Source organism: Synchiropus splendidus, chromosome 12 (assembly GCF_027744825.2).
Source record: "Synchiropus splendidus isolate RoL2022-P1 chromosome 12, RoL_Sspl_1.0, whole genome shotgun sequence".
NCBI lineage: Eukaryota > Metazoa > Chordata > Actinopteri > Syngnathiformes > Callionymidae > Synchiropus > Synchiropus splendidus.
In genome coordinates, this window is record NC_071345.1 from 14,696,897 (window position 1) to 14,768,985 (window position 72,089).

The window sequence follows — 72,089 nt, forward strand, 5'->3', positions numbered from 1 at the left end:
GATAAACTGCTGAGGCCCACGTATCCAAGCATTTTTTTGGGCGGCCTGAGGGAGCTTTAGGCTTCTTAGTGCTAATTAGCCTGAGCTCTGAGGTGGACAGCCAGTGAACTCCTGAACTCCCCTAAAACAAGGAAATGACACTTACCATTAAGTCCTCCTTCATCACAAACTTCAGACCAAAGTGTGAGAACCTTCCTTTGTCCTTTGTATCGGTATCAGAGCGCGGCGATGGTTTCAGAGCAGCCTCATTTGCATAATCAATGTTTTTCTTTTTTGGGGGGATCGAGGCCAGGAAAGGAGGCTCTGAGGATTACTTGTGTGTACACAATATACGTATTACTCAAATTAAAGTACCAGATGCCAACAGGCATATCGGTGGATGAAAATCTAATCTGTGCAGACGATGATGATATCATCACAAATGAGGACTATCTGCTATGCGGCAGAGCGTAACCTGCAGTGGTTACACAATACGACGCTCCTGGGAACTCTAAATTTGCTTTACCAGTAAAGTAGAATATGCTACAGCCTGGAAACGCTTTAGCCTAGGGGTGGCCAACCAGTCAGAGGCTAGGAGTCACATTGTTTTACTGTGTTGCAAAAAAGAGCCGCATCCTACAAATATGTCAGGCTGTAAGGCTCACCTCACACAGCTGGTCACGTGACTAAGCGGCAGTACAGTGGTTAAAGCACATCCCTGTGTGTCACAAGGTTGCTGCTTCGCATATGTCTCTTGTGCATGTATTTTTAAAATTTATACATTTTAAAATCGGAATATCAAGTGGCGTCGATAGAAATGTGTGCGCCATTTATTTTATTTATATTTTTTTTTTTACGTGCCTCCTGTCACCAATAACATCACCCCAGTCTGTGTTATGTGAGCGACGCTGCAGACTGGAGTGTCTCATCTTCACTCCACTGAATGAAACAGACTCCACGATGATCCACAATGAATAATAGGTGAAACACATGCCATACGTTTAGTTTAGGGAATGACAAAGTGAAACGTGGAACTAGGTCATGTTAAATCGTGTTGATCGTGGATCCGATGACGGTCTTAGGGCCGTGGATCACATCGGCATTGAACATGCTCTGAGCCAGGGGGCGGCGGCTTGGAGCACGTGCAGCCAGGTTTATTGTTTATGTTCCAAAGTTAAACTCATGTCACAGTCTTTGAACAATATTTTGATATTTTGTTGGAATAGCTCTTACTTTTTCGTCTCATTTCCTGTATAAACAATCATCTGAATCGCAACATGACCAAAATCGCAGCCAGTTTGTGGCTCATTCTGTAAAGAGCCGCATGAAAGTGGGCAAAGAGCCGCATGCGGCTCCGAAGCCTCAGGTTGGCCAGGCCTGCTTTAGCCTAACTAGAGTTCAAAAGTTAGATTTAACTACGAGAATATTTTTCTTCTGTATCATATGTAGTGGCAGACCTGAGTGGTGTCCCATGCTGGCTGTGTGCGAGCGATATAGCATGAGAACTGGTAGAAACCTTGGACTTCCAAAGACTGAGCCAATAGAGGAATACTCGGTTTGGTCTCATTCCACCTCAGCTTCATTATGGAGTTGCACAATATATGCCTGCAACTTCTGTTCATTTCAATGAAAACATTGTGTACAAATGCTTTTTCTTCCTTGTCACGGGTTTTGGTTGACAATCGCTGAGTGAACATTTCCCTACTTTTCTTTTAGGGTATTTCAGAGGCATCCCGAGGTCGACTACAGCAGCAATTCCTCCAGCAGTTCCTGGCTCTGCCCCTGGGTCTCCTGGACACGGCGAGAACACCTCACCAGGGAGGCGTCCAGGACCCAGTGCCGCCTCCTCTCTTCTCTTAATTCGGAGCTTCTCCCATGGGGCCTAAAACCCACTGTTACTCTGTCATTTGTGACCTCCAATATTAGAGTATGCCACTCTACTTTTGCAGTATATACTGATTTTACTTTTAAAATCGCTTCAATTTGTAAGTGAAATGAATGTTTCGCAAACATGTGTGTTGCCTGTATCACTCTTTTCTATCAGTCTGTGCATGTCGGTGTTGAAGTTGTTGGACGGGGCCCTTCTTATCTTACAGGAACATACAAAAAAAATATGCGGTCTCGATGAAGCCTGTTGCATCTAAAATGTGTTCATTATGAAAACACTGACTGATGGTATGTTACCAGTGATGACGTTTAATAAAAAATAGTGGTCATACATATGAACCCGGTGACTTTTCCAGGGATGGCACAAACAAGCATCCAAAATGTTGCAGTATGATAGACCATATGTTCTCAAACAACTGACAGACTTTTTTTTCCTTCACTTTTACCTTCCACGATGTTTGAAGATCAACTTACTGGCCATATACAGTTATGTGTCATAGTTATAGTAAGCCTTTCGTCAGAAAATCTTCTTTTTTAAGTAAACCTTACATTACTAAGTCCTCAGCAGATGCGGCACAACATCTTCTTCCTCTGCAGTGCCTTTCATTACTTGAAGAGTGAACCACAATCTGATGAGGTATTACTGCATTACGGTAATGATAAGAATCATTTTCCTAGAGGTTATTGTGTCAACAATGTCACCACATCCATCATTGAAAACATGTTCCGGAGTGGGATTCACCCACCGTGGAGTTCACAGGAGCAGACTCTTGAGTACTGAGTCGCTGCTGTTTGGTTGATGGACAAATGAAACTACTTTGTGAGTGACTAGAACAAGGGAACAAAGTCAGGAGGGTAGAATTAAAGTAGCATTTTTTTTCTCTTCAGAAACTCATGAAATCTCATTAAAAATAGTTCCAAAGTGAAATAAGAACTCACTACTCTGACCTCACCTAGTGATTGTTGTTGATCTGCTGTGTAAACACTGCCCTTCAGTATCTTCACACATGAACATATTATAAATAAAAGGTACTGACTACAGTCGGAACGAGGCGGATAATGAGCTAAAAATATTTTCACTTTTGTTGTCATGGGTAAACCAAACAGGTGCTGGTGATCGTTCTCCAGTCGAGTTGTCTCCTCTGCCTCACCGTGAACGAGCGCCTGGAGCTTGGCAAGAGATCTTCTCACGTGAGTTGGGGAATCTCACGAGAATCCAGGTGCATGGCGAGGTAACAACTTTTAATTAGTGCCTGTGGAAGCACGGTATAGTGCAACAACCTTGTTAACTCCAGGAAATGCAATGCCTGTGGGACGAAGAGACTATTTAGACAGCTGCATCGTAAAATAGCAAGTACAGTGTATTTGTGCATCCATGGGAAGAGAAGAGGCAGTAATGGAGGATAAAGTTGGAGAGCGAGGGGCGAGGATGCAATGGAAGGAGAGAGAGAGAGACAGACAAGCTGGGTGTGAGGATGAGTATCTGGTCCCTAAGGCTCTTTTTGTATGTGTGTGTCTGTGTGTGTGTGTTTCCGGCAGCATACTCTCACAGCTCAATAATGATAAATAAGTCAACCTGCTCTCGCCTCTCCCTCACCTCTCTTCCTGCTCCTGTCACACACCCCTCATCCCCTCCACACTACACTCCCAGTGGTAATGAAGTAACCGTAGGTACAAGCTGACAACTGTGCAGACCACAGTTTCATCTATATTCATCCTGCCGTGGTGGGCCACCGCAGCAAGACCCCTGCTACCTTGGAGAGACAAAACAACAGCCATCCAGCTCCCTCTTGTTTAGTCGTACAGCCACCGCATGTTTCCTCGCAGCATGTAATATAAAGCATCACATTATTAGTCCAAAACTGCTCAACTGTTCAAGTTACTGACATTGAAATTAAAACCTAAATGATCTTAATTGTTCTCTATTTCTGGTGTATCGTCCTACTATTCCTACTATTCTAACTCAGAAGCAGGTTTGTGATTTTGCGCTGGCTTGCTCATCTATAACCACTGCACCACCGGTCTGCCTTGTGACATCAGAACCCTCCAGCTCACCCCGAACACAGCTGCACCTGTCCCTAGTTTGCCATGCAGCACCACTCCTCCGCTCAGCACTTCTCCAATACTACTTACACACCTCACTACACATGGATCAGACCCAGTGGACATCCAGAACATGACTGAACTTTGAGATCCAGCCTAACACCTACTTCACTCAGCATCAGCCAATCAGAACATTTCATGAGAAAGTAATGAAGTTTCAGGAATTGAAGCTTTTGGACTGACTCATTTTTATTGGAAGGATTGTTCAAGGTCAGTCTACAAAACTATTTGGCTTTTCGATTTTTTCTTTTCAAAGTTATTTATTAGATTGCCTTTATTCTTCCCTCAGTGGGGAAATGTTGCTGGTCGGCAGCAACATTAAAGAGATTAAAGACAGTCACTTTAAGACACATACTCTATGACCTGCAAAAAGGATGTCCACCTCTGATGTGAATCCCTATAACATTTTCATTTTTATTGTGTTACAGGGTCTTTTTCCCACTCTTTAACAGATGCATTGCTTACCATAATGCGTACAATTAAAAGTATCTTCACAGCAAATGTGACTTAGTAACTTGTGCTACTAACACCTGTGTACTTACCGATTTCCAGCCACTAAAGCAACTTCACCCCACCTATCAAGTTGCGATAAAATATGTAGAATAATCTATTGAGGGCAGATCTAAAATTGTAGAAATTCAGCATGGCGGATCGCACAGGTAGAATTGTAGCCCTTTGGACATGACCGTCACTAGGTCCATCAGATACTAGGAGGTACTATCATCTTGGTGAGTTGTGAATTCCCTTACATGTCACTGGATGAGAAAAGATTACAGTAAATGTCCTTTATTTGTCCCACAGAGGGGAAATTCATCGTATCAGGTCAGCAACTAGCAAAGACACTAATACATCAAAGACAACACAAAATAATGGTTACTGAATGTAACTTCAGTTCTATGAATACGTGCCAAGTAACGGGCTTCGCTATTGGTTTAGCCACTCCAAGGCTCTGCCTCGCGCCTGAGAATTGATTGGCTTAACTCTCCGCCAGGCAGGCTCCACCTCTCCCAATAAATCCCCCTGTTCATCACCATTCGTCTCCTTTTGTCACACAGCCTGTTGAATTGCACTTCGTTTTTGTGGATTATCACTATCGTGTGCTTCATGCGACACTTTGTTGGAGGAAGGAGATTGCTGTTGCCCAACATGTGGCCGTGAACGTGTGACCTTGTCGCCCCAAACATGGCGCATTCCCTGATTTCATGTTGTAGTCGACAGCTGGTCATATAATCGTTGCTCTACAAGTAAATACTCAACATGTAAATAAGTTGCTTTTGTCGCTTTCACTGACCCCATCAGTTTCCTGTGTTCCTGTGCTATGTGCTTTAGACTTCACTTCCTGCAAGTGTTTGAGTGACATCACCAAGTGTCTGTGACGTCACTTGGCATATCAGCATAAGGTGTTCTACTATGGATTCAGGTAATTGGATTTTTTTATCCACTACTTTGGTGTGTGTATGTATATATATATATATATATATATATATATATATATATATATATATATATATATATATATATATATATATATATATATATATATATAAAATCTAAACTTCATTGTATGTTTCAATACAGTGCAGCGGCCCTGCATGATGGAATGCAGGACACTTCTATTTGGCCCCTGCACTGTATTGAAACATACAATGAAGTTTGGACTGTGTTCTTCTCATCTCTACAATGAGACCAACAGTATCTGCGGTGTGACCCTTCATCAGGGAAACATGCGGCATTTGTTGTTACTTAAGGATCAAGCCATCATTAAGTTTGTTTTTGCTCCCCGTGAAAGGCGCAAATATGAACGGGGCATAATTAAATGGCAAAAGTGATGACAGAGAGAGCGCAGAGAGAACCAAAGTAGTCAGAAGACAGCAATTTGAAAATAGCTGGGCTTATTTCTGCCTGTGCTATAGTCGGTGCGTGTGTGTATGTGTGTGTCTGGAGGGTCCTAATTGCTGTTGAGGTCAGGCTGCTGAGCAGTAAAGGGTTGTGTTTGATGCAGGTAAGAGTGTGTGCGTGTGACGTGTGTGTGTGTGTGTGTGTGTGACTGCTCTGCATGCCCTTGACTTGCAGCTGGCAAACAACGCTTTAGGCCCCCACAGCTGCCTCATCATTACTGTTCACAGGGATCCCCTGCCACACACACGCGCTCTCTCTCACACACACACACACAAAGTGAGGGAGACTTAGTCACAGCTACACAGACACAAAAACAGACACACAGAGACATACACAGAGACACTCACCCCTTCCCGCAGGCTCCTCATTAAGCCAGTGTAGGCGGCAGCGGGAACGAACCACAGTCCCTCTGGGGAGCCTCTCTTCTCCTGCTGATAGAGAGGCATAGGAAGTGAGGGAGAAAGGGTGAGGGGAGAGAGAAGGGGAGCAGAGGGGGTGTAGGGGCAGCGGAGAAGGAGAGTGGGAGTGTGAGACGGGCAAAAAGATACCACACAGGAGACGTGAGTCAAGATAGGAAAAGGGCAATGAAGGGTCAAGTTCCGGTAAAAAGGGGGGTCATGACACCTTGATGACTTCACAAGACGCCCCAACTTCACATTCACTTTAATGTTTTATAGTGGAAACACCTCATTCATCATTTTTCAAAGGCTAGAAAAGTTTATTTCCTATTACCATTCCCTGTGATGGACCTGTCCAGGATGTCCCCTGTCTCTCACCCTATGTAGCTGGGAAAATACAACTCTTCAGGTGAGGGAGGTGAAGTTTTTCAGGACAAAGCTCCTGTTTTATTTTCTATTGACCAAGAAATTTAATTTGATTGTCGTAGTTGTTGTCGTAGGTGCTATCATGAATGAAAAACAGTTGGGTTTTTAAAGAGAAAAGCAACATATTCAATGATTTTCTACTCACAAGCCTACGTTTTAACAAGTGAAACATGTTTGGCAAACATCCCTCCCCAGATGTGTAAAGGTGGTGAGAAACCCTCAGGGTGAATGGAGCATGTGAGAGGAAAGCGAATCGTTGTCATTGACAGGCTTAAATGTGTGCGAGACAGGAGCATTTAAAGGGTCATTCCTCATGACTGCGCAGTTGTGAGTGACCGTTCAAGCTGGAGTTTCAGCGACTGCAAAGTTGAGTGAGGTTTTGTTAAACCGAATAAGGAGAAATAAAGGACATCAAATCTAATCTAAGACGCACATTAAGTCACTTTACTTGACCTGAGTCGGAACATGAGATGTACCTAGATGATAAGTCAAAAAGGACATCAAAAATCATCAACATGACAATAACTTAGAATGTGTTTTGCTCGGCTTCTATGTATCAACAGGTGTCCACAGCAGAGTGAGTTTTACTCGGGGTCTTACTCCTGCCTGTAGCGACTCTGGACATTGATGTTGCAGAATTGTGAACCTTTGTGAACCTTGCTCTTTTGGGGTTGCTTTATTGGGGTCTGTCTCAACATGCTTGCTGAAACTGAAATAAAATATTATATACATATTTTTCATTTGCAGCATTTCTTTCAGTCAGGACCAAATTATTACATGCAGTAAGTTCACCGTGCGCATCATGTATTTGGGTTGGTAAATCGTTCCCTGCATTTGGAAATTGTGTTTGTTTGTGTGGTTGTTAAAAGTTAATGACTTGAAAAGTGAACTGTAAAACACATTCCATATTTAATTAGGTCTTAAAAATTACATTTCAATCTCAGTGAGTGGCAGGACGCCTGGATGAACTGATGCAAAAACACCATCTCTTGCCGTATTTTAATGTTATTTTCTTTATAGACTTCACGGTTTCACATATGGTGAGATACTGTATGTAGTCAATTTCTCAATTCAATGTGGGGGGTTTATTCTGAAGAATAGGATCAGTGTAGCACTGATATAAGTGGAGACATATTCCTCTTCATTGTATGAAATTCTTGCCAATAAAGATAAACTCCAACTTCACTTATTATACTGCTGAACGATGTGGTGTGATTGTAATGATTCTGTCGTTCCTTCCTTACCCACTTCTGTCAGGTCTTCTCCACTCTAATTTAATCTTGCGTTCTTTCCAGGCTATAGAGCGCACTGGAATATTAGCCGCATATTAGCATATGAGCATCAAAGCGCTCAAAATGCGCTGTTGTCACCTGCGTGTCCGAAGTTCCGACACCACAGCCGGTCTCAGCTGCTGCTGCGTCTCGTCTCAGGTCCTCCAGGAGATGAGCTCTGTTGGCGAGGCTGCAGACACACGGGTGAAAACCGCACATGTTGAGGTAAATAAAACGGCTGACATTTCATCAGTTAGATGTGCCGAGGCTCAATATTTTGGCAGCATGACACTCTTTAGCCTGTAAAAATCCATATATTGGCTGTGTCTTTTAAGATGCAGGGTTCAGACCACAAGAAAAAAGTAGTGGCATATATACTGTATAATTACGGTAATCTTTGCCCTTTGCTTGTCATGATCATCCCGTCCTTTTCTGCCTGTGTACTTCAATGCGATCATGATATATTATTTTGCTTCGTTTTTAAATATTTGCTCGACTCATATTAGGCCAAAAACAACTGAACACTTTCTTTCAAAAAAGATTTTTGAATGAGGATAATGCTTATTATTATATAACATTATATATTTGTTTACTGTACTTATTTTTACTGTATTCATCCATTTGTTTGTTGGTTTGTCCAATTGTGCAATATGTGGCTGCTTTATGTACAGAATACTATTACGTTTATGTCAAGTGTTCGTCTTTGATGTATTTTATGTTTGCTGCTGTGTAAATTCACCCACAGTGGGAAGAATAAAGGCTTATCTGATCTTATCTAAAATAAAAAAAATGAAAAATACAGGTGTGTACTGGTACACGTCCAACCATTTGTACACAGAGTTGTGTAGAGAGATGCTCAGACTTGCTCTACATAAACACTTTTTGTCAGTCTTTCTGATTATGTTGTTTGTGTAGTGACTTCCCACGTCTTCTCCAGCTGCTCTTTTCTTCCTGATGTCTCGCAGTGAAATAAAAGGCATTGATGTCTTGAAATGAACACAGGTGGCACCCTGTTTCCATGCTTTCCCTCCCTAATGATTCAAAGTCTACTTAACTCAGGTGTGACTCGCTGATATTTAGACAACAACAAGTGTGTACCCATGACTCCTCTGCCTCCCTAAGTGGAGCCACCAATGAAATAAATGACTGAGTTGTGGTGAGCTGAGAATCTGGGAAGTCGTTTGGTCACACAGCTGCTCTCAGGCAGAAGATGCTGAAAGGAACCACTGTGCAACAAGCCAGCGCAGAAATGCAAAGAAAAACACACCGTTCTTCTCCGGGACACATCATCATTATCTTTCCATCAACATTCCTTCAGATTAGCAAATGGCTGCACACTCCAAAATGAGAGTTGCAAACACAAAAACACAATTTAGTTAGTGAGTGTGAGATTTCTTCCAGAGTTGTCCTGGATTTGCATCTGCTAGGATGAGCAGACGGAGAGCTGCTGCGGGGAATCATTTTATTTCAGCTTGAATTGGCGTATTGACTGCGGCTGTAGTGGATATGTGTGTCACCCAAGTGTGTGTTGGATAAACCTGTGACCATCACAGGTAGGATATTTAGACTCCAGACCGAATCTAGGTTTGCAGGACCCACAGCTTCCTCCAGCTGAAGCCAAAGTCAGGACTTTCTTTTCATGACCAGTAGCACTTTTTCAAGAAATTGACGTGCGCGCACACGGTCTATGTTTTTCATGTTTTGTGGGGACATTTCATTGACCTTCATGCTTTCAATCTGATCCACACAAAAAGGGCCACAGTGGATGCAGGTTTTTGTTCCAACCCTGCAAACACAGATGACTTAACCAATCAGCTGTCAGCTGAAATAAACAGCACCAGGTTGGTGACGTGGTGGCTTCTTGGAAGTTTTAATCCTTAAACTTGTGGGGACCTTTTGCCAGTCTCATGTGCAATGCACAATGTCCCCACAAGTAGGTATGTTTAGATGGCTTGGTCACCACAAGTATAGCTACACAAAGACACACGCACATGTTTATCTCTGTTGTTGTGGGGACCTCTTATTTCCCCAGCCTCTCACCCTAAACTTAACCATCCAAAACATATGGCTAACCTTAACCAGGCATCTGAACCAAACTGAAACCTCATTATTACGACCTAGTTATTAGGATTTTTTTCATCCTCAAGGGTCCCTGAGGGTTAACCTTGTTAGGACCAGCACAACAGTCCTTAGCCAAATGTCCTCAAAAGGAGGTGTTTTTCCCATAATTGGTGCTCTCAAGAATATATAAACCAATCATACACACACACACGCATGCTCAAACATTTGCGCTTGTTGATATTGGTGGACACCAAGGTCATTACCCGCCTCTCTTCACAACTGATAAAGCTAACAGGAAGAAACATCCAGTTCCACGAACTGAGAAGCTGCTGATGGTGGTGAGATAGAGTTCCTAAGGCGACAGTCAGAGTTGGCTCATACTCACAGATGAAGTCATGGCGTTCTCTGTTGAGGTCCTGCTGCTGGTGACTCTCATCTCCAACTGCATCCAAGATGAAGTCATCAAGAGAGCAGGGAAAGCCCACAGCTTCAGGCTCAACCACACAGCTGACTTCTACTCGCTCTCAAGATGGACTGGTGATGGGGAGAAGAAGCTTTTGTGGAACTCTTCTGACGCTTCTGACTCGTATTGGATAAGCAAGGTAAAGGTTTCTGACTCGGGCCTGTACCAGCAGCTGTACTGGACACAGGGGCTTGCGACACTCGAGAGGAACACCACACTCTTAGTCTGTGACGACCGGAATATGACAGCTCGAATCGTGTATCTGGTTGTTGGACAGACAGTGGAGCTGACTTGTGATGGCGCAGCACCAAACCAGAGTGTCCAGTGGGCCATGGAATACCATAACCCCAAAACAAAGAATCTAGTGCTCGCTTTACTGGATGATGAGACATCTGCAGTGTACGAACACCAGCTGGTCAACAACTCAGCGCTTCTGTTAACAGTCGACAGACCACTTCATATCATCTCCTACGTTTGTCTGGACAGGAAGCAGCAGAAATGCGACTTGCTGAGAGAATTCTTGGTGGATGTAGAATCAGACATTATTTACCGCTGGGTGGGAGAGAGTCTGGAGCTGAACTGTTCTGACAGCAGCGGAAACCAACCACACATCTGGATGTTGTTTAATTCACTGACGAATGGTGAGAAGAGTCACAACTACACACTGATGTTTCTGTCACTGACGCTGAACCACACTGGCCGATACATATGTGCATACACTGAGTTCTATCGTGAGTTTCACGACCTGTTTGTTTGTCCCGAGTCATTGCCGCCTGCTGTATCGTTTTTTACTGGTAGAGAAAACGTGACTCTAGAATGTGGCGACGGGACACGGACTGATGCAATTCACTGGTTCATGAGGTCAAACAGAACAAAAGGAAGATACTCACGTGTCCATGACCATCATCAACAAGACGGCATTTATCGCAGCGGCACAAGCCTGGTGATCACTAACGTCACTCTGGAGAACAGTGTGGAGTTTAGGTGTGTGGTTCTGGAGGACGGTCACTGTGTGTTCACATCTGAGACCCTTGTGATGTACGGGGAGCCAGAGGTTGATCACCATCTGGTGAGGTCGGTGCTGCTCAGTATTGTGATCGTGATCATGTTTCTTGTTGTCGTGGCGAGTGTCCAGAGGACCAGAAGTCGACAGCAGCTTCCAGCACCTGTGGAGGAAGTGGAGATGTCCAGATTGACTCCAGCTCCAGCCATTTGAAATACAAGTTTGAGCCGCGAACTTGATCCACATCAATAGTTGAGATTTCATTCTTGTTTGCGCTTTAATAAAGTGTGCCATGCTTCTGAAAAACAGAGTCACGTTTTCTGTGTGAACAGCAGACTACTCTTCAGTCTGGTTCTTAGAAGGTTGCTGAATAATAATGGACACACAGACACAAACAGTTAGTAAAGCAATGGTTTTTAACTGGTCCTGCCACATCGCACACATGCGGTGTGCTGATTGGTCCGTTTGTGTATCACTCTTCCCGACTTTTCACCTGTTGCCCATTGTGTTAGCGTAGCATTTTAGCATGAATGGATTCTGTTGAATGTGGGTTATTCGCGGTGGCTGTTAGATTTTTTTGCTATTTGAAACCACTTTGCTGCATTGTGGTTGTTTTGTGATCTGTGCTGTTTGTATAAATTATAATTATCTTCTGACAAAAATGACAGCATAATGGTTGGTTTATGCCTGAAAGGATTTTTTAAAACACTGGAGCCCTTTGTGTTTTCGTCATTATTTCTTGTCTCGTGCCAATATAGATATATCTTTTCAATATTAAAAAAAATCAGCAACAGGGTATTGTGATAGCAGCAACACAACCATTACAAATTGAAGTACAAAGTAGTGTTGGAAGTTTGGTCAACTTTTTGGTCAACAGCGCCCTCTGTGACCAACAGTGCAACATTTTATGGTGAAGAACTCTTTCTCTATTCTGTATGTTCAAAACACACAAAGACACAAAAATGCAGAACAAATTTATGGTTTCACTCTGTGCCTCACTTGGTCCATTTAGACATTGACCACGCCACCAAGCTTCGAATGATCTGCCTCTGGTGGAGATGTGAATAGAGCTGTGTGCATTAATAACATTAATATTATCCTACTTCATGGCCTATGAAGGTGAGAGCAATTCTGCACATTTAAATATAATGATTTTTTTAAAGAAAAAAAAAATGATTTGTTCGTCACTCTGTGCGCCACAACTGAAGTGGGCATGGGTTGCTGTAGTTGGGTGGGGCTTTTAGGTGTTTTCTACAGTCAAAAGTTTGTAAAAGTTTTGCAAAATATAGGCCAAAAACATGATGCTGATGGTGATTCACAGCTAACTTGTACATGCAGAATCTTAGCGTGATAAGCAATGTTGGGTCATTGTGAGAAAAAAACTTAACATAAATCAATTACGTGATATATTTCAAAATGCTTGATCCATATTTACAGCCGATCCTCAACTATCTGAAAACTACGACGCCACATCGTGTCTGCCTCGTCTCTCTCCTGAAAGGTGTCACTTAACAAATGCTGCTCATTCAACAGCTGTTCATCTTTTTGTAAATATTAACACAAAGTCATCAGATACTCTTTCATTATAATGAGCACCAAGTGATTGTTGCACTCAACACAAAGCGCAGTGCGGCAGAATGAGCAAATGAGAAACACATTATATATCATAAAAACCGCTCAACCTCGTCCACATTGATTCCATGTTGGGTTTGTTATGCTACTGAGCTACTGTGCGCAGGAGCCCTGCCGTCTTCTGTGTTCATACTTGGTAAATTTCACCTGAAGCAGCTCAATTTCTACAAAGCACCTTTTTTAAAACCGTGCAGGAAAGATGTTGTGGTGTCTGATTTGATTAAATGAAGCCTGAAGTCTGACCTTGTGGAGGTTATCGTCATTTAATCTTTACAGAAGACAAAAGTGATTATTTATGTTGTTAAAAACAGTTTAATAGCGTACTTTTGAGCTTTCCACTGCAAGATATGGCCATTTGAAAAAGGATAATAGCCCTTAATAATCCTTCAAAAGATTAAAATGTATATAACATTAAAGGTGATCTAAAAGTAATAGTCAGACATAGTAATGCTACTATTACATTTTAAATTTCAAAAGTGCAATTCCCAACACTGAATATGGTCTCAGAATTCAATTTTTGCGGCTCATTGTTGTAATAATTGAACATTTTTTAATTCTACTTTATTTACTTTTTAAAAGAGCATCAAGACTTCAAGAAGGAATTTGCACTAATTTAATACCGCCATTGTGTATTGGTGGAGTCGCTGGCCTCTTTGAGTTCCAGCAGTGTTTTGTGTTTTCCCAAAGATTGCCTGAAGCTTTCAGAATGACTTAACACTTCATATCCGCGTGAAGCAGCCTGTAGCAGCGAGGCTTTACCTGCTTAACGCCTCCGAGAGCCAAAAACATAACTTAAAAAGTGCTGATAAGTGGAGCGGAAGGTGATAACTAGTCGGTGGAGCGCCGCTTCGCTAAGTCGCTGGAAGAAAGTCGCAGCAAGTGAGTTTGGTGGACAAAAACAGATGGACTGGACCAAGAAAAGACAAAGTATTTGGATGATGGACAAGAATGTGTGAGACAGGCATGTGCGTGTGTGTGTGCATGTGTTGTTGGGAGGGGGTTTGATCGAACCATATAACAGTTACCATAGTAACTAAGCCCAACCCTGACACTCCAATCATCAGGACTCCAGCTGGAGACCCCCTGCTGGGACGACACACACACACACCAAATTAAAAAAAAAAAAAAAAGGAAAAAGAAAAGTGTGTGCTTCTTTAGTGGTCATCTAATTGCACAGCAATAAAAGAGCCACTGACAAGCCTGTATGTTCATATACGTGTGTGTGTGTGTGCATGTGTGCGAGGGTGCATTGGAACCCCTGCAGGGTAAAGATGGACACACAAATTCGCAGCAGACACAAAAAAGGCAAACACATGCACAAACGCTGGTCTTTGTGCTTTCACTGCAATTGGTCATCGTATGGAATCCAGCAAGAAAGTAAAGCGAGAAGCGGAAAACGTTCCGCCATTTCTACTAAACAACAGCGCAGCAAAGAAAGGAAGCCGCTGCTGTGCCACAGTCGGCCATTTTGTAATTCGCTGTGACGACTTAGCGGCAGAAAAAGTGTCAGAAGAAGTGGTGAGAGGAGCCGGACGCAGGACGGATGCGGAATCAGAGGCATTCACTGAGAATTTTGTGGATAATCGCCAAGATGTAAAGAGCGAGATTCGACCGTGAGACGGAAAACAGAACAAGAATGATGGGAGAAATGTCCGGGATGAGGGATCAAACAAGAGAATGGAGGTCCAACATCCGTGAAAAACTGCTTTTGCATCATATTAGTTCAGCATCCTGCAGATTTTCATGCGAATATGTTAGTGCAAAAAGGCTGAGGTTTTGTGTCGTACCACGCCATTACATAGTTCAAAACGCTTTGCTTTCCTTAATAACCATTTTGAAACATGTCATGTATTATGTTCTCAAACACAGAGTACGAACAAGCATTTCCTTGAAGTGACAACAAGAGAGATCACTTTCTGAAATAAGCTCTGAAGATTTCTAGCATAACACAAGCCTTTTTAAAATAAAAGAGATAAAAATAACATGTAACATATGAAGCTGTACACTTTGACAAGCGAAGTTAATGCTTGAACTCGAACTCAAACTTAAAAACTTAGTTGCCTGAGCAGAGTCAGTGCAAATATGTCTGCGAATTCTAGGTTTTTACTGCCTCCTGCTGGAACTAAAATCGAGTGGTTCATGCCTGCGTTTATTAATTGCTCGACCAGAACCTCAACCGTATGAAATTCTGATGATATAAAAGTGCTCTGAATGCCAGAAAAGAGTTTGCAAATAATTCATAGTTGCGCTTCTCAGATGAGCCAGTGATCAGCGTTAACCTTTCAGACCATAGGGCGACATTGAGACAGCAGCTCCTTTTCGCATCTCTACCGCTCCTCTGTTGTTATCGACGTTGATCAAAGGAAGGAAATGTGGTGTACTGGCACTGGCTCATGAACTTCCTTCTTCCTTTTGACACTAAGATATCACAAATGTTGAGATATATATATATATATATATATATATATATATATATATATATATATATATATATATATATATATATATATATATATATATATATATATATATACATATATATGTATTGAGCTTCATATATATAGAGCTTCATATATATATATATATATATATATATATATATATATATATATATATATACATACATACATATATATATATATATATATATATATATATATATATATATATATATATATATATATATATATATATATATATAAGGAATTAATGAAGTTCATCTCTTTACCTCAAGTACAGTTTTTATTTTATTTTATTTTAGTTTATGTTAGTTTATTTTATTTTAGTTTCGTTTTTTTTCGGGGGGGGTGTAACATTTGAATGTAACAATCGAAACTTAAAGAACATTTCAAGGTACTTTTAGTTTACTTAGAAAGACAGTGTTTGCAGCAGTTTCACAGCATCACAGTGAATCCCTTGTGTGTTTCTTAATTCTGCCTACTTTAGGAATCTAACTGGATTTGTCCAATAGAGCCACCTATTTCACTCCAGCTGCCACTCTTCTCATCTCCTTTGTTCCACATTGCCTGCACTCTCTTCCTCACCTCCACTGACCTTTATCACTGTTAAGAACAAAATGTTTTTAATATTTATATATCCACATATTTAGTTGGGTAAAATTCAAAGCCTAACATCAACCTGGGGTAACAATTTCTTTTGTGTCATTTTAAGGAGTTGAGATGATCCTTTTGTCATTGGTCAGGGGGGAACTTTGAAAGTCTTTTTAAAAACGTCTCAACTTCCCCACTCAATTTTGAGTGTTTTAAAAAAAATAGTTTTCTACAGCATTTCCTGACTAAGAGCAGTATGTCAAGAGCACACTTGAATCCATTACAATGTTTACAGTGACATTCAAATCGTGTCATGCCTTGTACACGACAGTCAATGAATCCCATGCTGCTGTGAATGCTGCTGTAATACATACTTTGACCAGCAGGTGGTAGGACAGGATCATTTCTGCAGTTTCTCGCTGCGCGTTAATTCTTATCCTGTCCAGATCCATACTTTTACTCCTCAAATTTATAAAGTCTACTGTCGGAATATCGGTGCACAAAAATAAGGTTAGGTCGAAGTGTAGTAAACAGAGGTACGTTTCATACATATACCTACTGCCACTTCCACTCTCTTTCCACCCTCGCTTTCTGGAGGAATCTACATGTGACCAGATGTCTTTTGTGTCCGTGCACGCGCGGTACTAAAGCAAACAGGAACAGGATTGGACTTGCTCAAGAGACTGAGAACCATTTCTTCATATTCGCGCTTGTTTCTGAGAATGATGTTAAAATTAGAGATGGGGCTGCATTTTTCTTTTTCTTTTTTTTCTTTTTAAAATTATTTGTCGCTTTTAAATTGAAAGTAGTACATCTCTTTTCAATACTGAAATTGAATATTCAATACCTGCAGTTGAATTCTCCATCCATCAGCACAATCGCATTTAGTCCCCGTCATCATGGATGTCTCAGTCATGACATCACATTGTGTAATGAGGTGCACCTGGAATTGAAGTATTGAAAAATGTTCCCTAACAGAGGAAGTTTATAAGATTAATCTTTGTTCTTCTTTGTTCGTGTTTGTTTGTTGTTTTTGTTTTGTTTGTCATGGAAATAAAGGTGTATAAGTCCCAGTTGTTGTTTAAATAGAAATACAAAATGCTTACAGCATTTTCTTTGGACTTGTTTCAAGTCAATGAGTCAATGTCTTATGGTGGATATTGATGATGGGGTCTGGCTGATAGTGCCATTAGACAAGATCAATAACATTCTAAAATCAATCAGAGAATGAAACCAGAGACTGATGCAGAGAAGGTAAGCTGTGTCTTAACTTTGTACAATGAGTGACCAAGTGAAAAAACAGCTTCATGTTTGGCTTTCACCCTGATCCTCCCCAACAGGGCCAACACCCCTCCAAGCTTCCATAGGTGGGACATGTTCTGTGCTTAGTTGCTGAAAAGTCTTTTATGAGTTATTGTACTCCTTGTTTACCAGGAAGTCCATTTCCTTTCAACACTGTGAGTCGGCTGAATGGACCACACTGCTGTTAGAAGCTTGATCAGCCTGTCCTCTTGACTGGGGCACTTCAGCAGTCTTTGTGAGCCTGAAGAGACATGAAAACATGATGGGATATCATGCTGAACCTTTGATGAAATGTCCGTCGTACATTAAGACAGTGTCGCTCTTGTTTGTTAACACACCTCTGGCTACTTTTTTCCATCTTCTCTTTGCAATCTGCCAAATTTTCCTCTGTCCTTTTACAAGTCCAGAAAGGATGATTGATGATCTCAGGCCAGGTTAGTCTGTGGAAGGGGACATTTAAACAAACGGAGTAGTTCATTTACATGTCAGGGACTGACCTCTTTTTAGGATTTTTTTGGAGTAAACCTCTCAGTAGTTTCAGAAATTCCTTACTGGGACGACTGTCAGGAAACACTGAAAGACAAACAGTAAATTAAAACCCCAAAACATCTGACCATATTTCAAAAATGTGTGGAAAGGCATTGGGTTAATAATACTTATTTTTAAATTAAATTTTATATATAATTTTAATAATGACCTTTAGATATGTTTACACAGGTGAAGTAGAAGTACTACCTGTCTGTTTGGGAGCCGGTGGCTCTTGCTGCAAAATCATTTTCCGTATCTCAGCATAGTGCTCAGAATAGAATGGTGGTTTACCTACAAAAGAAAAATGAAAAATTTGATCACTTTGATGTGACATAACATGCTTTGTCTGGGCGCAGTACCTGTGTACATGTAGTAGAGAACACAGCCAAGAGCCCACAGATCTGAAGCCACGCTGGTTTCTGCACCTTGGAAAACTTCTGGAGCCGTGTAAACTGGAGAGCCTGCATTCAAGCAAGGTTAAAAGAGCCCAACTCATAAATACTGCTGGTGTCTGACATCATTTTGTTGTGGATACAGCGGCTTTAACTGATGGTGTTGAGGCTCATCTCACCTTGGAATCTTTTCTTAAATGCGTCGAAAGTCTCCTTGCAGTCTCCGTTGGTGCCCCAGTCGCACTTGGAAAGTGACACGTAGAAATCCTCTGTGTCTCCGACGGCTTTGGCCCGAGAGAAATTGGAAAACTTCAACCTGCCACTTCCGTCCAGCAGGATCTGGAGTTAGTACATTTTGCGAGGAGAATTATTCATTCATTTCTGCTGCTTATTGACATTTGGGTATGGCAGGATGAGGGAATACAGGGTGAGAGGTCACCATATTGACACCTACAGACAATTAATCAATCAACCTCAGGGGAAGCAAACTGGAGTGCGAAACAGAAAAGACCAAGGCTTGTTCTAAATCTAAAACTGGAGAAGAACCCTGGACCTTTATGAGACTGCAATGCTAACCACTAGGCTACATGCCAAGCAAGTCATATTAATGATGAGTTCTGTTAAGATGATTGGTCATTTTTGACTAATATTTTTAAGAGGTGACAAAACAAGACGTAGAGAAGAAATATATCCTGATATACAGATGAAATAGCCTCATGATTCTGATGTCACAATGCACCATAATTCATGACAGATCAAGCAGAGTATATTTGGCAGAGTTCCTGCATGCGCCTTTAGCTGGCCCATGGTTTTTCCAAAGGTCCCCTCTTCAGGCGCAGCTCATTCCACTAAAGTTTCAGATGCATCTCTATAGGCCACTAGTTTGTTTAGATTAGCAGTAGCTTGACTGTTCTGTTACATGAATTTCTACTCACAAACCTTAGCAGGAGTCAAATCAGAGAATATGATGCCTGATTTGTGGATGTGTTCCAGTCCTCTGACCACGTCCAGCCCAAATTCCCGCACGGTGACCTCTGAGAGACCTTTATCATCAAGTATCAGTGACTCCAGCGAGCCACCTAGTGTTGTCAACAGAAAACATAACCATCAAACCTGAAACAGACGGACAGCAGCAAGAGAATGTGTCCGCCGGTGTTGCTCACCTGAGCACAGCTCCACGATCATCCACAGGTGCTTGGAGGTCATGTACCACTCGTAGAAACGCACAATATTTGGATGATCCAGGTTATGGCAGAGGCGGACCTAACAGATGGGGAGACGTCATTGTAGCGCTTGGAAAACGTCCCTCACTATTAAGATGAATTACGTGATTGGTTATCTCTGGTCTCTTGGATTTGTCCGCACAGATGATGGCTATGTAGTTGAGAGTTCCTCTTTCTCTCCCTTTATAGACGATGGAACTGCTGCCTCTTCCCAGCTCCTCATACTGGAAAAAGTTTTCCATCTATACAAGAAGAGAGAGAGAAGCACATGAACACACTTGTCTATTATAGATATGTCTATCATACTATGTCTATTATAGATAGAAACACATACAATAAATGTATAGCTAGATGTGTTAACTATAGATAGATTTTCTATCATGCTATCATGCAATATATATCAATAGATATTGAAATATACTCAACTTTGGACAGATGTTGTCAAAAGTCACATTGCATCAATAAAGTCAACAATCGCGTTGAATTCCAGTCAGAATGTTTGTCCGATTTCCTGCGTCAGGTTAGCATCGCCTGCAGATTAATGAAGTAAACTCAATTGACAAATGCTGCTGAACGAGAACAAGTGTCAGGAGAAAGCCTTGATCCACGCCGGAAGCCGGGTAAGTTTCGAACCATTGGTAATCAATAGGGGTAATTCAAAATGGAAAGTCGACTATCATTGATTTAATGGTATTTTGAGGGCCAAACGTTTAGAACACCCCTTTGGCTTTAGCCTTTACTGGCGTTAAATTGTGTTTTTGCCGGTAATTTTGGACATTCAAATATGCTTTACAAATGTATGTCACACTATAGACCCCTCTGCAGAATGGTCCATTCTTCGGTTGCCTAGTTACGAAGGAGCAAACATTAGCGCTGCGGTTACTCGCGATTAGTTGTTCAGGTTCCTTAATTGCAAGATGAAAATTCAGATGCTTTTTCGTTAATTCACATATATGTAATAACATGGCATTAATCCAGCGTTTATTTATGTATCTATTGGTTGTCATTTAAAGACGACATTCAGTTTATTATGAAAGACGTACAACCGGAAGTAGTGGTATACGCTTTCTTTTGACCGACCCATCTCCGGTGTATTGTTTCCACTAAGCGGTCTGGTCGCTGAAAGGGATAAAACGTACCTAGATTTTAAGTTTCTAGGTATTATTTTATAACTATTCGGCCTCCATGTTGTTTTTTTAATTGATACTTTTGTTGCATTCTCACACGAGGTACGTTTTGTAACTTAATTTAAAGTCGTTTTAAAACTTTCATCTAGTGGCAGATAACAAAGCGGAATACGAAACTCACCCTAAACTGGTAAGATATCTTTCTTTTATTGACTTTTATTTCGACTTTTTGCTTGAGGAGCAGGTGCGGAGCTGCACGCTGCTTGGCTGATGTGCACGATATTAGGACGGAAGCCTTCGGCGAGTTGAGGGTTTGTTTCATTCAGTTACAATGAGTTATTTCTGGTTAAAGTGTGGCATATGTAATGCGGTTTCTCAAAATGTGTGTTAGTCTTTGTTTCATTTCAGTCAAACTACATTCTCCACATGTGACCAAACCAACGTAAATGGTACTCGATTCATATCCGGTGATGCTTCGCCTGACGTTTTAAGATCTTTAAGTTTGAATTGCAGTCATTTATTCTTACTATTGTTGCTGCATCGGGGCGTGTCCTCTGTATTGAAAGGCCAATGTGGGTTCAACATTACACCACCATGGAATAAGCACGATTGTACACTACATTGCACCAGAAAGTGTCGTTGGAGCCAGTATTATTTACACTGTGAGCATAGTGAAATGGAAACAAGTATGAGAGAGGAGGTTGAAATGATATTTGTGTTGCAGAACCCAAAGACGTTTGTTTTCCCTAACAGTTGTGTTGTTTTGGATTACAAGTTTAACAGAAATGTCAAATTAATATTGCTTTTTTTAATGTCTATATTAGGTTTAAGTTGTGTTGCATAGCATTATAGTGAATTTGTGTTCAGCATTTTTGCACGTACAGGTCTACTTTCTGCAAGTTACAGCTTGTTGAACCAACATGATTCTGTTTGTTTACAGTTAACCAGATTTAAAAGGATGCGGGTAACAGGCCTGTTGTTTTGTTAGGTAGTGACTTCATCTTTCATTACAGCTGGAAACCGACTGTTGACGAAGGTGGACAAAATATTGACTTACATAGCGGTTGCTTTCTTTAGTAACATGTGAGGAAGACTAGGTTATCTTGACCTTGAATCTCAGACAACGATGCCAAAGACCTGTAGGGTTTGAAAAAATGGGCTTGAGCTCATTAATTTTACAAAACAGTAAGAACACTAGATGATTTTTGCGAGATGCGCCGTTGATTATGAAGTGATATGTGTGTTGCGCTACAAATAGCACACAGAGATCATAAGTTGGGTCAAACACTGCTAAAGGCAGGGTCCAATGTCACAGCGACTTTACAGAGTTGTCTTTATCAGACCCAGTTACTACCACCCTGTCACTCATTGAACTCTGCGCGTCCCAAAGGTGAGAAAACAACCTTCAGACTTACACTTTTCATGTCCGTTTCTGTGAACAATTTCCTGTCCTTGTGTTTATATGACCAATTATGTAAGCACTATTCAACCCTCTTAGTGGTTAGTAGCCCAATATTAACTTGGTCACGGTCATGTAAAGCCGTGGGATGAAATGAATGTATTTTCCGGTCTGGCCTTTTATGTGACCGATGGACTTTAATAGAAGAAAAGCCCCGAGTGCACAGGTGTGATTCAATTAAAATGCCCAAAATGAAAGTGACTAATTCTCTGTTACATAATAATTCAAATGAAACCTCACAACATATTAACAAAATGTTGAACTCTGTCGATGTATTGTGGCTGTATAGATGTGTGGTTTCTAAAGGAGCCTCCCCATCGGAACTCTTTTAAACTCCTCTTAGGATCACGTGACTTTTTCCAAGTGGTTATTTCATCACTGCACTTCTTCATTTTATTCTCTGTTCCTCAAAATGTCAAGACTACTCCCCTTCTAGCATCAGACCAAACATGTTTGTAAAAACAAAACAAAAAAGATTCTGTTGAAGTCATTTGAGGTTTCCTCCAACATGCTTTTGGACCCACTAGCTTGTCCGACTGTCCCTGCTCATCTTCCAGGTGAGAAAAGAAAGGTGACAATGAAAACACTGCAGTGTCAATAAATATTCACAAACAGTGCTCGTTTCGACAACCTTTGTTGCACTTTTACTTGTAAACATTAACATGTAAGATGCATCAAGTGCTGCATGATAAAGAGAAAAACCAAACAGCAAAGCCATCAATAAACAGTATAAATCACTTCAGTGGAACTACTTGGTAACAGTCTCTTGGAGGGGAGTTGGATTGGCTCTCTCTTATATGGCACACAGGATATTGGACTATTGATTTCATTCATTATTTCAGCAGGCAGGGTGTGCTGCCATCTGCTTCGAGGAAACAGGCTGCGATTCTTACAGCTTCAGCTCCCTTTCCATCGCTCTATTGCTTCAAAGTGGTGTATGGTATGGCAGACTGAGAAGGCAGAGATAAAGGAGGTTTAGTTTTACTGTACTTTTATCTGCTTATTGTACTTAGTAATCCTAGGATGGGACGAGGAAGAAGTCTGTGACTGCTACCTGATTTGCTGAGTGGGTTTCCACCACAGACACCCGAAATAATTCAACAAATAAAACCATTTCTTCCATCACTCCAATACAGACCATCAATGAGGTTGGTTTTGTAGTTTTGATTCTTGTACTTGGTTTGAATCTCCATGGGGTCAACTGACAGGTGTGTTGATTTTGACGTCCCTACATACATCAACAATTGCCTTTTGGAAAACCGCTTACAACAAGATTTAAACTGAACACACAAATAAACTGCAACGCATGTTCACACTTACGTGCAAGTGAACGCGTTATTTATGTATAAATCCTGCCGTAAATAGTTCAGTGACACGCCGTTAGCAAACATACAAAGGTTTTATTTGCTATTTTGCGTATGTATTATATACTACAGTAGCAACAGATGGGTTCAGTCATTTTTTTTTTTGGCTTTAAATTAAAAAAGGAAACTTGTCAGACGTTATCCGTCATGGGCAGAAAAGGCTGGTACCCTTGCTGCTAGAAAAGTTGGATAATTTACCTATACCAGTTCAAAATATAGCATTGTGCATTTGCTTGGTTCAGGTGTTGTCTTTATAGCTGATTATATACAATGAACTCATCTGTTAGGCGAACCGTCTAACAGATGATGGTGTTTTTAACTAGCTTCACTGTGGATCATGCAACGTGTTTGTAGATTTGGCCACCAATCTTACCTGTTCCAACACTGCATTACATCAGTTCCTGTGACTTGTAGGGTGGTGAGTAAAGTTTATTATGTTATTATTATATATATATTTTTTAATTGGCTTCATTGATAACAAGAGTCACTGTGATATTTTCTGCCTTTTTAGGTAGTTGTGTTGTGCTGTAAATAACTTGTATAGTTTTTAAGTACAGATACTTCAAAAACTGGTAAGATTATCCTTAAAAATATTTGACAAGGATCTGTAATGATATTAGGAGTAAAAAAGTAATGGGTTTTTTTTTATAATGTTTTTCTTACTTTCTTTTGACTCCTTAAGGAGCGCATGAGAATCCGACAGAATATAACTACATTTTTTCAGGCTACTTTAATTAAACTCATCTTAGTGATTTGTTTCAAAATAAATAAACTGTTCCCCTTCATTACCACCTCATAACAAACAAATGATTTGACCTCGTGTTTGACACTCATTCTAGCAGCTTGTAGTCCATTTTGTGTGGTCAGAGCCTACGCTGTTCCACTCTCACTTCACAAAACAGAGTACAACAGTGTTCCATCGAGACATCATTCCACAGTAAAATCCATTAGACGTTTTTGACTTTCAAGTAAAAGCCAGTGAAATTGTGCTCCGCTTTGTCATTGACTCAAAGTAGGGAAAACCCCTCAAGCAAGAGCAGTCCTCGCTGAACTGGCAAAAGGACAGCAAATGCATGTCCATGTGCTGAGTGTCCTGCTGGTTAAATACAGTATGCTCATTTAAAATAGCATAAATGATATTCAGGCTGCAGTGTAGAACAGGTGTTTCTCCCAGCAATTTGAATAAAACATTGGTGAATAGTTTTCTGGTGGAGACTTGCATTACCGAAGTTGTCATACATTAAGCTCTCTGTGTTATGTTGTCATTAGCAACAGCATTCAGACATCTGTTTCACTGTCCAACAATGGAAACTTTGTGACCTATATTCTGCTTCCCACAGTGATGTCACTGGGCTTTGACTGGCTGTCTCTAAAAAAGGTTGGGGGTGAAATGGAAAATGTCTGAGTCCGTTAGGAGTGGACACTCGAGGATGCCAAGCTAAGTAGTGGAAGTCAGGAAGCATGTTGTCTAGGTAACAGATGTGAATTCTAGCAGCTGATCGAAAACATTCAAAAGCCCAGTACTTACTCTGGTGTGAGTTCTGTGCCACACTCGCCTTCTGTTTAGTGAATTTAAATGAGTGTGAATGGGTTTGAGCTAACCTGAAAGCAAAAGGTCAAATTTAATTCAATACTTTTCAGTGGTGTTGTAACGGTATCGGACAGTTCAAAATAGACTTGAGTCAACCAAGACACCAAAGGACATTGCCATATGTCTGCCAGCAAGAAAAAGCAAGTCGCAAGAAAGACCAAAGTACTATCACGCTCTCAGATACCACAAAGACGCAGGTGACGGAACTAAAATCAATGAAAGACATCAAAGTTCCACGAGAGGAGCTGTGGCGGTGTGTCATGTGCATAAGAAGCACGTATTGACACAACAAACAGGTTGCAGGAAACACTTTTGCACAGAAGTGTTGTTGAAAGTGTGCGTTGCAAGGTCAAAAACTGAACCACTGTAATCAAGCAAAGAAAAGCAAGCACAGACACAAAGCAAACAAACGTAACTAACCAAAGCACCCAATATTTTTATGTCATTATTAGTTTTGATTATTTTAATGTGGACATCAGACAGGGATGTAAGCCTTGAATGTCATGGAAAGTTTATTCATTTCAGAGTGCATCTTTGTAACAGATTTTTGAGCTGAGTGTGATTTAGATTCTGGGACTAACCATACAATGTGTTTGTGCTACATTAAGGCATCTTATAAGCCCCAGCAAGTTTCGTTGTTGGTATCTTGTTTGCTCAGATTTTGTTCTTTGTTGTTTCATTGACTTTCTATCAGATGTAGAAGGACCTTGGATTTTTTTGGATGGTCAACTGGACATCTTGTAAGTTTTCAGTTGTTAATCTTGTGTTGTTGTTGGTGGTTTTTTTTCGATATTTGAATGTTTTGGTCACTAAATCAGTTCTTAAAGTTGGATGACATGGATGGAAGAGAACTAACCATCAACACTTGCCAATTAATAACACCTGCTTGTGAGTTGTCAAAACTTGGGCCAAACAATGGTCCCACCTAGTCTTGTCACGTGGCCCAAAGGAACTTCAAATGTGTTTCTACTTAATGTATCAAAATGTTGCGATTGAAAACACTGACTTTATTCTCTTAATATTTGATTAACAAAGCATCACTCTCTATATGACCTAATTTCTCTCGTAGATGTCCAGCGAAAGACCGTTGCTGTCTGCAAGCTCTCCTGAAGCTTTGGTCCACGACTGCGTAGCTATGACCAAGTTTGGTAGATGGCTGGTCCTGTGTTAAACCAGTAACTCCTCAGCGCCAAGCTGGACCCAAAGACTCCACCTCCCGACACCTGCTCCTCCGCCCTGTCCCCGAAACAGTGTGCTGAGAGATTTAGGCTCTGTAACCAAGAGCTGCTATTGGCCGGAGAGGAGGAGTATGTCTGTGACATCAGTCGACGGAGCTCACCTGACGACGACACGGCCTCCTTCAGGGATGCAGAGACCATTACAGGTAATCCCAGTTATTCTTGACTCTCATGGTGTTTCATGGTGATGATGACGTTCAAAATGCTGATGTTCAATTTCACCCAACTAGTGTTTGAGTGGTGAACTTGGCTGGGCTCACAGTGTAACGGAAGGAGCTCTTTGGCAGAGTGAGAAGAATGTGCTTTGAGAAACTGCCCCTCTGTGTGTGACCTGTTTCTAATGTCACATCCTGTTAGTGAAGCCGCTCCGGGGAGCTTCGGTCTGTGAAAGAGAGGCAGCCGAGTTCCCAGTAGACTGTCGTCGCCCAAACTCTTTTTCTGAGTTCAAGTGTATCTTGAGGACTTTTAAAGTGACATGAGCCCGGACTTGTTTGCATTTTGAAGATCTGCATTGGGTTAAGATGTTTACCTAGATAAGATTAGATGTCTTTTATTCAGAGGATATCTCATGTTTGATTTGGAAATTTAGGGAAAAAACATGGTTTGTTTTGATTTTAAGATGCAAGGCGGCCCCCTGTGTAGACTGCAGCGGAGAGAGCTGAATACAGCGGCCTCAGCGGTCCAACTGGGTTGCCAAGCACTCAAACTGTGAATTTATTTGGGATTTGAACTGAAGCCTTTTACACTCAGCCAAGCAACACTTGAATCTCCCTTGATTGTGACCATGAAACACCTTCAAAATAAACGCCACATCTTCTTTTTTTGTGAAATGAATTCCAGACTGCTGGGCTGCCAACCTCACTTCTTTATCTCTATTTTTATTAACTATTAACCTGCTGTGATCCTGTCATGAAAGGATTAAAATAAATAGTATCAGTGCCGCCATCGTGTGGTATGAATCTGACAATACAGTACATTCTCTGATGTCAATATACATTTTTATTTCCATCCTGTTGAAGTACTTTTTGTCTCTTGGTCTGCTTCTGCCAGATTATCTATGTGTTGTGAAATTTTGGGGATTAAATAAGTTGAAAAAAATGAAGGAGGAACGTCTCTTTGTTCACGAGCCAGCAGTGATGTAAGGAGCGGATGAATCACTTGATGAAGGGGTGCTTGTTGAGGTGAGAGAGAAGTGGGATAAACAAGTGGACCAAGACGACATAAAGTTATGTAAGTGGGCAAACAAGTGAGCTTGCATCATGACTGCAGACTGAACCATTGTGCTGTAACGTTTGGAGGAGAGCCCGAGGTCGAAGCTGTCCTACGTGTTTGTGTGTCGAGTCATGGATGCAAAACCTCTTTGGATGGTTTTACTGACCATTGACTTTTAAACTTAAGCATTGCGTTTCAAATAACGTCAAAGTAATTTCATTAAAGTTTGCTAATATGAGTGATTTTTTTGCGTTCTAATGAGTAGTTAGTTGTCTCAGGTGTAAAAATGTCAACAAGGTCAGGTTCATTTTCAAACCTCCCTTGTTTTTCTTGTTTGTGTGCAAACTTGAGTGACAACTGAAGTTTCAGTGTCGTCATACCTGTGAGCCGCACACATGTTCAGAATGAGACTTGTGACTTTTGGTCACCTTGTGCTCAGTAACACCCAGCAGCACAGTGACAGGTTTCTGTCCCTTTTAACTTGAGCCTTATCTAATTATAGTGTGACTGCGTGCTGGTCTTATGACAAAAGCATTTACATAGTTGCCTTTTTCAGTACAGTGTCTTACAGTCGTTTGAAATAATGTGAAGAATCCACTGCAAAGTTAAATGGAGACATGTTTTCCTTTGGGTTGTTGATAGCACTTTTTGAACAGTGGAAAGGTTCTATGTTGTTATTATTTTTTAATAATTATTATGATGAAGGTCTGTTGTCGCTCATTTCTGCTTCTCTTGTGAAGTCAAGTTTAAACATGACTGCTCCAGAGTTTTAGTAAAAACGTCAATATTAGTGTATTTATTCAAACTATGCGCTTTAATTGTCACTGTGAAAATCTGTCAACCTACAAGTCTCTAGGTGCATGTCAAGTTGACGTGCACCTAGAGTTTACCTGGATGTAACTCCAGTTCTAGGATTACATGTGAGACCTTTAAAATGAGTTGCATTTGTTGGTTTTCACAGCCTCAGAGTGAGGTGAAACAATAGTACTGAACTGAGAACATGATGTCACAGTCACATGACTAAGAATGTTGCTGATTCTACATTATTTAGCTTAAAAATTGTGACCTGTGAATTTTGGTTTGTGGATCGGATTTGCTTTAAACACAGATAATCGTCTCAATACAGTCTGTGCTGTGTAAGATTGCGTTAAAACTTTGAAGATAATGAAATAGTGATTAATTGAAAATGTGTATGTTATCACCGTAGAATTTACAATAGGGTGTAGTTGTAGTCTTGTGTCAGACCTGCTTTTGTGTAAAGTTGAGGGCATGTAGTTTTGTTTGACTTGATTGCTCCCAGGAGACTGACAGTCTCTGTTTGTTTGCCCACAATCATGTGACTCGTAGCACAGACGGGTGACAGACAGTAAGTAGATGCAGCAGACAGAGTCCAGCTGGTTCCGCTGCCTGAGTGGAGCGCAGCAGAGCGTTGGGCGGGCTATATATCGTCACTGGCATGTCAGGCATGACGAACCAGTTTGGCTGTGGTCTCTTCACTCCTCCTCCTCCTCCTCCTCCCTCTCGGAGTCGTTCTCTAACTTTGAGCACGCTCTCTCCTCTGCTTCCTGTCTCTCCCAACACTTTTAGTCTGTGCGGTTTCTCGTGGCCCTGCCCTCACCCAGTCCTCTGGAAAATGTGATAGGGCAAGGGCAGCAGAATTTCGGGCTTCAGGCACCATGAGTGAGTAGTCTATTTGCTTTAATACTTAGCTGAACTAAGCTTGTTTTGGGCATCCATGGTGTTAGTCGTTTGTCTGTTGTTTTGAGCTGTCAAACACTCGTTTGCAGATTAGCAACATGGTCATTGGTGTTTCGCGCCCTCATGTATCCGTGGCTGGATATTTACATATAAATTTTCATCTAAGATCGCTTCAAGTCTCTCATGTTTGATTTCCATATTGGGAGCTTCCCCCCCATCTGATCCAAATATCTTTCAGTCTAGCACCAGTCCCATCTGCTGTCCAACGCCTGCCCTGCTCTGTGACCTATATTAGGGTCTCCGTTCTGCGACACCACAGTTATTGTTAACTAAATATCACCAGACACCGCAGGAATCCTCGCGAAGAGTCCCATGTGACCCAAACAATTCCTGTCTTCGATCATTTTTGGCACATCAGAACATTGTTGTGCTGTCAGCAGCAGTATCACGTGTTTATTGCCGGTCTTCCAAATGTGACAGTGAACTATTCTTGAGTATGAACTTGAACTTTTCTTCCGCCCCTTGTAGGTGTTCAATTCAAGGTTGTTGCCACGCTGAGCTAACTTTGTTTGCCTAGCTTAATTGAACATAAACTTGAGCGTCATATTGTCTTTTATGGCTAAGTTTTATTGTGAAATCTCATATTAAAAGCAACTAGAAACTGCATTTTTACCTTTTAGAACAGCCATATATGTTTCTAACATACAACTTTAATGTGGGGAATTACCAGAAGTGTCTTAAGTTGAGAATTTTTTAAGTATGAATTTTTGTTATTTTAGAAGCATCCGTTATTTTCCTATTTTTAATTGATTCAGGGCTTGTTTAACCCCATTGGGAAATTAACTAATGAGAAATTACTTATGATGTATATTATATAAATAATGCAGTTATTTGCGGATAATACATTAAATAAAAGAGGAAGAAAAAGACATCACAAACTTGCTTTCACAAGAGTTAGTGTAAACAGAGCTGTTTGAGTGCATAGTATTAGCTCGTAGTGTAAAGCTAAGCTTTGTTTTCTGTGACCTTTTCACCTCAATACTGTCCGCAGTCTGTTCACAATAGGTCTAAAACTCTAGACAAGCCTTGTGTGGAGACCCGAATAAAGCTTGGTGAAGTCTCTGCAGAATGATGGAACAGTTGAAACAGTAGATTCCGTCAACTGAGCTGTTTTTCGTTTCCTATAATGATGTGGAGTGTTTTTTTTCCCCTCCAGTACAGTCGTAAATCTAATTGGAAAATGCATTGCACACTTTTGTTTGACAAAACTGTGAAATTTATTTGGAAATTCAGTCTGTTGCTTTCTTTATGTGTGTGAATGTTTGCACAGTTTAATCTCATTTACTTCAAACATTGGTGCTGACTACGGAGTTGCTTTGAGACGTAATGTTTCAGTTTTGTTTGTCAGTATGTATTGGAGCTGCTAATTGTTAGGTTATCTTAATTCTTGACATTGAGAGTGTTCTCTTATGGTCAGTTTGAGGGGACAGTCTTGAGGTGCAGGCCTGTCGTGAGTTCACTCCAAAATGCTCTTTTCTAAATGAACTTATTGTACCCTTCCTTCATCCAGTGTTAAGAAACAAACATGAGGGAGGATGAAAATGTGTGAAAATAATCTTAGTTGAGAGGTGAAAAGAAGATGCATCTTGTCACTAGAAACGTCTTGTTTAACTTTCGCAAATTTGCAGAGCTTGGTTGCAGCAGCACCAGAAACTCTAGTCTTAATTTTATGGGTTCATACTCCTTAAATGCAGAGGAACTGTTTGGTCTTGACATGAGACGGTTCTGCAACATTCTTAAAACCACTAACACTGGAGAATGAAGCCGGTGGCTCAGTTGCAGCAGTGTAAAGTCTAATGTCAATGGAAGCATTGTTGTAATGGGTTAATCCAGTGGAAAATCTCCACTAGTTTGATTTTAGAGAAGACAAAACACATGTGTCACCGTCTTTGGTGGCCTCTTTGTTCTGCAGACAGTGAGTGCTCCGGCTATTCTTATCCTCATTCACATTCTATCAGAGTTCAGATTGGCTTCAGCACCACCAATCTGTTTTAGCTATCAAGCGAGTGCAAAAATATACTTGTTTACCTGCCAATACAGGCATTTTCTTTGACGCCAGTTCACAAAACTATGATGAATATGTGCTCTCACTGCACACTTTTAAAACCTGTGATTTAAAGCAAGATTCCTCCCAGTGTTCCTGCAGAGCTTGTCATTTAGTGCTGTGTGAGCACAGTGAGACGCCATTGTTTCAGGCGGAGGCAGGACTGGTGCTATTTCTTTTTACAGAGGCTTTATTATTCTCTGTATTCACCCACAAGTTCTCTATTCAAACTCTTAAACGGTGGGTTGGTTAGGTGGTTGGTCAATGACTGCATAGTCGAAGGTTGTGGTCGTTTTTTTTTGCTGAGGCTGTTGAAGAAGTGAGGTCAGGTTGAGTCATCATTGTTGCTGTTGACTTTGCTGAACAGTTTGGCCTCTTGTGAAGTAAATTTGAAGAGCCCTTCTTTTAAAAAAGGGACTTGCTATACAACTTAATGGAAAGATTAGGTGAAATCATGCGTTTTCTATGTATTGCCACTAGAGGTCAGACTTTCACAGCTCATCGTCGGTATTATAGGTGAATCGTTTGACCTTAACAAAAAAAAAAAACGAACTAAATCACAGCTTGTCAGTAAACTAAATAAAGTGTCCCCCTCTCTCTTTCTGCAGATGTGTGTAACAATCCTGATCTGCCCGAGCTCGAGATTATCAGCCTTCTGGAGGAACAACTGCCCCTCTACAAGCTGAGGGCAGACACTGTTTTCGGCTACGAACAAGATGATTGGATACACACGCCGCTGGTGGAGCCTGAAGCCGCTGTTGAACTGACCACAGAGCAGATCGATGAAACTCTCAAATACTTCTGTAAGTCCAACACTTTTTTACATGAGCTTAATCATGCATCCCTGCTCTACTTGATTAATACATCTGAAACAAATCTGCCTTTGCCAAACATTAGATTAGTCTCAAAATGCTGCAATTAAAGTGGCATTGCTAGAGTTGTGGGGCGTGGAGGTTTCTGCATCACTCTGCTGCCCTGTGTTTACATATGGTCTGCACGTGACTCTTCATGTTGAATCAGGCTCGCAACTGCTTTCAGAAGGTCCATGTCAGCAGAACTGTGTCTCTCTCATGCACACTCTCCTGCACAGCACACATGTAGTACACACGCTTAAACAGAGAGGCTGTATGTGGACCATCATCTTCAATAATTCAGCTTTGGCCTCATGTCTGTGCGAACAATGACTCAGACTGAGAAAGGTGATTCTAAAAATGGCTCCAGCTTGTTATAAATAGGCTGACCAAGAACCTGACCACTGTGCCCCATGTCTCCTCGGTCACATGAGGGAAGTGCAAGGTCAGTGAACGCCACACCGGCGATTTAATCTCTGTTTAATTTGAGTAATTACTCCAACCTGTTTCATCGTAATGTGTTGTCTAGGTGTGGACTACTGACTACACACTACAAATTAAGTGAGGAGTCACTCCAGGGTTGGATCAGAATAGTTAAAATCAAGCATAAGCGTGACAAGTTGTCACAGTAATGCTTAATGTTTGTAATCGTAATCTTTTGTTGCAGCATTCACCAGTAATAATAATGGTAATAATAACAATAAGAATATTTGCGGTAAAGTTATATGTACCAGGGAACATTATAGATTAACTTATAAGCATTGTTGTGATTGAAAACCCCTCCATTTTAAGCAGTGTTCTGCGAGACCACTGCTTCCTTATCAGCAAATATCGTACATTCCTCTTTACAGCTGAGCTTTTATAGCTTTTTTACAGCTTGTATCATTGTGTTTCCAGTTGCATAGTAGGCCAAATAGTTTGCTTTGAAATGGAAGAAAATCAATTGTTGAAAGTGAAAGCACCATGAGCTGAAACTGATTTTCCAGTTTGTCCATTTCTACTATCAGACTGTACAACTGTAATGTACCGGTCTCCCTCTTCTTTATGAAAATTAATGTCCAATTAAATATCTTTTTTAAATATGGTCACCGGATATGAAGTAATTTGGGTGACTTTCTTTTGCACACTCTGATTTCCTCCCACAATCCCAAATTATTCAGGGGTTGAACTCTTGTCTGTAGATGTGTGTGTACTTGCACTTCTATCTTTGTGAGGTCCGAGATGATTTTTTTAACCGACAGAGAGACAACATTATTGCAAAGTGTGGGCATTTCAGCCGGTCTTCACTTCGTTGATCTTCATTTTGAGGGTTAAAACTTCAAAATAACTGGGTCGTTATATTGGGTTTTAGTTTGGCTCAGACTCCTGGATAAGGTTAGCCATTTGTTATGGATGGTTAGGTTTAGGGTGAGAGGCCAAGGAAAGCATTATGTCAATGACAGTCCTTGCTAAGATAAAAAGACCAACATGTTCTTAAGTATATCTATCCTGGTGGGGTCCAATTCTGGGGAATACACCCTCTTGTGGTGCCCTTGGGCATTTGTAGGGCTCTTTTGCTGGAACCCACAAGACTAAGCCCCAATTGGAAGATGAAAACATCAAAATAACTTCAGTTTGGGTTGAGAGTCATGGTTAAGTTTAGCCATTTCTTTTGGATGCTTAGGTTTAAGGTGAGTGGCTGGGGAGCGCATTATGTGTATGAGCGGTCCCCACAAAGATGTGACAAAACTGTATGCGTGTCCGTGTGTGTGCGTGCGTGCACGTCCGACCCTCCGTCCGTCCGTCCTGCCCCCGGCAACACAGTTATAGCATTAAGCAGAAAATAGCTTATAGCTATGCGGATAGTTTGTCATTCAAGCCTTTAAATAGGAGGAAGTTGTGATAATTATTTCTCAGGAGATTGAGTCTTGTGATCGACCCTCAGATATTTGCATTTTTGAGAGACAAGAAAAGAAAACTTATTTCTGAACTGCTCTCCAGTGTGTGTTAGTCATAATCATGAGTCAGGGTTATTATAGTTTGCGATGGACAGATTGTGCCAAAGCACATTTAGTCTGTCTTCCAGAAATATCGGTGCATCCTGACATCCAAACTTCAGTTAGTTGAAATAGAGCCGTGCTGTCTTGGTATCTGGCACTTGGGAAGCTTTTTTTTTTTTTTTTTTTCAAATTTTTTTGGGCACATTACTTCATTAACTGCCTGCAATCTCGATCATCTTTCAGCAGTGGTGCTCTCATCAATGATGATCCAATATGAACTCTCATGCAATGTCTCATCATGTCCTCGTACAGCTCTATTTTTATATTGGAAATCTTTGTCTCTCAAAAAAACCCTGCCTCCAGTGACCCTGATATGCTGAGTCACGTTTTTAGTTGCCTTGTTCGGCATTAAAAATGCAAATGACACGTGAAATTTACACAGGATTTCTGTATCATGTCTGATGCCCAATACAAGGTTCTGTTCTTAAAGTTAGCATTATTTGTTAGCGCTGCTTGCTTGATATCGCATCAGAAGTTCAAGTGTCGTCCCTGAAGCAGGAGACATGTACCTGTTAAATTAAACATGTGCACCTGAGTGACCTTTCTTTGCCGACAAATGATGTGAGCTGATGTGTTGACTTGAATAATGGATGTTGAACAGCATTCTTGGCACTTTTAAGAGCCTGCACGTGCGCTCATTTAAATAAAACCCCGGTAACTTCCTGTTGCTGCCCGCTAAACACCGGCAGCTTCATTCATGCTGGATTTGCCACGTCACCTCTGCCAACTTCACTGCTAGCTCTTTTACAATCCTCCGGCCTCGGAGTCTGGGCTTGCTGCCATGGCAACCACGCAGAAGGACAAGGCAAGGAGGGGAGAGTTGCTGATGTAGACAGAGTGGGTGGGAGCAAGCTGGTGCGTCGCCCGTCCCATTGGCTGTTCACTGTTGCTACTCCCGCCCACCTCAGCGTGTCATGAATGTCATCACTCTTGCTGCAAAACCCGTGACTGCTGCTGCTGCTGGTGCTCACACTAGCTTTGTCACTGTGAGATGCTGGAGTACCTGTGCTAGCTGTGGATGTTATGAAAGCAGACATCCTGTTTGACTTCAAGACTGATGGCTAATCCAGTCTTTGAGGGCTTCTGGAATAGGAAGTAGGAAGATGTCTCCTGGAGCACTGAAGAAGCAGGAAGACGGATTAAGAATGGGAAATGTTAAGTAACTGAGGACTCAAAATGCTGGCAAACTGCAGATCAAGTTTTTACTCCTGCTTACGGCTGATAATGCAACTGCTGTGGATTATGACACTGAGAGTGGAGAGCACAACAAACCTGGAGGACATGGCAGGCAAGGGTTTCTGCTGAAGATCCAACATCACATCCTCAGAAACCAGGAGAAGTGTGACTTGTGATGGAAAGTTGCAGACAAATAGAAGCAACTATGAACTTTCTTGGTTCCTGAAAGCGATGTTGCAGCAGAGAATGCTGGGAATTTACAAACACCACTGCTGTGCATTGGGTCTGTGAGGATGAAGAGGCGAGGTTACACTCGGGGACAGAGGTTTGTCAAGGCCGACTACTATGAGCTGGACTGGTGCTACGATGAGTGTGTCGATGGTAAGATGATTTTAACGCAGAACCGAGACAGTCATCTGTTATCAGTTTGTCAACAGTAACACAAGATGTGATCAACAGGAACTTTTTGTGTGCTTTTTCAAGTTGTCGACAGATTTCTGTTTTTGGATTTTTTTTTCCAGGAATAATCCTTTAATTATGATAACATACAAATTTTGAAGCCATACAGAACTTAATGGGTTTCTGGGAAGAGGGAAGCCTAGGCCTCTTTGGTCCTGCTGCTGCCCCCTTGACCCAACCTCAAATGTAACAAGGGGAAATTGTTTTTCTGCCACAAAATACGTTCATTTAGTAGTTTTGAATTTGTTTTTAAACCTTCTTTGCTCATTCCTATGTTGTGATTTTGTTTTATTTATTTGCATAAGTGAAAAGTGTAACACGTATTTACATCAGTGTTAGCCACTGTTTTTTTATTTTAACTTTTTTTGGCTATTGATCAAAACAGCTTACCAGACACTGTTAAAACTGCAACGAAGAGTCAGATTAATGGTCATAGAAAATTACATTAAAGGCGCTTTAAGTCAAAGTTCATTAGCATATTCTGTACATGAAATATTTAATAGCTTCTTACAAGCGTTTATATCATGCACAGATTAGATTAAACCCTTCAGCGATGGAGTCTGCCAGTCTTTGTATTGTAACATGACTTAAGTAGATTAAAGATTACCCGAGACTTACAGTACATCAGAGCATGTGGAAGTGGATATTTGAGTCACCTTTTTTCACTAGTATAGTTTTTTTTTCTGTTCCTGTTCCTAATACTTTTTTGTGAGTCGAAATGAAAGGGCGGAAAATATTTTACAGTATTTCTGATGGGATTTGAATACGTTGGCAGTTGAAATCGTCGATTTCCATGCCGTGTGGTTGCGCACTAAAGCATTTAATTGTTTTGCCCAGGAGGATGGTGCCGATTTGCTGGCGCCAGCCCCAGGTTTGTTTCAGAGCTGGTTATTGTTGCGTTAATAATCCTTACATCCTGTGTGGAGAGCCAAATGATCAACAATCACACTGAGACAGCTCATCTGTCATGTGACATGTGCGACCCGACAGCCGGATGGTTTGTTCGCAGCTCCTGCTGGTTATGATCCACATTACATAATTGACATTATACTAGCGACCTGCTGGTGACACTGGAGGATGCTGTCAGGTGAATTCAGATAGTGCCGTTGCATAGAATGATTGACAGGATGAGTGGATGATATTTCCGTATTCATGGGATTAAAGTCAGCGCGGTGCTGCCGGGCGGTGTGTCAGGGACACTGAGGAGGAGTTACATAACAGAGGCAGCTGTGCACCTTCTTAATGCAACACACTTGCTCCATTTCTGCTGCTGCTGCTGCTGTCGCTGATGTTCCCAAAACATCATTCCCACAGCCACTGCCATGACCAGAGAGCACCACCTTTGAAGAATCTCTTCTTCAAGGAACAGGAATAGCACACAGCTGGTTTTATTCCGAGCAGACAGTTGCAAGTGGGCTGGTTTATTTTTAGCTCAGTATTTTGTGGGCTGCGTGGTGCTCCAGCTGATGTATTAATAACAACGTGTGAATTATCCTGGCTGGTTCGGAATCCAACCAGGAAGTAGGTCTGTTCATGAGTGACTTCTGTTGAGCTATTTTTTTATTAAGCTACTTTTATTAATCTTATTGCTCAATACGTGTGTCTACGTTATTTTATGGACCCGGAAATCTTCATCTCAATTAATGTATAACCATGTCTTTTCTGATATCCATCTGAATTACTAATCTCAGCTGGTGGTGTCACAATGTAATGGCTCACAAGAATGACAGGATACATTTCCAGCTTCTCTTGGTTGAAGGATTTCTGATACAAAGACGGCTTCTGGTCAAAGTTCACATGTGACGCGGTCGATATGAAACGGACATGGTACGTGCAGAATAACATGCAGGAGTTGCCTCACGCTGGATTCAAACCCAGAACTGTCTTGTTTGGGTTTTACATCTGTATCAGCCTTTAGCAGTCATGAGCACAGATCACAGATCATGCTGCAAAGGTCACTCAATGGTTCTGAAGCTGTTCCTCATACTATTCCAGTATGAAGACAAATATAAAAATATATTTTAAACTTCAGTCTGCAGTTTAATCGGTGGTGTGATGAGCTCTACTGCATGGATTTGCAGTTGCTCTTTTTAGAAATGTTCATGATGGATGCTGTACCTCACTTCTTCATCAGTCGTATACGATCATCAGCCATAAAGTGTATCCACCTGACTGGAGCTTTCATTGTGACTGAATGTGGGCAAAGTTGATGTGAGCGATCAGGAGAGAGGACGAACCACACAGGCCCGACTGGATCCAGTCCCGCATCTCTTTGTTGTATTAATGGCCCCATTGAGTGGAACTGGTCAAGTGTGTGACACAGCGCTGAGCTTCGGTTCCAGTAATTAATGGTTGAGAAGCAAATAATGAGCCAATGATTATGGCAGGTTGAATGTGGATGTATTCAGTTAGAAGGAATGTGGCCTAACTAGTTCAGTTGATGCCCGGTGACCTGCAAGGACCAAAATAAGTGCCTGTTACTTATTTAGGGAAAACCTGTTTTGAGACTGTGTCCGTACTTTCATCTCGATTCATGCATGTGTGAGAGTGAGATGCTGGGACACTGTGCTGCTGTAACAATTGTAAGCGATGCCACGCTGCTACGTGCTGCGGTGCCAGACATTGAATTAAAAATAAATAACTAAGCATCTGCTGGCTGTGGTCGTAAGTACGGGTGGACCTAAGTTGAGCAGGTCGTAAGTGGGATGTTACTTGTATATGTTCACCTATCTGTGTTTTGTTCCAAACACTGCCCTCCTTTCTCAACTTTTATTTGATGATCTTAAAGGAATTCTTTGTTTATAGTCAACCCTGACACCACAAGGAGGATTTGATTCTATCATTTCCCATTGCTGTATGTGTAACTCCTCTAAAGGTTGTGCTACAGCATCTAGAAACCCCAGCTGAAAGCAGGGAAGTGTTGAAGTCACTTGCACAGAGCAGATTCCAGTTACTGTAACTCCTGAAATAAAAATAAAACAATTCAAATGGTTTCTGAGGGAGCTGTCTTGCAATGATGATGGTCTTGACAGTTGTTTATTAAATTCTAAAATCAGTCGGAGAAAGTTTTATTTCAGCGAGAAGTCGTTGTTGCACGTGGTCATGACCCTGAAGCAGTCAACGACCACTCTGGCTGCTATTTGACTTGAATCCCTCACTTATTTTATTCATGTAATTTAAGTGTTTCTCCTATGTTGTAAAATTGAGAGCTCCACGTGTGTAGTTTTGATTTTTCCCTTAAAACACTCTCCAAAACTGACAATAACAGTGAATAAATGCCAGCTGTTGAAAATGTAGCTTATCTGGCAGACATTTCTAAACAAAACCCTGGTGTGCTGTTTATGATGGTGGTATTTAAGAGCTCATCTAAGCAAACATTAAAACGATGATATGATTTAGACACAATAAAATATAGGCAGTATCCTTGACAGTATCTAGACTTTGTTCGGCTGCGCTGATCTAATTGCCCCCTGTTTGCGAACTCCTCTGTTTATGTGATACAAAGCCTCACTCACAGCTTGCGTAACAAAACAAGCACCTGTGATGATGGTGACACGCTCCTCCCTCAAACAGGTGACACCCAGCGTTGTTTGCCCTTCATGGCCCTGGTGATTTGGACTGTACCAAGTTCCCTTTGGGAGCGAGACAAGCCTGAACCTCTCAGCCGTGACCCCGGCTAGCTTTACATTTGCGGGTCATTTGTCTACATGTCTTCTCAGTGAAATGATATTTACAGCCTCGGGGACAGGTTTCCTGGTTTCAAAGTCGCCTCCCTTCATTGGCAGTGAGACGTCCCAGGCAGATCTCTGACCTGTCACCAAAGAGATGGGTGGAGTCACTGGGTCTCCGGTGTCTGATTGTTAGTGATTCACATTTGAGCTACTGTCTTCCATGGAACAGACACTTTCAGCTAAGAATAGACCATGGGGCTGTTTGGAGCAACCTGGTGTGAACAAACACACTTTTCATTCTGCATCACTTGCGGCTTCAGACAGATTAGCTATTAATTCATTGAGGGAAACACACCCAGGGCAGGTAGCAGTCATGGACCTGCAGGCTTTGTGGTGTAAAGGTTAGGGCCAGTATCAGGCGGCAGGATGGCGCATGCTGCTGGTGAGGACCGGCTGGACACCTCAAGTCAGCAGGACCACCAGACGGTCTATGTTTGTTTGTCTGGTGAGCACGAGGAGCAGGAGGAGGAGGAATATGTCTCTCTGCCAAGCCATGAACCTACAGATGATGAAGAGGAGCTTGATGAAGAGCAGCAGATTCTGGATGAAGGTAGTCCAGCAACTTGTTTAGAGTTGAGATGCCGCTAGTGTGTTGGCTACACCTGAGTTTCGTGGTAGGTTAGTCAGGTCATTTATGTGTACGCTAAATATTAAAACATTGGATCACTGTGTTGACGTTGTTCGAGTGGCCTTAGTTTGGTGTCCATATACCATTAAATACTGTTTAGGTTGAGGCTTAGTTGCGCGTCCCGTTAGGAATATATCTTTTGATAAATGAATTATTAAGGCTTGTTAAGTGAATTAAGGTGGGCAATGTGAGGGCTGCTAATTGAGTTTCACGCTGCGTTTGAGGTTTTAATTGTGTCAGTTGTCGTGGAGTTTGTTGTCACTGAAAGTAGGTTGCTCAGTGACTGTCAATATTTTGAAACGGTCCACACTTTCACAGTGTCATTGTTAACTTTCACTGTGTGGTCAAGTGTGATGGTTTTCCTCTGGAAGAAACATCTCACTTTACTTGAAGAAGAATAATTAACATTTAGTTATATTGCTGTATGAACCTAAAGGGAACTTGAAGATTATATTTTCATGCAACAAAAATTATACAAATTATTATAAAAATTAGCTAAACACACACTGTGGAAAGATACTTGCCATTTTCATTTATTTTTAACTGCATTCTTTCTCTACAGCATTATTTTTCATTTTAGGTTTTATTATTATTATGCATTTTGTTTATTTACAAAATAAATTTGTAATAAAGAATACATTTTTTCGTTTTTGTATAAGCACATGCTCTCAATGAGAGCATAAAAAAGTGACTGATGGCATTTGATGTTTTGGCATGCTTTTAAACATGTACACTGTAGCGTTCAGCCTCACAATATAACAAGTATAATTGCTCTTTTTTCACACTATCACTATCATACTAACTGCTAAGAAGGGTGGAATTAAAATTATATTTTCTTGTCCTTCATGTTTTCCTTCATGGTATGCTTTGACATAACGTGAACATTTTTTAAAATTATTTATTTAGCTTTCTACTGAACCCTTTTCTCTTATTTGTGATGTAAACAGACTTATTTGCATCTTATTTTAAGTGGATTATATTTTACCCTCTCTTTTTTCCACTCATCTCTTCTTCTGAAATCGTTTGAAGGATCTACAGTTTTATCTAGATCAATACAGTTCATAATGTGCCCCCCTTATAACTGGAACTCCACCTATGTTGTATTGAAAACACACTTAAAGGGCTGCTTATGATCATAGTAAAACTTCAGAAATGTCCTACTATGAAAATCTGTCTGATCTTAACCAGAAACTCTTGCTGATGTTACATTTTAATCAGCCTATTTTAAATCACTGCTGGTAAAGTCCCAGCTTGTGCCAAGTGGTTTTATCTCTGAGCAAATAAAAGTTTTATTCCCCCAGTTTATCAACTGAAGTGTGGGATGTATTGTCTTTCTTTGTTTATATGGGTTTAACTGTTACTGTTACCACAGAAACACTATTTTGACTGGGCATTTCATCTCGTGTGTGGTTTTCCAATAGGTCAATCTCAGTATTACATTTACCGGCACTGCAGTTAATAATGAAAACTGACGGAATATCAGCGCCTCCTGTCAGTTTTTGTAGCTGTAGCAGCTCCAGTGCTTTTAAATGTATGGAAATGTTACATTTGCATTGGCCTGCGAGTCCTCGTGCTCTTCAGCTTGGAAGGATTTAAACTGAAGTTTGACTGTTTATGCTCCCATTTACTTTTTCCTTCCTTAATTCCATCTTGGACATTGAATAATGTTCCCAAATTAACAGTGCGACCATACTTTTGAGTCACTAAGGATAAATGTGTTCCATAAGCTACTATGAAAACCCCGAACGGGTCAATAGTTTATGACTGTCGTTCATCCCTTGTGTTGGTCTTGGAGGGAAAAAAAGTTAGAATTTGAAGTTTATCAAGGGAGAAATTTTGTTTCCAAAATGGAACCATATGATGCACAGATCACATTATGGTCAGATTAAGACAGGGAATTAGTCAAGCCTGACAAAACTGTAAGAGCATTTGCATGTGCACTAATACTATACATATATATGACGGAAATGTGTGTGTGTTGACAGCGTTGTCATAGATCACAAAATTTAACACAGAGATTGGGATGAAAACTGTGCATCCTTCTGTGGTTAGCAGCCAGACAAGTAGTTTGGTGTGTCGACTCGTACTTGGTTTCTCACTGTCTGTGGACCCTGTATGAGCTGGCTGTAGTGGCTGAGAGGAGAAACCTTTTGTGTCCTCCCAGCAGATTACTGAATTTAGTAATGGAGCTAATATCTTGGAGAACAATCGTGTAATCCCAACTGCATGAATCAGATTAATATTGTAAAATTCCAGGCTCATAACCGACTGCGTGGTTTGTTCAACTCTGTATCGTGAAAGTTGTAAGACAATAAATAGTGACACTCAGTACTAATCTCTGTTATTTCACTTTAAGTATGTTTTATGTATCAAATGATTCTCCTCCAGTATTGATGGTTGCTTTGATTTGAGATTTTATTGAACCATGACAAGGACAGATTGGATTTGTGTTCATTTACAACGATAACACTTTTATGAGGAAGGACTGGGAGAATTATGTACCTGAGAAAAAGGGTGTGGTCCTTGTCTGACTTTGATAACTTGTCTTTGTTGGTATGTGTGCCACATCATGGATCACTAAAATCGATTAGGTATGTTTGAAAGTGCTTTCCGTCACGTCCAACAGAAGTCACCAAAGGCTTATCTTTTATGAAAGCACAATGATCCGGTGTCACTGTTGTACAGGGTTTATTGAATATCGAATACCTTTAAAGTATTTTTTCTTATCCCGTTCGGACTCAGCCTTCATCATCCTTTAAGTCACTTATATCTGATAATTCTCCATACTTCCAAAACTCTCCTGCATGACCAATGCTTTTAAGTGATCTACTTTTTGCCTTAACAATTTCCTAACTGATGATGATGACGATGATGATGATGATCTCCTCTGTGCCCACAGTGTTGTGTGCGGACAGAGTGGGCCAGATGACGAAGACTTACAGTGACATTGATGCTGTCACTCGACTGCTGGAGGAGGTGAGACAACACAGATTATGACTCATTACTTTTGATTTGAGTCTGAGGAAATTAAGTGGACATTTGTTTTACTAAGTAGAAGCAGTAAAATTGTGAACTGTTCTTCTTTCACCGTGTTATTCCTTGTTCATCTATAAAGAGAAAATAATACTCTAAATAATAATACTATTTACACTAATACTCCCACGGTCACCACCTTGACTAAACCCTGTTGCGCTTTTTTTTTTTAAATTTTTGAACAATTCAATTTTGTTTTTAGATTAGCAAAATAGAGGCATTAAAATCACAACACTCAGATTGCACAAATCAAAGGCACTCTGAGGGCGAGGAAAGCACCACCTCCCCCTACCATCCTGCGATTCGCAAATTTGTACACCGGTGTGATGTGCGGAGGGAGTTGCAGCAATATCAGCGAATAATGAGCGATTAATGTAAACGAAGGACTTCAAATCCTACTAGCTTAGTGCAACACTGCTCTGCATTTGTATTCGGTTCTATTAGTATTCTATTAGTAGTGTTCCAGAAGCGTGTCTGTGACTCAGATGAAGTGAAAAACGCTGTTCTTGTTTGCTATGACGAGATGTAACTGAGCAGTTTTTGTTTTCTTGGTACATGCACCCGTTTGTGTGTGTTTGCAGCTGTCTCTCATTGAGTGTAATTTACTTGTGTTCTTGTTTTGTCTATGTTAAGTAATGTGTGTTCACTGGTTACATGCGTATAACACAACTGACATGGTAAGAATTTTGTGGTGCAGCTGACGCTGTGACGGTTACAGTGATGCCACCTGCGGATGCGTTAAAGCTGAAGGAATGAAACATCCTACCTGTCTTGTGTATAACTCACTACTATCTCAGTTATGGGCCTGGCACGTCATACGAAGCTGCCAACTCCAATATCATATGAGTTACGTTACTACATCCCAAGGTCATTCATTTTAATTTCACTTAACTATGTTGTTTGTGCTGCTTGTTTTTATTTAAATTAAATTGTAGAGCACAATCTATAATGCAGTGAGTGGACTTGATGTGTTGACGCTAAACTGGCAGTGATTCAACTTGCTGCTCCAGAAGATAGAAATGAAACATAATTGTAATAAACACTGGGCTGTACATATGCAAAGCATTATCGATTCCACTTCAAATTAAGACCTAAACATGAATTTAAAAAACATTGGAATAAAAACATGGAGTGTTATGAAGTTATGCAGAACAATTATTGTTAGCTTATTTTTTTTAAAAGTTTTCTGTATGTATTCACAGTGCATCATATATGCAAAACACAGAAGTGTCTGCCTTGTTGTTTGTCAAGCCCTGCTTCAGTGTTTGATGGTGTTCTTTAAAAGAATTGAGATTTGGTGCGGTACATGACAGTCGTTTCTTTGGTGGCTACAGAAAGAGCGAGATTTGGAGTTCGCCGCTCACATAGGACAGTCTCTTCTGAAGAAGAATAAAGCCCTGAGCGAGAGGAACGAGCTGCTGGAGGAACAAGTGGAGCACATCCGAGAGGAGGTGAGCTATGCCACGGACATGGAGTGAACACACTGTTCCGTCAAAGGATTCTCACCTCACTCTCCTCTCCTCCCACTTCCAGGTTTCTCAGTTACGTCATGACTTGTCGATGAAAGATGAGCTCCTGCAGTTCTATACCAACGCAGCTGAAGAGAGTGAGGGGGACTCCTCCACTTCCACGCCGTGAGTCTCCTCCCATGTTGTTACATAAGTATGGACAAGCTAGGTTTCAGGATTTATTTGTTATCTCCTTTCAAAATATCATTCAAAAAGACAAACAAATTAAATAAACACAAATAAATTTAAAAGGAAAAAATATATGTCGCGTTGTTGTATAAGCAGAAGTGTTCAGTGTGAGAAAAACATAGTGGCTTATAGTCCAGAACTGTATTTTCATGGTTTTCTACTGAGTGTCTTTCTGAATCATGATAAAACCATGTTGCATGTGTGTTGACAGCGTGCGTCCCATTGAACACAGTACATCAACACCAAATTTCTTCCCCCTGGACTCCTTGCAGAAGAAACTCAAAGAGCTGGAAGAGGAGAATAAATCCCTGCGCTCTGAGGTTTGTATGGTCACTCACTCTTTTAGACCCTCATTTATTCATGGACTCTCAGGTTTCCCCTACATGTAAACAATCGTGGCGCACTGCCAGAGGTTACACGAGAGCTGCCACGCCTTCTCTTTAAAGATGAAATCACATGTGATCAAACTTATTTAAACAAAGTTGAATCATTGAAACAAGCAGATCATGGAGGTGGACAGGGACATGACGATTATCAGGGTGTTTTTTTCCCACGGAAGTATCCTATATATCCTATCCTATAGAATAATGAGTGAAGTTATTTTAAAGGTGGTTAAGAGAGTAGTGATTTGATTTTGCCTGTGTTCTGTAGGTTCGTCAATACAAATGTTAAACAGGAAGAAGCCTGACATTTTTACGTTGTAAAACACTTCATGCCATCCAGTCACAATAATGGATCAACTTTCATCTGACTGTGGAGAAGAAATATGGCTTTACATATCTTTTTTCATTATTTTTTTTAGCGTCTTCTTCATGGCGTGTGGGTCGTGTTATAGAAGCGCTGGACGCTACTGCCATCTGCTGTTCGTTTGAAGTCATTAAACATTTAATATCATGAGCACGAAATACATCAATGAAATCTGTTCTGTAAAAATATTGGGTAAAAACTAGGGACGATCCATTCAGGATTTTTGCTGCTGAAGCTTTGCTATGTCCGTGAAATATTTACATACTGGCCGCTTGTAGCGGGACTCTGAGACAGATAGCACTGTATACATGTAAGTTTCCACTCCAGACGTTTTTAAAAGTTTCAGATTCAGGTGGCTAATTCTCCTAATGATCCAGTCATTTCAATCTCTGTGTAAATGACACCTGTGAAAGGCTGGTCGTGAAGCTCTGTGAAATTAATTTTGCTTTGGCATTCACCGATCACGCTGAAATCGGTCGATCAGGACCAATCGATCGGCTCATCCCCAGTAAGAACAAATACAATGGGGAGGGAAATGAGTTACTTCCTTAACTGTGCCGTGCTGAATGTACAGGACATGTAAAAAGTGAAAAAGAAATCCGACCCACGTGAACATTTCTCCGTATGTTAGTGTTTCTCCGTTATGTGAATAGCGTAAAGTAGCGTCTTGGAGTGTCTCTAGTCAGCCCTCTGTTCCCTTCCAGGCCAGCCACTTGGAGACAGAAACCATCACGTATGAGGAGAAGGAGCAGCAGCTGGTTAACGACTGCGTCAAAGAACTCCGTGAGTGTTGCATCCGCTCCAGCCGCGTCGCTGCTGTGACAGGTCTGACACTTGGCTGTCGCCACAGGTCATGCCAACCTGCAGATTTCATCGCTGTCTGAAGATCTGGCCCGGAAGACTGAAGATGTTTCGAGACAGCAGGAGGAGATCACACACCTCCTGTCGCAGATCGTGGACCTGCAGAAGAAAGCAAAGCTGGTACGCTGTGTCCTCACTAACATTAGCTTTAGCAGATGCATGTTGTCAACACAGGTGGTTTGTTTTTTTTTCAGTACGCTGTGGAGAACGAGGAGCTGACTCAGCACCTGGGAGCTGCCAAAGATGCTCAGCGACAGCTCACAGCAGAGGTGAGATCTTCACGTCACATTGGGTTCTTTAAACTCAATCCCAGGGCCCACAAGATTTATATAATATAATATAAATGGTCCAAGACAGTGATTTCAATGAGTCCCGTGATGAACTGCTACAGTAGAAGACCTCAATTTTGCCAATGCAACCCCAAAACTGACCAATAGGGCGCGGTATCACCTCAGAAATGATAAAAGCCTCACTCTCACCAGTGTCTCTTTCTTTCCAGCTGTGTGAGCTGCAAGACAAGTACGCCGAGTGTATGGAGATGCTCCGTGAAGCTCAGGAGGAGCTGAAGAACCTGAGAAATAAAACGCTCCCGCTGAACTCGCAGAGACGGTTCCACTCTCTGGGAATGTTCCCGATGGTGAGGAATAGGCACGGTTTGTGAAATGTGCCAAATGTAACGTTGAATTTTGGGAACCTCCAGGACTCTTTGGCAGCCGAAATTGAAGGAACTATGAGGAAGGAGATCCAGAATGAAGATCCTGATGTAGAGGAGCAGAGGTGAACATACCATAATGAACAGCTCGCTCTTCAAACTGGTGTTCAATATTTCCTATTCTTCTGCAGACTTCAACCAAAGCGCGTCTTCCAGACTGTGAAGAACCTGAACCTGATGCGCCAGCAGCGTTCTTCATTGGGCCCCTCCCCCCTCAACATCCCGGGATCCAATCAGACCTCTTGTTTCACCTCAGGACGCTCCAGCCGGGTCAGCACCCCTCGCCCGGGCTCTGTGTACGCAAGCGAAACAGGAAGTGGGATGATTCTGGACAACAGGAGCAGCTGCTTCACGGGTTCTCCGGAGGACGGGTATGAGTTCAACAGAACGTCTCACAATGGCTGAAATCTGGGCGGTACCTAAATACGTTCTGTGTGTTTAGGTCAGAGGACTCGAACAAGCGACCCCCTGGCACACCTGGCACGCCCGGCAGCAGGGACTTGGAAGCAGCATTGCGCCGGCTCTCTCTCCGTCGAGACAACTACCTCTCAGAAAAACGCTTTTTGGAAGAGGAGAGAGAGAGGAAGCTGTCTTATCTGGCCAGGGAGGACGAGAAGGAGGGCGTGGACAACAGCGGAGGTCCCGGCACACCGACAGAAAGCCTGCTGTCCTTCTACTCCCATCCGTCCCTCGGCAGCATCTGGTCAGGATACTCCTTCACCTCGCGGTCCTACCTGCCGGAGAAGCTGCAGATAGTAAAACCACTTGAAGGTGATTATTCCTCTCAGAGCAAAACGCCCTCAAATCCCGGTGAAAACAACCTAAACAAAGATAGCAGCACCACTAAACCTGTCAAACTGAGCCCCATATATTTGACTCTTCTTTCATCCCAGAATCTCAATTCTCCATTCTCTAATCCTCAGAAACAATATGTGATTTTTCATAACCACAACCAATCACAAATCCTTCTAAGTCCCTCGCACGATTCTCAGCGGAGCTCCGACATGAGGACTTCAGAGTCCAAAGGTCGACTGGCCTCACTCGCTGGGCTGCTGGAGGTTTTGGAACAAGACGGAAGCTTGAACTTGCAACACTCGTTTTACTTCAGACACACTCAGCCCCACTGCTGGTTCCAAACTTAGAGCACAAGCCACTTTTACAGACGCTTCATTCTCGCCTAAAGCAGCGCGCAAAATTAAACTGTGCTTCCTGCGACACCTACTGGTGAGAGCGTGAACTACAAACATGCAAATGATTTTAAATTGTAGCAGTGCGTGGCATTTCAGTGAATATTGTTACAGTGTGTCAATTAATAGGACTTCAAAAAGTAATACAAAAGAAAGTGTTTTATTGGTCACGTTGCATCTAAACATAAAATGAATTTAACTGAAAGCAGTGCTAAGTTTCAGTGAAGAAGTTTGAGCTGAAGTGAATAGTTTAAAAATAGTATTACAGAATACAGATAATTGCAACTGAACAGAAAATGACTGCTCTTTGTGCCACGTTCATTCATTCCTCATGGTGCCATTGTTCTTCTGTGTCCCTGCTCATTCTGTGTTTGTGTTAATAAAATGACACATTTTCCCTCAGTTTTCTTTTCCTCTCATTCTTTCTTTATTTTGCTCTGATATGAGCTTGGTTCATACAGCATCACACCTCTTTTTGATCCGTTTTACTTGAAGTCGAGTAAAATGTTCTATTTTTCTGTCCCACCTCTGCTGCGGCACCACTTCCTTCTCGACACCATCCTTTCAAACGACTCTCAATTCCTCGAAATAACACACCAAAAACTAACTAAAGCATATTTTAATGCCATTAACTGTATGCACAACTGCTCTGCTGGTAAATATAAATAGCAGATGAATTGAAAAGCTCTGGATTTTTGGCTTTTGAGAGAGACTCTAAGCATGGTGTAATAGTTCCGTTTCATCTGCTGTGTTTTCCAGGCTCTGCTACTCTTCATGCATGGCAGCAGTTGGCTCAACCTCACATGGGGGCTCTGCTGGACCACCGGCCGGGGGTGGTCACCAAGGGCTTCTGCACTTTAGCCCACGAGCAGGATGACCTGCAAGAGAACTGGCAGCTGGACCAACCAGAAGAGGACGACCTGTCTTGTGACGCCTTTTCCGGATTTTCCGTGGACAGTGCATCCACTTTGGATCTGGCGTGTTCTACCTCAACTCTCTCTGCCCCCTGCAACGAGTACTGTCCGAGCTTCCCTCATGAAGACAAGTCAGGAGACGCAGCTGAAGGCATGGCCAAGTCCCTCCCAACATCTGCCAACTCGTCTTTGCTCCTGTCATCTGCTGAGATGAACGGGCACGTGGAGATGAAGGACCTGCTCCAGTCGGGTGCAGTGGACCACCTGCCTGGTGAGGGAGCTTCATAGCAGCTGTCCAGACTTTTGGAGCTTGGGGATGGTCAGGGGGGAGAGGGAGGGTCTGAAGGAAACAACCCCAGAATCTGTAGATGCTCATGGTCCACACCCCCTCTTCACCGGAAGTCCGTGTGCCGCCATTGGTCCATCAAAACACAGTACATATTTTTTATTTTTTTGTTTTGCCTTTTCACTTTCCCTTTGTGCACATCTCCTCTTTCACTTTCATGAATCATCAAATATTTGATTTAAATTCACAACTTCTTCCTCTTCCATTGTCTCTGCTGGCGGGGTGTCCAATCTGCTGATGATGATTCGCTCACTCGCTCACGCAGCAGTTAAAGTCCATGTGTCAGAAAGTGAACGCGTACTTGCGTATCAGGTGTTATCGGAGCAGCTGCGCAGCTCACATGATCACATGACACTTGTGGCGCAGTTAATATTGGAGTGTAGGTCACCTCTGAGCTCCTTGTCTTTGAACTCACCCTATTGATTCAGAGCATAACAATCCTGCTGGGTGTATCTTTAAAACTGACATCTTTTCACTCAAAACTCAAGCTGTGATTCAAATTGAGGTCATCTGGTTTACAGTCACGATTCATTGCGGGATCTTCTTCTGCTTCAAGATTTTCTGAATTTCATTGACACTCATTACTTTCAACACTAACCAGCTGCATCTCTCTCTCTCTCTCTCCTCCAGTGAATTTCCCGGGGAAGTGTCAGTCCCACACCAGCTCCACCTACACCTTCACCACCTGCCGGATCCTCCACCCGTCGGATCAGCTCACCTCTGTGTCCCCAAGGTAACCAACCCATCCATCCATCCATCCATCCATCCATCCATCCATCCATCCTCCCATCCATCCATCCATCCATCCTCCCATCCATCCATCCATCCATCCATCCATTCATCCATCCTCCCATCCATCCATCCATCCTCAACATGCGCGTTGATAATGCAATCCTCTTTTGTTATTATTATTATTCAGTGGAAAACAGTTGTGTGAAGACATTTTACCCTCCTCCATAAATAAATACTTACCTCCGTGGTTTGTCAACGGTGGTATGTGGTAGCTCAACACTGGAGGGAAGTGTTTCCTGGATCTTGAGGGATTTTGACGTGAACTTTAAGCTGTGAAAACAACTACAAGTGAATCGTAATAATTCACTTTCAGACTGCACATTGAAACTGCGAATAGAATATTTATTTTGTCAAAATAATGAAGCCAAAGTATGTAGAACTTGGTGTCATTTATTTATTTTTCATCAAGATGTACATGAACCAAGTGAAGTCAGCATCAAATTAGAAATTATTATAAATACAGTTTGTAATAATGGCTTGTGGGTGAATTTTAGTGTCAGGTTTATCTGGTTTTGTTTCACCTTCAAGTTCCCCACATGAACAATAGACAGGAGATCACAATGAAATTCTGTGGATTTTGAGTGTCAGTCACATGACAGCAAGCAGGATGATGATTTGAAATGGTTTATATTTTACAGGTAACGTGGTTTGGTGCTCTCCTACTCTAAATAATTGGCGATTCCTCAGACAAATTCAATGTCTACAGAGTTATGATGGTGTGGTGAAGCCTTTTAACTCTTCCCGCCATGTGATTGGCTCTGGCAGGTCATGTGATAATAATGAGGAAGAGGAGGAGGAGGAAATGGAGTTGTGTCAGTGGTTTGTCATGGCCGGTGTGGAGCAGAGCCACTGATGCAGTTGGGATCGTGAGTGCGGCAGCATGGGCGTGTCACAACCAAAATAACTAACCCAAGCTTAGTTCAGCCTTCAGTCAGTGCTTCTCTTGCTGTCAGTCCTGGGGTGGATTTTCACTCTGTTGTTCTGTCCTGCAGCTCAGCGACGTCCACGTATCAGGCGAGCGTTTGCGTCTCCTCTCCGACGGCGTCCGCCTCCCCGCCGCCTTTCTCTGGACCACACACTCCGTCCTACACGCCCTCCTGCACGCCACGCCGCCTCTCTCTGGCTCTCTCCATGGCCGAGTCCTCCACCAACCTCAGAGACTCCACCAGGACCACCAGCACTTCCTTCGGGCTCGTGCGCCTCCTGCTGGAGCACGGCATCTCTGCGTCAGTGTACGACCCCCGCAGCTGGGACCGAGCGTCAGACGGTAGTGGAGCTTCTACGCCGGTGCCGCCGAGCGCTGACCCAGAAGGGGATGGACCTCAGCCGAGACGCCCGGACACCCTCCCCCTGCAGCCCTCCACTCCACCCAACTCCCCCTTTAAGTCGGCAGCCCGTCCAGTTTTCCACTTCAGCCCCTCCGAGGAAGAGCCGCCCTATGACGCCTTCCTCGCCTCCAAGCCGGCGCGTACCATTCTCAGAGAGGTTCTGGTGGAGGAGAGGGAGCGAGACCAGACTGAGGAGGACAAGCTGAACCTGGGACTCGTGGACAAGCTCAAACTGTTTCCCACTTTGTCGACTGCGAATGCTCTGCTGGCCCCCAGTGCGCTGGGCGGGGGGCTCCCGGCTCTGAATGTGGGTCTGAGGAGGAACAGAAGCTACCCTGCCATGGTGGGAGCTAGCATGGCCATGAAAGACCCCGGAGGTCCCCCCAGTACTGAGATACTCTTACCTCATACCATGCAGTTACAGGACGCAGTACCGCAACTCACCACTAGACACAGAAGAGCCAAGTCGAAGGAGGACTCGGCCAGCAATAATCCCGAGGACACGTGGACGTGAAACTGAGCGACGGTAGCTCGGAACACTGTGCTAGTGAGAACAGGGGTGTTGCCTTTCTCTTTGTCCAAAGTTTGTCCGTTAAGATGCTGTGTTGGAAATTAAAGACCCAAGTGTTGAAAGTACAGCAGCGCCACCATCATCTTTGCCAGTTCATGACGCAGCTAAACACAAAACACACTGTGGAACCAGGAATACAAAATAGCTGCTCGATGAGCTTCAACTATTGCAGTGTGTTATGGAACTTTTGGGCACAGTTCATGAACAGAACTAGTGAGAACTCCATCACGGATCATTGACCAATCAGAAGACACCTGAGCGCCGGTTGTAGCTGTGCAGGAAGTTGATAAAAAAAAAAAATCTGAAGGATTTTCATTTTAAAGATTCATAACCACAGGTCTATATAAAACACCTAAGTCTGCTTTTAAAAAAGGGATTTAATATGAAGCTTTACAAGACGATGTGGTTTAACTCACCCGATTTTACTTTCTGAAACAGTCACAGGTGTCATTCGTAATGTGCCAGCCAAAGTCCCAGTCAGGGTTTTGTTTTCATCCATGCGGCACTTGTATCTGTAGATCCAGGATGGAGGTGCCAGGATGAAGCACGAGCAAACTGGGTCTGGAGAAGGGACGGTGCCTAAAATAGTCGACTGTGTCTCTGTGTGCGTTTTTTATTTCATGTATTTCTGGCAGGTGGCTGCTTGAACAAGCTACCAGCCAAAACATGCTAATTTTTGTCTAGCGCTTTGGTTTGCGTGTAAATGCTCCGGTAAAACTTGAAGCTGGGAATCATTCGGAGTCCTGATGGCGACCCGTTGGCACTGCATCATGGCTGTCTCGTCGTTGTGAAGCACATATGTTGAGAAGTTCAACTCACAAAATGATGGCTTTTCCTTTATTTTCATGTCAAAAACGACAGACCTTTTAAACATTTATCGAGCACTTTCACCTGTAACTAGTGACGACTGAACCAGAGTACGTTGCTCTGACCTGCAGTGATTGACAGCCAGTGAATGTCGAAGCCTTATGAAACCCCTTAAAAAATGAGTATTTTACATGAATTTTATTCAGCTAAAAGTTATGATTCAGGCATCATGAAGTAACAGACTTCATATATGTGTGTGTGAAAGAGTGTGAGAGATGATCTGAATGTAAGTTATTAACGTGTGTGTACGTCCATATATGCCTTCATCTGAAAGGGAAACCTTGTAAATGTGTGTGTATATATATTCATGCTGACTTTTTTGAGAAATGTAACCACATGTTTAGAACTGAAATACTGAGTGAATCTGTTTCTGAACGGAACATATTTTATTCTACGCTGCAGAATGTTGTCAATAAAAGTAACAACCAAATGACTCTCTGTTTTTCACAAAATAAATTGTTAATGATACTTGAGTGGAAAAAAGACAAATCTAGTTTGTTGATGGGAATGTTTGGTGTGAACATCTTTACTGATCTGTAAATTATTATTCTATCGCCAAGGACTCTCTTTATTTATTTATCCCGCCCTGCACCAAAGTACTTATCACTTCAATAATTTAAACACATAAAAAATGGGTGTGGTGTCCAACTTCTTCAGATTCATTAAGGTAAAAATTTTGCAGCCAATTTTTCTCGCTGATATTTAACTGTGACCCACACAGCCTTTTAATGTGCAGTTTTGTAAATATTTCAAGCTGGATGCAACACTAAAACAAAAAATAGTCACAAGGAAATTATAACCCGAGTCAAATTTCAATTTTCCAAAAATACTTACTTTAACTCGTATTTGAAATAGTTTTCTTTAAATGTTCTTTAGTTTAGGGCGGATATGAAATATATATGTGCGGACAAAAAACATACAGTATAATAAATCATGAGCAACTGTAGTACAACTGTTTTCCGCGGGGGGCAGTGTTCGACACTTATTTTGTCTGATTTAGAAATTCTTTTTCAGTAAGTGAAGTAAGTGAAACCTCGAATTTTATTGGGCTCCAGCAGGAAAGCAGAAAGTCCTCGGTGTGGACGACATGTTTGACTAAGAGAGTGAGGTTCTGTGGTCATCATCGGGTTTTTATTAGTAATATTTTTGTGTTTTCACTTATAATTAAAAGACCTTCAGTTCACTTCACAGCTGCTAAAGAGATATCTGCATGGGAATTGAATATTCACTCAACATTATGGATGGGTTGGTCAGCAGAATCTTGCTGAGGATTTCAATAGAATCTAATTCTATATCAGCAAATTCTACATTTGTAATTCAACCACTGGTGTTGTGCTGCTCATCACAGTGTGCCGGGGTCAAAGGGCAAGAGGTGGGTAGACACCCTGGTCACGTCCTATTCCTCTAAGGGCACACATGACCCGACAACCATTCACACCCACAGGCAATTTAAACTGCCTGTGGGAGGCAACTGGAGCACCAGGAAACCTACACACACTCATCTATCAGGACTCAGGCCTCCTCACTGTCAGGCCTCGACGCTCCATGTGTGAAGCTCAGAGCCCCGGAGGCAAAATTTGGCCCTCCAGGTTCCAAAATAAATAAATAAAATTGTGGTCTTTTGATGAGCTTTGTTTTCACAGTGCTGAACATTTCAGATGATGGGAGATAACAATATGAAAAGTAGCTGAGTCAAAGGAGAGTCTGATGAAATACACGTCTTGTTTGGCCTGGTTCTTTGACTTTGTTTCGATGTTTGGCCTTCGTCCATGTAATAAGTTTTAGTAGCGATTTTGCTTTTTTCGTGAGTCAGCGTTTTTGGTTCCTGTTGCACACAGTGTCACCACTCTAAGCAGTTATTCCTTCAATCTACAATGTGTTTTCAATGTTGCTTAAAGCATTATGGATTCAGAATTAAGATCAATAAGAATTTGTGAGCGAGTGCTGTTGAGTACTATATGTTTATTCTGTTTTTATTATGACATAAAAGAAAATTTCAAGAAAAAAAGGTCACTTTTAGTTGAAAAAAAATAGCGTGTATTCGATGACATTCGAAGGCAGTGAAAGACAATTAAAAATTCAAGTATGTATTCTGTCCAGTAACAAGTTGTGCAGCGACTTCATAGAAGAATATGTGGGGAAAAATATCTTGGAAGCTAATAACAAACTGGCAGTCTGGCACATAACAGTCTTGAGGAGACCCCTGCGGAGAGCCTTCCCTCAGCTGGCGGTTGTTAAGAGCAGAGGAGAAAGCAGGTCCACTTCAGACGTGCCATTGTTCCATCAGAAGACACACTCCAGCACTGAGCCGGTACACTGTGACCAAACAGCTGGGACCCAAGAGGACGGCACTTCAGGAAGAGTGGTGGGAATGAAGTGGCGTGGAATTATTATGTTTTAGCTGCTTCACTTAAGAGGAAAGAGTGAACATTTCAATTGGGAAATGAAAATGAAAATGCAAGGAGGGAGGAACACCTGAGGACCAATAATCTGCTTTTTACAAAGGTGTTTTCAAGGCACAAACAAGGAGCTTCTGCTGATCCGAGATGAGGCCCTGAGTGACTGTGAGGGAAAGAGGCCTGGCTTCACTCCCAGCCAGAAAGCTCATCTCATCTCAGCGCTCCTGCGTCACATGAGTAATTGTATTTTAAACTTTTTTTTTTTACTGGCCACAACTTGTTTCAACAATAAAGTTAGAGTTCTCGGTGTTAGGAAAAGCCAAAAAATAAATAAATAAATAAAATAAAGTCCTTTTATATTTTTTTCACAGTAAACAGAAATTCAAATTTCAAATGAAGGATACTGTGGTATACTACTTATAGCGGCAGTATTTCATCTTGTCTGTCATCACTACCTTCCACTGACATTTACATAACACATACAACAATCCCAGCTTGGGTCTTGTTTGTAGCCATGATATTGAATGTCAAGAATAAAATGTGGAAGCTACAGTTGCAAAACAGGTGTGCGCACAATAGCTGACTGAAGACAAAAATATTTATTTTATTCATTTATAATTTTATATTTTTATTAAATAAATGCTAAACCATAAAAATGTATTTTTACCAGTGGTCAATAGGGGGCGCTGCCACACACCTCATGGTACCTGCACAGAACCATACGGTGTATTGAATTATTCTTTTTAATGGGAACTGTTCTGAGTCAGATAATGTGGAGCCTATATACAACATGTCACCTTTACCATAGAGATCATGATATTTGGGAGAGAACAGCTTCCTGCTCATCACATCACTGAGGAAAACTATTTTTTATTTTATTTTTACAAGTACAAGTTGGGAATTTCTTTGACACTGTCTTTTGTCAGCACTGTTTAATAGAACATTCATATTCTAGTTATGTGAAAATATTTGTTTAAAGAAGGCAAAACTGGAACAGCGGCCCCTGGATTTTTTTTCACCTTCTATTTTTCATCCCCTAAAAATAACTCCACTTTCATCAAGCTCATTATTTATGAAATGTAGCCTTCATTTATGTTTCTATTTAAGCTAAGCCTCTTTTTCTTTGCCCCGTCTTTCCTTTCATTCCCCCCCTGAGATGTTATAGTTTGGCCTGGATCCAAACTTCCTCACAGAGGCTGGACACTGTCCTAGTTTAGAGCTGCCTCAGCTGCGAGGTGTCAGATGGGGAACCTCACAATCCTCTGGCTAAAGAGTCGGAGGAGACCAGAACTTAGAAGAATCCCACTCCTCACTCGTCCCTGACAGTTGGTGGGTTGCAGGAAATCCTGCTAAAATCGCAGTGAAGCTCAGTGAAACTTCATCACTTTCATGACGTCAGTGCTTTTTTTTACCCCCAACAAGGAGGCGATACGGAGCTCCCCAGGGTGTTGGCTGCGTGTGGAGTGTCACTGAAGGCGGTCATCATGAAGCCAGAATGCTGTCACGATCTGGACTTGCTAATCCAGCTGAAGACTCCATCTGAAGTCAGCACAGCATAAATCTCCCGCCACATGAATATTCATGGAGCCGTGGTGGTGGTGAGCGACAGCGGCTTGTTGCCGGACAGTAATGAGATCTCTGCTGAGTTGACTGGCTGCGACGCTTCAAGTTGCTCTCGTGCTCCAATCCTTCATGTTGCTCATTACCAGGCCAGAACACAGGAGACAGGAGGGGATTCGGGCGGATATTTGTCAACTCCACGTCACGGTTTTGTTTCTTTGCATCTCGGTCGCACGCTGAAAGAAGGAAACCCATCCGTTTCTATGGCAACAGGATGGTTAGTCGTAATGAGTTCATGAGAACTGATTAATTATTGATGTGCAATGACTCGCAGGCCTTTAGACACATAGTTATTTATGCATGAAAAAAACTTTTTTTTTGAAGGGTCTTGATAAACAGGCTTTGTTGTTTGTTTGGCTGACAGTGAAACCCACATAAACACAACCCGTTTGAAACAAGAATTGAAACAGTCTGATCAAATATGAACTTGGATAAAGAAATGTGTCTCCGGAATATATTTCCAGACGCACACTCACACATACAAACAATGCAAATATAAAACATAAGAAAGAGGTTATACACTTACCTGACTCATCAAAAAATCTGCTTAACACTGTCGTGTGTCTGTTGCAGCGGAGGATCTGATGCTGATGAAGGTGGAGCAGGTTCCTATATTTGTTAAGGATGATGTTCCAGTCTCTTCTTCATAGAAAACCAGCTGTTGTGTGGGACTTTGCTTACAGGGATCAGAGGGGCCTCAGGAACAGCGCCCCCCAGTGGTGCCTTTGAGCTTAACACCTCTCAGTCACGCTTCATCACTGTAATAGCCTCAATACTGATCATGTCATACTTGTGCAAGAGTTGTTTCTCTCACCAAACCTTGAGTAAGAAATGACCCATTAACAAACACAACCATCGGATTAAGAAGCCCCAAAACCCCATTAGTGTTAATGAACTTTTCCTGTTTCCTAATCTCTGAAACACGATTTCCAAAGTGTGTTTTTAATTAACTTATTTCTTATGTTTTGATCGTCTTCTCCGGAGACAGCTGCGTTGTTATTGCACTTATTTACCCAGAATAGGAGAGACAATGAGAGTATTCGTCTCCGGGAGAGATTCTTGCATCTGGTCTTTACATCAGCAGGTTTTAGTGCAACAGAAGCAAACCACAGGTGAAACCAGTAAAATGTGAAAAAGTAAAAAGACAAAAAAATAATAATAATAATCATAAATTAACCAAAATAATAATGGAAAAAAAGGAATATATATATATATATATATATATATATATATATATATATATATATATATATATATATATATATATATATATATATATATATATATACACACACACACACACACACACACAATAAAATATTATGTGCATGTTTCATCTGCACAGAAATATCAGAGGGAGCAATGAAAATGATCTCTGACAGAAAACTGCAGACATGTTTCATTGCTGTAAAATAGTGGTAAAAAAACACAGACCTTTAAGGAGTAGAGTGAAAGACTGTGATAGCCATATCAGGTTTTGTCATCTGAAATGCAAGATCCACTGCTTGAAAACATGGAATTAATAAATATAAATTCAAAGTTCAAATGAAGGATATTGTGGTAATGTAGTGGCGTGTGAGACGTATGGGAATAACAGTGGCAGTAGTTCATCTTGTCTGTCATCACGACTTTCCGTTGACATTTACATAACACATGCAACAATCCCAGCTTGGGTCTTGTTTGTAGACTTAGTATAGAATGTCAAGCATAAAATGTGGAAGCTACGGTTACAGGTGTGAGCAAAGTAGCTGACTGAGGAAAAAAAAAGAGAGGCAATTGTGCGCAAATCAACTGTATTGGTTTGCATCCCAGGTTAACCCCAATTTGGCAGCGCCGGGCCTCAAATGTGGGAGATGAATGCGGCGGCAGAACTCGTCCGACCATGAAGGTGATCTGGTGCAGTGGTGGGATGACTCAATCAATCGAGTCAAACCACGTCTCGCACGTCTCAATTAGTCTTGGAGTCCCAGGCCGACCCTCGTGATCCGGATCAACCCTCCGCCGTTCAGGCTGACAACCAGTGAGTACAGAGGAGCAAGGACTTCATGATACTGTAGCTCCTCAAATAGACAGGATTTTGGACAGAGAGCCAGTCGGTCTGGGACTCAAACCCATTCGGCGGAGACACTCTCAAGGCCCATTTATGCTCAACTTTGCTTACAAATATGGATCAAGAGCAGTTCCAGCGGAAACCATGGGGGCAGTGTTGCTGTTACTACACGATACCTAGCTCTAATGCTACACGAAGAAGACACGAAGACGTGGAAATTCTGGCCTCACCAACCTCCGCCTGCTACAACACTGCCTCTGTTTCCTCTTTTATGCAAGATGTGTCATGGCTGTCTATGTGACCAGACCCAGGTGCAATGTGTGCTGGCTGACAGAAGGCTCGGAGACGAGGTTAAACTTAAAGATTTAATGAACAACGACGAAGTTATACACAGACAAACAGATACGATGAACCAAGGGCGCCGGAACCAGAACATGGACCGGGAAATTGCAAGGCCCAATCAATAGAAAGCGCTGGTGGAAAACACACATACACACGAGGAAATAACGATATCTATCAGAAAATAAAAGTGAGATTTACAAAGCACTAACACGCGGATCTACCGGAGATTAATCGTGAAAATAGAAAGCAAAGCTAGGAGAACTAGAACTAAGGAAGCGGCTGAAAAGGAAATCAAGCCCGCACAGAATTTAAAATATTCAGGGAAACAAACAAGAGATTGGAGTCTTGGGAGAGTTTACCGTAGGAACGCGAAGTAACCATCTGGGGACACGAGCTGGCACCGAGGTGTTGATACACATGAAGACTTGATTAGCTGATGAATGCCAGCCGTGTCGCCCGGAAAGCTGGGAAAAAACAGGGAAACGGAAACGAGACAACTGGGAATCACAAAAATAAAAGCATGAAGAACACGGAAGATGAACATTATTAATACCTCTTCCACAGTCACCATGTCTGTTTTGGAGTTTGTCGTTGTCATAAACCTTTGACTCTGAGCTGCTCCCCCTGGTGGATATATTGGTGAACAGCAATACGGGACACATGATGGAAGTATGTGATCAGTGACAGTAACAACGTTTGTAACGGGCGGGTACAACTTTAAAGGGAGCTTAAATGGGCCTTCAGGGAGGCTCAGTTACTTTTGGCCATGAGAGTGTGATGTGTTTATAAAACAAAGAGTTCAAGTATTATCTGCTGGTTCCTTCTCGAAACAGAGCTAAGGCACAGAAAATAAACACCCTGCCATCAGTCATGTGACTGAGTTAAAGCGAGAAGCAACCAAATGCAGAGTTTAGCCAATGTAAACAACAGCACTGTTACCTACAACGGCATCATTCTCCTCTATCCACCATGTGATGTCCAACACTGACTCACCAACACCTCTTCACTGGTACTGTGAGTAAGGTCTCTCAACATAGAGGGTCATATGCTCCAGAAAATGCATGTCAAATGCCAGTTTTAGAGTGAACACTTGAGGGATGTGCCTCTCTTTACATGACACTTCAGATGGCAGAGCTCAGTGACATCGGAAGTCACATCCTATTGCACAAAACTGTTGGGACTTGAATCTCATATTGTTTTAAATGAAACTACAAACTTCAGTGTTGCGATAAGACTCAGTGTTGGACACCAGAAAAACTTCTTAAATGCCGTGCTTGTGCTGCTGCTCTCAGCCACATCACATGGAAAGACAGCGATCACTGGAGACATTATGAAAAAAGCAAGTTATTGACAATCATTCTCGTAATTAGCCGCACACCCCCCGGAGGGGCGTCGAAATGAAAGCTTTCATCTCCCCGCGCCAACTGTGCTCCATCTTTGTCGTGACACCTCCTCGCTGGCATTTTTCTCAGACGAGGATGTTGGCATTCAATTACCAAATGAGGGAGAATCTAATTCTGTGCAGTCGGCTCAGGTAGCGAGTCGCTGAGGAACGACTCGAGCCGGGTGAAAGTACCACACCAAATGAGGTGCTGCGAGCAGCAGCTACATCTGGATCCCACTAAAGAGAGCATTTGGCATGTGCTCCTGGATCATTGCTGCAGCATATTAAAAACACAGCGCCAGGAGAAGATCAGCTTCAGAGTGGATGAACTTACACAGGTGATTTCAGGAACCGTCTCTCATACAAAGGAGGGAGAATGGAGCGGAGAACGCCTGTTTTAAAGTGTGGTTTTGGTCCTTTAAGATCACCAGGTAATTCAGAATTGAAAACTAAAACTTTATGTTTTCATAGTGCCATTCAAAATTCTGTTTACTATTCGCTGTAGGCAACGTTTCATGAACCCGGGTCCTAATTTTCAGAGGCCACTAGATGGCGCTGTCTGCTCTCCAATCTTTGGCTTTGAACAAATCTTTCAATGAAACCTCACTTCATTTTTAAAACAAGAGCGCCACCTGCTGAGCTCTGAAATCTACCACACTGCTTCATGAAGCCTCATGGATCCATCACTGGCTTGTATTTAAAACTCCACAGTAATACTCGATATTTGCAAGGCTTCCAGTCGATGGTACTTCATTACACAAAAGATGTTGAACCTGCCTCATCCATTCACTGGGGAGCTTCCTCATCTATAATCTAAGATTAACTAACAATAAATGCTAAATATGGACAGAAAAGTTTAATATTAGTACACTTTTAAGCAGTCATTCACGTTCATTGTCCACGTCAGAGACAGTAGGGGGCGCTGCTGTTGCGAGGCACACATCTAACATGGATTTGAAAAGAATATTTCATTCCGAGGTCGTGGTTTTAATTTAGAAACAGTGGTGGCTGTAGAGCGAGATGGCATGATGATGGAGACTCATTGTTCGTCAGGCTGTGGGAGTGTGGATGAAAATAAAAGACACACACACACACACACACACACACACACACACACACACACACACCAGCTGATGGATGTAATCCCTCTATTGAATGGCTATTTTCATCGTACATATCACCCATTCATACAGGTCAGCAGGCTCCCACTGTGCCTGCCAGTGTGACACACCACTGTCCTGGAAGCTCTCAGTCCACAACTGGATTTAAACAGTGTGACAGTGTGTACTGGCCCATATGGATGAGTGATAAGTATGAAAAAGGCCACTCAGTGAAGCACCAAAACCTTATCATAATGGCAGGACTTACAGTCCAGTACAATGGAGATAACATGGACCTGGACTGTTATGGCAACAGCAAACAAACACAAAGAGGAAGTAAAACAAAGATTCCCCAAATGCACCGTCGGGTCAAATGAAAACCTTTGTTTCGTCAGTGAAATAATACACACTGACGCAGATGTACTCTGCTCCTGGTTTGAGGTTTCTCATGCAGTCTGGGATTTCAGTTGGAGGGTGAAGTGTGAATGTGTGTTCACATTGAAAAGGATGTAAAGACACGTCTAAATGTTTAAATCAGCGATTGTGTGTGTGTCATGTTTTGCAACAGAGACGTTCCACCTGACACGAGACAGAATTCAGAACCTCGGACAGCACTTCACAAGTCACAGCTGGAGATGAAGCGACCCAGATATAAAAGTTAAACCACACCAGCAGCAGGGCCCGGTGCCATGGTCATGACACCGGCAGTTCGCAGTCTACAGAGCTCACTCTCGCCACCACTGTCACTTGAATGACCACCAGTGGAACGTCGAACAGATGAAGCTCAAGCATTCACAGACCTGAAAAACACTCCACTCAGACTGTGTTAGTGAATAATTTAGTTCATAATTTTCCGTAAACGTACGTATGAACACGTGCAAAACAAAACACATCGCTGCTTGCATGCGCCTGTGTTCCTGTGTGTGTACAGGTAGCACGTTGATTTAAATGAAAATAGACCAAGCATGGCACAGCTACACTCTCATTTATCACGGACTAACTCGACTGAAAATATCGAGAAAGCTGAGGGACAGCGCTCCCTACAGTTCATGTACTGTACAGAGGAACAATGGTCAGCGCCTTGAGTGGTTTATTAGGTTTAACAATAAGAGACTATAATGATTTGAATACATCTGTAATGTTAAAAACGTGAGAAGCAGTCAGAACATTGCAGTTTATATTTGAGTCATCTTCTTTCAGGACATCAAAAGACAAGTTTCTTAAAGTTGCTAACAGGAGAATATTGATTTTAGTTATTTAATAGAACTAAAATAATAGAAAATAATAAATCTATAGATACAAATTGACAAAAATTACTGTTTGCGAAAAATGACTGACCTAAGAAAGTGTCTTTGTCATGATTCGCTTTCATTCTGTAACTTCTGTTTTGTATTTCTTCCCTCTTCCCTTGGTTTATGGAGTCCATCATTTCATCATCGCCAGAGCTCAAAAGCACCTGGACTCCAGCAACGTTTGCCAGATCGACTTCATAGTTCATTGTTTATTTACTTGATGATCCCTGGTGCGTGAGGTTTCTGCTCTGACCGTGATTTTTGTTAATGCCGTTCATTGTCTTTTCTGTTTACAGATTTATGTTGGACGTATGGACTTCTCCCGGTTTGGTGTTCTGCTTTTATTGTTGTGAATCATTAAATATTGTACCTTTCTCCATGTCTTGCCTCCTGTAAGTTCCTCATCACGGCACTTGGGTCCCGCTCCGCTCCTCGATCGTAACAATTTTGGTCATTTGAGACCTAAAAATTGGCAATATGTTTAGAATACTGGAGACAAGCCCACAAATATTATCCACTACAACTGGCACTGACGCTGAAATGGTTTCTAATATGAGCTCTCCAAAACAGCACCCTCCTTTGGAGACATTAACTATTGCTTCAACGTCCATCATCATCACAGTCACCACCACGGAACCTAGAATCACTGACACCAGAATCAATAATGGACGGTGGGAGTGAGCGGTTCTGGCTGTAATGCCGGCGCGTGAGTGGGACTCTGATGGAAGGAGCTGAAAGTGTTTAGCGGGGAGGACATTTAGCCAGAATTGAACACATCTGCGACCATCTGTAGCCCACACACATTACCAGCTGCTCTGAACACAATTTTGGATTTTGGTTTACTATAATCATTACCATTCCCTCTGGCACCAACCGCTGAAATTTCGTGACCATTTTTGTTTCCCATCCTTTAGTACATGAAACACAAAAATGTAGAAGAAACTCAACATCACCTTCCTCACATGAAGTCGATTCCTCCCCACATGTTTCTCACAAGAGCAATGGGGACGTGTCCTCTGCTTCTCTTCTTAGCCATTTATTGTTTCATCTATAACTAGTGGTGGGCTGATGAGGCTTCATGAAACAGTGTCCGTAATTTCAGAGCCCAGTAGATGGCACCCTCAGTTTAAAAAAATGTCAGATTTCATTGAAATGGTGGAGCAAATACAAAGATTTCAGATCAGACAGTGCCATCTAGTGGGCTCTGAATACAGGACACTGTTTCATGAAGCCTCATAAGCTCATCACTATCTATAACTAAGTGCTAACAAGAGGCTCTAAGATTCCTTGCATTATTGTTTACAGATTTCATGCTATTGGACTATTGAACAGTTAGTGCTTTATTCTCATAAGTGCAGATAGTTGTGCTATATTATTTCCACTGACATAGCTGAGAGTGATCTCTGGTGTGGTCTGAGGCCTGGAGCTGTGTCGGTAGATGCCTTCTCCACGTGTTGCACCCTGTGAAATATGGTGTTGTGAGTGGGATGGATAAAAACATTTAAAGACAGGCCTAAGATGGAGGACAATGCTCGAACATGACTGAAGTTGAAGTCCTGTGAGGAGGTGTGCTTTGTTTAAACTGACCCTCTGAAGAAAAAGAGCATTTAAATTTCTGTAAGAATTGAATCCCAAGAATTTAATGCAACAGATATGTTATCAATCGCTTGTAAAAGCATTTTATACTTTCAGACTTTAGTCACCTTCACCTGCTTATTTGAAGCCCAAATAGCCCTCAAAGGTGTCTAGTCTGAGTCTCTCATGGATTATGGAGCACATCACACAGTGAACTATTCTACACCAAAGTGACGCTTCTACTACTGGATTAATCATGGTGACAACATATAAACAAAACTAAAAGCCATCTACACCTGCAATCCTCTGGACCTCTGTTTGATGGAGACAAATTTGTGTGGGTTGGTGAGGACTGGTAACACAGGATGTTGAAAATTCATTACTATTTCTAGTGAGTACATTTCAGTTGTGTGGCCATTTAATGTTAGTGACCCGACAATGCTCTGCATGTGCATGACAACAGGAGTGTCAGACACACGTGGACACCAAGTGGCCTCTCTTATCTCCAGTCCTCCTCGGCCATTTGGATGTTGGATGGATCGGATAATTTGTGTGCTTTTACACATTTGGGCAGCTTCATCCGCTCTTACTGTGTTTTATGGCGCCCATCTCCTGTGGTTATGTCCTAATGTCTTTGCTGCTCATGTAATGGTCAATAAGAAGACTGAGGGAGATGAAAGAGAGAAGAAGCAGCAAAAGAACAAAGATGGGAAAAATGAATTTGAAATATCAGATTGGAACATGAGTTTGTAGGAAAGTTTTCATTCACTGTTGAGACCGCGTTAACTTCTGGCTGGTTTCTCCCTCAGTATTCCGCTGAAATGAGTGAAAACAAAAACATTAAAACTGCAAAACAAAGCAATAACCATTGACTTTTCATCTGCAGAGTAATGAATTAGATCACGTCTCACGCTGGTCCTCCTGGTGGGGCTCTGATTGCAGAGCAGCATGAACTTGTTTTTAGCTCTTAAGCTCTTTTAGTGCAACCTGTCAGACTGGTTGATTGACATAAAATACACACAATAATCACTCCAAAAACAGTTTACACTCATCCCATGAATCACGTTTTCATAAAGGAAGCAGCTTTTTGTCAATAAGTAGCAGGTGTTGACAAGGTGGTCCAGACTTTGCTCTTCCCAACATCCTCTTCAGTGATAATACAGAGGTGTTTCCCGAATGAGAACAATATGGCGAGATCACAACTTTCTTTCAGTCAAGCTCAAGGCCAGGGGACCAAGTGGCCCACCAAGTCATTTTATGAGGCCCACAAGCGCTTTAAACACATATAGTGAGGGTTCTCACCGGAATTTTTTCCCTATTAACAACCCCCAGAAGTTTCCAACCCCCACACACACATTTTGTAAAGTGGAACCCAAGTTTATTTATTTATTTTTATTTCAATCTTTAAAAGCCAAAGGTAATTTTGGAATTTGTGGGCCAGTGTAAAATGATGTAGTACATGTGCCCAGCCTATGGGGGCGTTGTAATACTCCAGCAAAAAACAAAGTCGATGGCATAGTACATACTCCAGCAAGAGGGTTGAGCATTGTGCTACAAGTCTTATCAAAAAAATAAATAAATAAAGCAGCTCATGAGGCCCCGATGGACCAACTAGTTTGTACAAAATTCCACAAACAGAAAATAAGAACTGATGCAGAATGTGATTTCAGTCCTGTTTCGTTGATGGCGGCTGATCTGTTTTGGAATCTTTCGGCAAATTCTTTTTCACAGGCATCAAACAGAAAGTTAATAGCAAAGGTGATTTTTGCTGCACTTTATATTTGCATGGAACATTTTTTTTTCACTTACTGTATGTGTTTAAGGGGCTCACATGAGACAAAGATGACCTGGAGCTTGACACCTCACTAGTCACTCCCTGTACCTCATGACAATAGGGTTGGTTTTATTTAGCTCATCCCCAGTAGCTGACAAACAGACTGCCATCTCTGCTTCTGTCTCAGAACTCCCAATAAACTGATGTCCAAGCAGACAAAACATTGATGGAATTCAAGTCATAGCCTACAAGGCCTGAATGCTTGAGCCTTGTTTTGTTGTGAGAGCTGACGTAACTGACATGTGTGGGACTCCTGGTGTGACCTACATGGTCAGAGTCCTGACGTCATCGGCGTACGTCGGTTCCCAGGCAGAGCTGTGACGACAGCGCACTCTCGAAACTCTCACGACCGAACATGAAGGACAGGCTCCCTGACATCTTGACAAACACACGGAGAAACACTTGGTTTATTGTTGTGTGTGGCCACTTGCCATTAAGGTCAGAGCAGTAATTGGGATGCGCAGACATGTTTGGATCATCACAAGCTCTTACATCAGGAGAGGACCTTTCTCCAGAGTCCCCGGTGCTCAGAGTGAGACAGAGAGTCTCACCATTCAGTCTGTCTTGGAGGAGCTCATGTTGCCCACCAGTCTAAATTTCAGATAACTGTATAGCTCTTTCAAACATTCTGATTCTGCTGAGGGAATTTGCATCGTGGGTCACTGATCCATTGAAGGAGCTCTAGATATTGACCTATGGAGCAAATGATTACCAATATTGGCAAGAACCTGGACACACTCCTCTGAATATTTGCATCTTCAACATGTCAAGTGAGAACATCAACAACAGGAACAATGCAGAGATGAAACTAATATTTACCACAAAAAAATATGACAAAATATGAGCTGCAAGTAGTATCTAAATATTATACATTCATCCTCCCTATTTTAACAACTGCGACAGTTGGTCTTAAGTCCAGTTCTGCTTTAGGTTTCTGCTCTTCTGCACAGTGCAATTTAATACAAAATATTAAAGGCATTGGAATGTGTGAGGGCGTGTGTGTGTCATGTCCAACTGTGACTGTGATACACAACAGTGAATGAATGAATATCAGAGATAAAGGCTGAAAAAAAAAACACAGAGCATGGATTCTTATTATTATAGTTTTTTTTTGCAAATTAAATGTCCATGGTGACTAATGTATAATTGACTAATGGGTAATTTCTCTCTTTAGTCTGCAATAAATGTTAATGATTGTATCTATTGTAAACTATAATTTTATATTTTATACTTGATTGAAATGTGTGCACGCATTCCACCCACATCTACCTCTCATTACTATACGAACTATAAAGCAGAGCTGCGAATGAATTCAATCAACAAAGCTGCGATTAAAAATACAATACACAATGTAGAAAAAAAGCACTCAGAGAGGGCAAACCTCTGCGCAGCAGCATCAGCCCTCCCCAAATACAACCACCCAAAATTCCTGGATCCCGATGGTGATCCGGATGACTCCCAAAATGGAATCATTTATTCCTGGTCTCGTGTTTCCTGAAAATTTCATCCAAATCCGTGCACAACTGTTCAAGTTATTTGGAACACAGACACAGAAAGCGTGACCTTCTTGGCAGCGGTAATAATGATCCCAAAATTTCCTCTCGGTGGAAAGACACATCTGCTGTCTGCCATGGATTTTCCTGGCCTCAGATATATTCCATGAAAAGGTCATCAGTGTTAAAGGTGATTTATGGGCCCTTTTTCTTTTTAATGACTCTAGTGTTTCATGCAGCACCACAACACAGACATACACACGCACAGCCACTCGATCAGCTGCTGCGGAGCATTATTACCATAATGGTACTATTAGCTCATCGCTTACATGTATACACACCAGGAGGCTGAAAACACTCTACTGAGGGAGGATTATTAATACCTGACATCTAAATATGCTTACATGGCACCCCAGTGCACTGTTTCTACTGGAGACAGCTCAATGACCTGTCCACTACAGGTATTAGTTTCCGGCTCATTTCACACATTCAGATCAGAGAAGAGATTATTTCAGCATTCACCGTATTTATCTTCCGAAAATAAAGAGCACTTCAGGCCGTGTTCTCCGCTTCAGCCCGGCCAAACAGCGCCTCTTGTTATCTGGCTAGTGAGCATATGGCACTTAGCTGGCTATCTTAATGCTCCACCTAGCAGCTGGTTCTCACAGGTGGGATCGAATACATCAAATTCAAGTCACTAGTCAGATCGATGATGACGTTTCAGAGCAGTAAAACTGGTGTGGCTTTAAGGTAGTGCTGCTTTTAGTCCAGCCTGGATCGCTTTCACACGACACACACACACTGTGTAGCACAGATGAATCAAGTTCAGAAGCTGTGTGTAGTTTGTAAGCGTATGGTTCACATACAGAAGGTAAAATCCAAAAAAAAACATTTCGAAGTTTGTGCTTGGCTTGTTGGTGACGATACTATGATCATCATTTCTGCAAAACAAACACATTAAAGGACGAAAATGTTTGGTTATGTGGAGCTTTTGTTCTTGTCTCTTAGTAAACAGGACATTTTCATGGACTGGGAAAACATTTTGGTGGCACTGTGTGGCTCCATCTCACCAGGTTATACGGCTTCTACCTGAGGGGCTCATGTGTTCTACTCCAAATGACTTTATAAAACACTGCAGGAACTCAGAGCTGACAGCAGGGCAAAACTATTTTGGACTTTGCATCACAGCATTTCACTATGCAGAAGATTCAGAAGACTTAGATTCTCCTCATGCGTGTATTAAATCTCAGTGAGTATTGAATGAACACAAGGAAACTACACGTTGCCTACAGACCAGAAGGTGCCACCTGTGGTGTAGTTAAATGATCAGCAGCACCTGACAGTGCCCACCTTCATCGTCATCACCTCAGCAGATGCCTGGTCTCACAAGCTCTCCCTGATCATCCATGCAATGCTCAAACGCACCCAACATGAAAACATGATAGGCATCACAAAACAAAAAACAAGTGTGAGTGCAGGATCCTTGACAGCTCAAAAACCATTGCTGGAGTATTTAACTTTTGCGCCTTGACATGTAGAACCAGTTATCTGACTGTCTTATTACGATATGTGAAATGAGCCCCAGTGATTTTCTACCTTTATCCTCCTTGTATTCCATCTTCTCATCCCTTCTCACCCAGGATAAATATGTGAACCGAATTCACCTCACAAGAAATGGCTTTTCATAGAGTCAACATCCACTCAGTCATAATCTGTTATTAAACGAAAAGACCCATTACAAACTAAAATAGTCATCTGTGTTTCAAAAGGTAAATCCACGCTGCACATGACAGTCTCATAGTTCAGTAGCGAAAATGATGCACAAGCACTGCACAGCTGGTGTCAATAATAATTCTCTATTCTTCATCATAGAATTCAGTTACCTTGTTATTGAGTGGCAAATGTTCCATAAGACATATGGAAGTGAAGGAAAGCTGCAGCAGCTATTGTGCCGTACCTACTGTAATATTGTAGCGCCGGATTAATAAAGTAAACCCATCCATCTATCCAGCGCCACCTGATCTAGATAGCTGTGGATAATGAGCCTCTCACTCTCTCCACTTAGTGCCGGACCATAATCCATCTGATCTAGAGAGCTCAGCAGAACAAAGACACTGCAGGTTTCACAATTTCACATTTGTTTGTTTTCTTAAGTAATTGTGCCGTTCTTGATAAATATAAATAAATAAATGATATATATAGATATAGATATAGATATATATATATATATCTATATATATATATATATATCATTCATCATATATCATATATCATATCACCCAGACATTGACTATTAATGTTGTACACTGGACTTGTCTTCAGTTTCAGTTTTCTAAATAATAGGAATTTCAAGGCCTAGGAGTATGAAATTAAAACCCAAGCTAAATGTCTGTATTCATGTGTAATAACTCGTTTGAGATACGCACTGAATCAACCAGACTGATTCTGTAGCGAAACTATGGTCATGAACACAGAAGGAACACTGTTCTGACACGGCGGTGAGAGCCAGAGGTTTTTACATTTGAATGGATTAAACACAACACAGTATACAGCACTGATCTATGGCATTTGCAGCAGAGCACCAGACATGGATTGCCTTTACTTGCACAGTTTATGCCATGAGCAACAAAAGTGCTCAGACAAACATTCAAAACCAAGGTCTCCAATACAGACCGATTCCTTCATATTTTCGGTGGAAAGAATTTTGAAAAACCATGCATTGATCTACTGGTTATGTTGGTTGTATGAACCAACGTATATCCCGATGCATTTCAGGGTTTCGGAGCAGGTTTTGGGCTCCGTAGGGTTTAAATAAGAATAGTGAAGGGTGATTCAAGTCAGTGGGTGGAGGATCTACGTCAGGCTCTTTATTAACCCTGAGTGAATTCATGTGAGTAAATCTGTCTCAAGGTGAACGATGATGATTGAACTGCTGAAGTACAAGAAGTGCAAGTCACTTAATGTAGAAAACCATAAACCGCCAGCATCGGAACAAACCGCTGCTGATTGGCCTTTAATGATTCTGGGACCGTCGCCGGCTCGCCATGAATCTCACACGTCACTGAAGTTGTCAGGTGGTCAAAGAAAAATAGCGCAGAAGCAATTATGCTCAACAATTAGCGGACATCTCTGAGGGAAGAGCGAAGAGAACGTGACGGAAGAAGCTGCTGGTCTTTTGTTACGGTCAGTCAGACGCACACAAACGCCCACGATCGGATGTTGGGTTTGGTTTTTCAGCAATTCGCCATAAGAAAAAAAAAGTATGAATGTGTCAAAGAAGCGTCATAGTTGCTGGAAAAAGGATGACAAAAAAATAACAACAAAAAAAAAAAAAATTAAACAAGTATATTGCAAATGTGTCTTAAAGATCCACAGCATATGAAAGTAAAAAATATATAAATAATAATAATTTAAAAAATGTTTTCTTGATAAACAGGCTTCCAAAATAAATTAAGGGAATTAGCAAAATAAATGAACAGAATCTAAAAATGATAACAATACGATAATAACAATAATCAAAAAGAATATCTGCTAAACATATAAAAAAAACAAAAAAAAGTTAATTTGCAACTACCATTCCATCATTTTACATTGTGTTACTAAACAGAGGAGAACACTGATGTTTGAAGAAGACGCAGTGATCAGCAGTGA

General features: G+C 41.7%; 2 protein-coding genes across 8 annotated transcripts; one reads left to right on the forward strand and one right to left on the reverse strand.

Annotated features, from left to right (window-relative positions):
* Positions 1-16,388: 16,388 nt before the first annotated feature.
* LOC128768380 (serine/threonine-protein kinase ULK4-like) lies at positions 16,389-25,243 on the reverse strand. Of its 6 annotated transcripts, XM_053881229.1 has the most exons (13): positions 25,096-25,243; positions 21,802-21,881; positions 20,113-20,148; positions 20,043-20,074; positions 19,722-19,859; positions 19,558-19,657; positions 19,334-19,473; positions 18,574-18,733; positions 18,362-18,463; positions 18,210-18,293; positions 17,972-18,047; positions 17,813-17,914; positions 16,389-17,715 (listed from the first exon to the last, which is right to left on the reverse strand). In XM_053881229.1, exons 5-13 carry the CDS (start codon positions 19,857-19,859, stop codon positions 17,622-17,624), a joined length of 996 nt encoding a protein of 331 aa, XP_053737204.1. In that variant the 5' UTR covers positions 20,043-20,074; positions 20,113-20,148; positions 21,802-21,881; positions 25,096-25,243; the 3' UTR covers positions 16,389-17,621. The 6 variants fall into 6 exon arrangements, with proteins under 6 accessions (XP_053737204.1, XP_053737206.1, XP_053737203.1 ...); XM_053881231.1 differs by lacking the exons at positions 20,043-20,074; positions 20,113-20,148; XM_053881228.1 differs by lacking the exons at positions 21,802-21,881; positions 25,096-25,243 and having other exon boundaries at positions 20,113-20,201.
* Positions 20,703-53,766, forward strand: trak1a (trafficking protein, kinesin binding 1a). 2 transcript variants are annotated; one of them, XM_053881225.1, is made up of 18 exons: positions 20,703-20,934; positions 26,228-26,542; positions 29,196-29,288; positions 32,019-32,213; positions 43,194-43,270; positions 44,662-44,778; positions 44,861-44,961; positions 45,236-45,344; positions 46,476-46,554; positions 46,622-46,752; positions 46,827-46,901; positions 47,132-47,269; positions 47,333-47,409; positions 47,476-47,715; positions 47,787-48,115; positions 49,291-49,716; positions 50,422-50,524; positions 51,576-53,766. In XM_053881225.1, the coding sequence occupies exons 3-18, from the start codon at positions 29,285-29,287 to the stop codon at positions 52,423-52,425; spliced, it is 3,051 nt and encodes a 1,016-aa protein (XP_053737200.1). In that variant the 5' UTR covers positions 20,703-20,934; positions 26,228-26,542; positions 29,196-29,284; the 3' UTR covers positions 52,426-53,766. The 2 variants fall into 2 exon arrangements, with proteins under 2 accessions (XP_053737200.1, XP_053737202.1); XM_053881227.1 differs by lacking the exons at positions 20,703-20,934; positions 26,228-26,542; positions 29,196-29,288; positions 32,019-32,213 and adding an exon at positions 35,255-35,857.
* Positions 53,767-72,089: the final 18,323 nt, after the last annotated feature.

Bases quoted from the DNA above. Each gene is read 5' to 3' on its own strand.
- LOC128768380 (XM_053881232.1), bottom strand. From the start codon at position 19,859: ATGGAAAACTTTTTCCAGTATGAGGAGCTGGGAAGAGGCAGCAGTTCC. The intron at 18,464-18,573 runs GTGAGATGAGCC...GCTTGAATGCAG, and splicing joins ATTTAAGAAAAGATTCCAAG to GCTCTCCAGTTTACACGGCT. The intron at 18,294-18,361 runs GTACTGCGCCCA...TTTCTTTTGTAG, and splicing joins TCTCTACTACATGTACACAG to GTAAACCACCATTCTATTCT.
- trak1a (XM_053881225.1), top strand. The intron at 32,214-43,193 runs GTAAGTCCAACA...CTGTGCCCACAG, and splicing joins TGAAACTCTCAAATACTTCT to TGTTGTGTGCGGACAGAGTG. The intron at 49,717-50,421 runs GTGAGGGAGCTT...TCTCTCCTCCAG, and splicing joins TGCAGTGGACCACCTGCCTG to TGAATTTCCCGGGGAAGTGT.